Below are 72,089 nucleotides of genomic sequence, written 5' to 3' on the forward strand. Positions count from 1 at the left end.
TGTGAACTTGTTTGGTCTTCGTATATGCTGTTGTTAAGCTTCATTAGATAATCTTGAATTGTGTGCCAAGTGTCTGTGCCAATTTAACTCGCCAGCCCTGTTCAGTGCTCTCGTTTATTCACATTCTTAGTGATATTTCACAACCAAAACTTATCTTTTCATTTAAGCTTTTCATGTTTAATTTACACTTCTATGATATCTACAGTTAAATATCTCTTCATTAATTTAGCAGCTATTTTGGTATCTTTTTTCATAAAGAGCTAAATCTTTTTCTGTACTTTCTACTGTGTTTTATGACTTACTGATTTTTGTAGATGTTCCTTATATTTTCTAAATACAACACCTTTGTCATATACATTTAAAAAATTAGTAGTCTTCTACTCATAATATGTTGTGAGGAATGCAAGTTTTTGTTTTGCTAAATTTGAATTTACCAATTTTTCTGTAGCTTTTGTGTTCTGTTGGAGAGGTTTCCTCACTCTACAATCAAAATGATGTCTTTTAAAAAATATTTTTTAAAAATATTTAAAAAATACTTTTTGCTACTTTCCATTCATATTTAGTTCTGACATCTATTTGGAACTTAAAGTTAATAAGGAGTTAGATGTAATTCTTTATAAACATTTTTTTAGTATTGTATTTATTTGACAGAGATCACAAGTAGGCAGAGAGGCAGGCAGAGAGAGAGGGGGAAGCAGGCTCCCCGTGGAGCAGAGAGCCTGATGCAGGGCTTGATCCCAGGACCCTGGGATCATGACCTGAGCCTAAGGCAGAGGCTTTAACCCACTGTGCCACCCAGGTGACCCAGAGCTAGATGTAATTCTTAAAAACCTAACATATCTAATTGAGAAGACTGTTTTTTCCCCACTATACTCTGGTATCATTTCAATGATAACAGATAAATTTATACTGCTTCCTAGATTCTGTGTACTTCATTCTGTACCTATCCTTTACTAGGATCATGACATACTACCACAGCTTTGACCAAGTTTTTGGTACTCTATATTTACCTTCTTCAACATTTCCTGTGGTAATCTTGGATCTTTGCATTTCCATTGAACTTTAGAATTAACTTGACAGTTTCTACACTAATTAACATACACAATAAGTTGCTGAGATTTTAACAGGGATGCACTGAATATAAGGGCTGACTTGAGGAAAACTGTTATATGTATGTAACTGTTACATACACGTAGTCGTATATATAAATACAATTGATTGTGGACTATTGAATGAACCATGTATTCTGTAACTTTATGACATACACCAATTAATATTAAGGCTTTACTTGAACATTAGATTTCTTAGATAAGTAGACTGGTCTTCTAGACATAATAATGCAGTTTTTTTCAACTTCATATGATATTAGTTTTTGTTTTACTTGCTAATACTCAGAATAATATTAAAAGTTGTAATAATAGACTTTTTGTTTTCTACTCTTAAGAGGGAAACCTTTTGATATTTCAATATTGGGAATGATGATGGATGTGCAAAGTGACAGCACTGAAATCTAGTTGTTAGTGTGGGGTAGAAACCTGTTTTGCCTACCATTTAACTTACTTCTCTCTCTCTCTCTTTTTAATCAAACACTCTGGACCTGTGCCATGAGTATTCATGTTATTGGTAAACCTGTGATTCTTTTTCCCTGCAGTGAAGTCACCTACTCAGGTAACATGGAGAGATAGCATGAGATGGTACTCACTTCCAGATGATGGGTAAACAATGCAAAAAACCCATGGCTGAGTTCAAATTTTTTTCCTACACAAATTGATGCCCAAGACACAACATATACTTCTCTTGTGTCTTCCATCACCATACCTGGGTCAACAAGAATAATCCACCTCCCTGCAAACACTTCCTCACACTTGCAGGTCAGTGGTTTTCAGGATTTTTTTTTGGGGGGGGGGATTCTTTCAAGTAGGAATGACACCTCTATTTTCCTGGGTTCTTTGGCATGCAAAGGAATTCAAGTCTTCAAGTCCCATTACTTTACCACTGAGCTCTTGAACAGATTCTGTCCTAGAATCTTTTGCCTTACTATATAACATCTCTGGGTCCAGTTTTTGCTTGATTCAGACCAACAGTTGGCCCATTAATAGAATTCAAGTAAAATATAAAATCTAAGAAACGTGTGCATAACTCACATTCTGAGTAGAGGAGGATTAGCAAGCAATCTTTAAAATTCTATTTCCTCACAGTTTGCCATTGTTCAACTCAGAAGACAAAGCTACAGGATCTCTTAATATTGTGGTAATTAATACTTAATGTGTGATGTCTCACTTTATTCAATTTATACTTAGTGTTCCCTGCCAAAATACAATAAAGAGAAAATTTGAAAAGGCAAGAAGGCATAAATTATTAAACTTTATTCCCCCTGAAACATGATTTTTAAATAATACCCAGTGCAATGTCATCTAGGGCATTTGGAGATTACACAGTTGAATATTTTGGCTGAGGTTCATTGCACAGGCAGGGGTAATGCAAGTTAGATGTATCTTTCTTTGAGTATGAATATAGGGGTACACAAGGAAGGATGTCGGATGCTTCTCATCTGTCCCACAGTAGTTTATTTGGTGAGTAATGTCTGAAGAGCAGTGAAGGTAGGGACTAGGGGCCATACCTACCCTCAATCTCAAGCAGTCTGTCCAAGTGGAGTCCTTGAAAGTAGCATCTAGGGAAGAAAGCAAGTGGCCCAGACCTTCACTTCCCTTAAGATCTACGGTTAAGAAGGAAATTAATCTTATGGCCTGGAACTATCTGTGCTTGTCTGGATTTCCTTATCAATACTGTGACTTCTCTTTGGATGGTTTCTGGATCTATTTTTTTCTGGGAATACTACTTTTCCTGTGGAGAGGGGAAGCAACACAGAGTAGAAGGTATTAGCCTGAAAAACAGGTAAAGGAGAAAGGATAAGCAGAGAACAAGGAGAGTATATCTATTACTAAGATTCCTTAAAAATAAGGAGAAAAGATAAAGACGGTGGTCGAGGTAAAGAGATGTTGCTCTCTACAGATGCTAAGAAAAGAAAAAGGGAAGCTGACATTTTTCTTATGCTGAGGAATGAGAGATCAAGAGAAGACAGGGAAAAATTGACTTCTTATCCACTTCTGGATTCTAATATTAAAAACTAGATTTGGGCTTCTGCACATCATTGTTGTGTGTCTGATTTGAACTGGCACAGAGCAATTGACAAGGGAAATGGATGGGATTAGCTTAATGTTTTTTTTTTTTTTTTTTTTTTTTTTTTTTTCAGAAAATGGGCCGAATTCTCAACTATGTAAGAAAGATATTGGTCATTACCTTAGTTTACCACAATTCCTTGTACTTCCATACATACCATCACAGGCAAGATATTTGACACACCATTTTGATCAAACAATTCATTATGCATTAATTTCTTTTTATTTATTTCCCCCCACTCCATACATAGACCTGAAATTATTCTAAAAATGAAAACAAAGTTTTATACTTATAAAATTTGTGAGATTTGTATAAGTAAAATAAGTAACACATTAAAAAAAAAAAAACCTGTCACCCTGGTACATCCTTATTCCGATTAATTGGAGAAGGGTTTAATAAGGAATTGGGCCTTGAGAATGTGAAGATGTTGGATGCATGAACAGAAGTGGAGGAGGAATAAGAGCCTGAGTAAAATTCTGGAGTTCAGGAAGAAATACTCTACGTGTGGAACCCATTCTGGCTCAATCAGGATATTTGTTAAAACATCTGCTCCACTTATCTGATCCCTAAACCACCTCTCACTTCTGCATGTTTTGACATCTCTTGAAGTTTTAGATTAATGATTTATATGCTACTAGCAAAATTACAGATAACCTGGGATCATTAATTATGATTTTTAACTTTTCTTTTAATCCCTAGGTAACATTGTGATGAGAAGGGTTAACTCTTAACTTCTTATGTATCACACAGCTGTGTTCACTATAGTTATCATGTCACTCTTAGTACTTAGTTATAACTGAAAGTTTGTGCCTGAAACTTTGTAACTGAAAGTTTGACCATTTTCCTCCAGTTCTTCCTTCCCCTCTGCCTCTGGTAATTACAATTCCTAGGAGTTGTTTAGATTCTACGTATAAAGACAAGTATTGTATGGTTTCACTTATAAGTCTGATACATTTCACATAACCTAATGCCTGCATGGCCCATTCATGCCCTTGCACATAGTAGGGTATACTGATGTTCTTGACGAAATTGTACTTGTGTGTGTATGGTGTATGTGCACATGCCACGACTTTTTAATTTATTCATCAGTAGACACTTGGGTTGTTTCCATGTCTTGGCTATTGTAGATAATGGTGCCGTGAACATGGGGGTACAGATATCTTTTTGACTTAGTGTTTTCATTTCTTTTGGATATGTTCCCATAAGTGAAACTACCGAATTAAATGGCATTTTTATTTTTAATTTTTTGAGTCTTCTCCAAACTGTTCTTCATAGTGTTTGACAATTTACACATACACAATTTACAACAGTGCATAAGATTCCCTTTTATCCACATTCATGCCAGAATTTCTCTCTTGTCTTTTTGATTATAGACATTCTAACAGGAATGAACTGATATCTTATCATCTTATCATGGTTTTAATTTGTATTTCCTTCATCTTTTCATGTACCTATGGGTCGGTGGGTGGGTATGTATGTGTGTGTGTGTATAATTTTTTTTATTCAGGTCCTTTGCCCATTTTTTTTAATTGGGTTGTGTCTTTTTGCTATTAAGTTATAGGAATTTCTTAAATATTTTTGATAATACTTTATCCTATATACGCAACTGTTTCCCATCCCATAGATATTCTTACTTTGTTCCTTTTGTTACACAGATGTTTTTTAGTTTTATGTAGCCATACTTGTTTGTTTTGATATTGTTGCTTGTGTTTTAGATGTCACAACCAAAAAATTGTTACAAAGACCCATGTCTAGGAGCTTTATCCCTTTCTTCTAGGAGTTTAATGGTTTCAGGTTTTACATTTAAGTACTTAATTATTTTGTATTATTTTTTGTAAGTAGGATAACATATGGGTCCAGAATTCACTATTTTACATGTGAATATCCAATTATCCCTGCACCATTTATGAGAAGACTTTCTTTTTCCTCTGTTGAGTATTCTTGCTTCCCTTGTCAAATATTGGTTGCCTGTACATGCTTGGATCTATTTGTGGATGCCAGGGCCTGTTCCATTGGTCTATATATTTTTATCACAGTCATACTGTTTTGATGACTATAGCTTCATAGTATGGCTTGAAATCTGAGAGTGTGTTGCCTCCTACTTTATTCTTTCTCAGGATTTCTTTGGCTACTTGCAGCCATATATATACATATATGCATATATATGTACATATACATATATGTATATATATGTATATGTACATATATATGCATATATGTATATATATATATATATATAACATTTTTTAAAAGATTTTATTTATTTATTTATTTGACAGAGATCACAAGTAGGCAGACAGGCAGGCAGACAAAGAGGAGGAAGCAGGGTCCCTGCAGAGCAGAGAGCCCGATGCGGGGCTCAATCCCAGGACCCTGGGATCATGACCTGAGCCAAAGGCAGAGGCTTTAACTGACTGAGCCACCCAGGCACCCCTACTTGCAGCCTTGTTTGGCTCCATGTGAATATTAGAAGGTGGTTTGTTTTTCCCTCATTAAAAACAAAACAAACAAAAATATGAATTGCATTAAATATGTATGGCACTTGGTAGTACTGACATCATGTAATCCATGATCACAAGATACCTTTTAATTTATGTCTTCTTGAATTTGTTTCATAGGTATCTTGAATTTGATGAAATAGAGATTTTTTTACCTCCATTATGTCCTAAGGATTTCACTGTTTCTTGATGCTACTGTAAATGGAATTAATTTCCTTTTCAGAAAATTCGTTGTTAATGATAGAAACTCTAATCTTTATCAACTATGTATCTTGCAACTTTACCAAATTCAATGATTAGATCTAATAATCTTTATGATTTCTATATATGATCAAGTCATCTGCAAATAGAAACAATTCTATTCATTCCTTTGGAATTCAGACGCCTTGTCTTTTTCTTGCCTGACTGCTCTATCTGGGACTTCTGCTACTACATTGTGTAGGAGAGAGGAAAATGGGCATCCTTGTCTTGTTACCGATCCTAGAGGAAAAGCTTTCAACTTTTCACAGTTGAGTATGTTATCACCTGTGGGATTGTGATATATGGTCTCCGTTATGATGAGATGTTTTTCTTTTGTCTAAGAGTTATTATTCATAAATAGATGCTGAATTTTATTAAAAGCTTTTTCTTCATGTATTGAAGTGATAGTATGATTTTTTTCTTTCTATAAATGTGATGTGTTGCATTGATTTGTATATGTCGAACCATCCTCAGATCCCAGGGGTAAATCCCACTTGATCATGGCAAATGATCCATTTAATGTGCTGTTGAATTCAGTTTGCTAATACTGAGACTTTTGTATCTATATTCCTCAGGGATATTGGGCTATAGTTTTCTATTCTAGTAGTGTCTCTTTCTGATTTTAGTATCAGGGTAATCCTTGACCTCACAAAATGAGTTTGAGAGTGTTTCTACCTCTAAGATATTTTGGAAGAGTTTGAGAGGGATTGGTGTTAAGTCTTTGAATGTTTGGTAAAATATCAGTAAAATCATCTGGTTCACAGTTTTGTTTCATTGGGAGATTTTAAAATTATTTTTTCAATTTTCTTACTAATAACTGGTCTATTCAGATGATTGATTTCTTCCTGATTCTGTCTTGGTAAATTAAATGTTTCTAAGAATTTTTTTTTTTTTAAATCTAGATTTCTCAGTTTGGTGGCATATAGTTATTCATTATAGCCTCTTATGATCTGTTGTATTTCTGAGGTATTGGTAGTTATGTCTCCTTTTTCATGTATAGCTTTGTTGATTTGGGTTTCTTTTTTCCCCTTGGTTAGTTTAGCTAAGGGTTTGTCAACTTTGTTAAACTTTTCATAGAACCAACTATTGATTTTTTTTTCTATTTTTCTGTTCTATTTTATTTCTACTCTAATCTACATTATTTTTTTTCTGCTAAATTTGGGCTAAATTATTTATCTAGTTTAAGATATAAATATGTTTATTTAGGATATTTCTTTTTAATGTGCACAATTATTGCTATAAACTTCCCTTTTATAACTGCTTTAACTGTATCTCAAAAGCTCTGGTAGATCATGTTTCAGTTTTCATTTTAGAAGCCATATTTCTTTTAATGTATTTTTTGATCCATTCGTTGTTCAGGAGGTCATTATTTTCTATGTGTTTGTGAATTTTCTAATTTTCCTCTACTTGATTTCTAACTTCATGCCATTGTGGTCAGAGAAGATACTGGATAGGATTTCATTCTTGAATTTCCTAAGACTTGTTTTGAGGCCTAACATGGTTTATCTCAGAAAATGTTCTATGTGCTTTTGAAAAGAATGTGTAATCCACTGTCAATGGGTAGAATGTTCAGTATATGTTAGATCTATTTATTCTACAGTGTTGTCCAGATATGTTTCCAATTGATTATCTGTCTAGATGATGTGTTCATTGACATCGGTGAGGTACTAAAATCCTCAACTGTTATTGTTATTACATTCCTGTTCATTTTTCCTTTTAGCTGTTAGTTTACACTTTGTATGTTTAGGTACTCTAATTTGGGCATATAAATAGTTACAATTGTTAACATCTTCTTTATGGAGTGATTCCTTTATCATTATGTTGTGACCTTTTTGCTGCTTTTTACCATTTTTAATTTAGTCTATTTTATCTAAGTATCTTTTTTTGGTTTTCCATTGTCTTTTTTTTTTAAGATTTTTTTTTAATTTATTTGACAGAGATCACAAGGAGGCAGAGAGACAGGCAGAGAGAGAGAAGGAAGCAGGCTCCCTGCTGAGCAGAGAGCCTGATGCGGGACTCGGTCCCAGGACCCTGGGATCATGACCTGAGCCGAAGGCAGAGGCTTTAACCACTAAGCCACCCAGGCGCCCCTGGTTTTCCATTGTCTTGAAGTGCCTTTCTTCCATCCCTCTTCAGCATTAGTCAATATAGGAATCTGCTTTTGTTGTTGCTTAAAATCCATTTGGCTTTTTTATGCAGTTTGGAGAATTTAATTAGATTACTTTTAAAGAGATTATAGATAGGTAAGGACTTAATATTGCCGATTTGTTCATTGTTCCTCGTTCTGTAGATCTGATGTTCCTTGTATCTTATTCTGCTGCTTTTTTTATTCTCCCATATTTTGATGTTTTTGGTATTAGTAAGATTTCTTTATCATGTTCTTTTGTATGATTACTACAGGCTTTCCTCTTATCATGAAGCTTATATAAAATATTTTTAAATAATAATACCCTATTTTAAGCTGGTAACTTCAATAGAATTCCTAAATTTTACATTTTTATTTCCCTTCTTCCTTATATTTTAGGTTATTACCGTTATAGTTCATGTCTCTTATATTGTATAATAAGTTTTGCGGTTATGGTATTTTTTTACTACATTAAAATAACTTTTAAAATAGAATTTTAAGTGAATTATGGATTATTATTACCAAATTACAAAATCTAACTTTGACTATATATTTACCATTATCAAGGCATTTTACACTACTTTCTTTGTGTTTTCATGATAATGAAGATTCTTATATTTCTACTCAACTACTTTTGATATTTCTTGTAAGGCAAGTCTAGTAATAAAGCAGTTGCTCAATTTTGCTTAAGATTTTATCCCTCCATTTCTGAAGGATGGCTTCACGGTTATAGGATCTTTATCCATTCTTCCCCCGCCTCACAATATTTTGAAAGTGTCTTCACATTCTTTCCTGGCCTGAATTGTCTGTTGAGAAATCTACCACTAGTTTTATAGGGTTCCCTGTATATAACTTCTCTTTTGCAGTTTTTAAGATTCTTTGTCTTTGACTTTTGATAATTATAATGTGTCTTAGTGCAGCCTTATTCAGATTCAACCTACTTGGGGTCTTCTTAGATTGAGAGGTCCATGTCTCTGCCCTGGTTCAGGAAGTTTTCAGCTGTCCTTTTCTCATTCTGGAATTATCACCATATGAATGTTTGTTTTCATTGTGTCCTGTAAGTCTAGTTGACTTTCTTCATTCTTTGGTATTCTTTTTTTTTTTTTTTAAAGATTTTATTTATTCATTTGACAGAGATCACAAGTAGGCAGAGAGGAAGGCAGAGAGAGAGGAAGAAGCAGGCTTCTGAGCAGAGAGCCCGATGCGGGGCTCGATCCCAGGACCCTGAGATCATGACCTGAGCCGAAGGCAGCGGCTTAACCCGCTGAGCCACCCAGGCGCCCCCCCACTTTTTTTTTTTTAAAGATTTTATTTACATTCTTTGGTATTCTCTTTTTGTTCCTCTGACAGGATGAGTTCTGATATCCTTTCCTCTGGGGTGTTGATTCTCTTTTCTTCATGGTCAAGTCTGCTTTTGAAACTATTGAATTCTTCAATCTTTTTTTACAGCTCTAGAATATTTTATTTTTTGATCGTTTCTATTGCTTTGTCTAACTTGTTTGTTCATGCATTATTTTCCTAAATAAGTGTAGGTGTCCATGTACTCCTAGCTCTTAAAGAGGATTCTTTTTTTTTTTTTTTTTTAAGATTTTATTTATTTATTTGACAGACAGAGACCACAAGTAGGCAGAGAGGCAGGCAGAGAGAGAGGAGGAAGCAGGCTCCCCACAGAGCGGAGAGCCCAATGTGGGGCTCGATCCCAGGATCCTGGGATCATGACCCGAGCCGAAGGCAGAGGCTTTAACCCACTGAGCCACCCAGGCACCCCTTAAAAAGGATTCTTTAAGAGGATTATTCTGAATTCTTTGACTGTCCATAGATGTCCAATTCTTCAAGATCTTTATTATTTTCATTTATTGTCATATATATATATATATATTTAAAGATTTTATTTATTTATTTGACAGAGATCACAAGTAGGTATGGAGGCAGGCAGAGAGAGAGAGAGAGAGAGAGGAAAGCAGGCTCCCCGCTGAGCAGAGAGCCCGATGCGGGACTCGATCCCAGGACCCTGAGATCATGACCTGAGCCGAAGGCAGCGGCTTAACCCACTGAGCCACCCAGGTGCCCACATATATGTTTTTTTAATTTTTGTGATTCCTTACATTGTATCTATACATTTGAGTAATTGGTTTCCTTTCCCAAATTTCACAGGTTTGGAAGAGATCTTCCCCAATCTACTCAGTTTGTGTTTCTCGTTGGGTCTGCTGATAATATCCTTGGGCACATGGGGTCTGCTATTGTCTACTTTGGGGTGAGGCAGCTGTTTGAGTTCTGAGGTCAGGCATGGGGTGGTGCTGGTTTGGTTCCCCACCCAAGTTGGGCTCTGCCATTATCTGGATTCATTGGCCAGGCTGACTAAGTTGTCAGGACTTGATATCTTATCTTATTCAGTAATCTATGGGGCTATGAGTTGGTTTTCCCTGATCTGGCATGGTATCAGAGCAGGACTCAGGGCTTATACAATTTATTGTTTAGGGACCAGAAGTAGGCAAGGGTGTAAACTGAATTTCCTGGTCAGGTGAGTCTATCAGTGTTCATCTGCAGATGGGAAAAGCCATGGTCTATCCTGCAAGTGACACTCTATATATGACTATTGGATGGGTTACACAGCTTCTCATGTATTCTGGTTAGGTTCCCTGGTCAGGCAGGCTGGAGGCTCTACTTAACAATGAGCAGGACTACCAATTAGTCTAGCTACCTGTGGAAAACTGGGGAAAGCTATTCTAAAGCTGACTTAAGTTTTATTTGTTGTCTTAACTCAGGCTGAGTTGCACCCTATATTCCATGGTTGAGTAGGCTCATTGGTTTACCTGCCCTTATCTCCAATGCCACAGGCTTTTACAACTTCCAGGTTTTCTAACCAGCCTTTCTGATCATATTGTACTAGGTGACACTCTCCACAGTAGGTGGGTTGTGACAAACTAGGCTCTAGGCCAGTAAAAATCCTCATTTGATGGTTGAAATCAGGCATATCTGCACCCACTTGAGTTTCCTTGGTGAGAGTGCATCACTGACTTGGTTCTGCAGTGAGTAAAGCCACTGGTTGGGATTAATACTTGGGCATTACACATATAAATGTGATCTACCAAGACCCGTGTGCTACTTGTTACAGGACTTTCTTCCCTTCTCCTTCACATTCAGATTTCCAATGGTTGAGTCCCACACATTCCCCTGCAGACCCTTTGGGATGAGATCAGAGTGAAGTCTTCCACAAAGTGACCCACAGTATGTGGGGGGAGGCTTCCCTCCTGGTTATTTTCCTACTGGGGAAATGAGATGCGGAAGGACCTCTCCACATGGTTCTGCTTGGTGGGGGGAGAGGTAATGTGGTCATTGTGTAGATACTTCTCTCATCCATCTAAGGCAGTCTTTCTTGCACTCTGGTGCAGGAGTAGCATCAGCTTCACCTCCACGTTCTAGGAGTTTTCTCAGTGTTGTTTTGACTAAATGTTTTTATGGGATGAGGTCAAATTGAGTACTGACCTATGTCTCCATCCTATGTCATTCTCCTTGGTTCCCTGGTCAGGCAGGCTGAATTAGTTCTGACTGATAATGACACTCAATATCCCCACTACCTCTTCAGTGTGCATGTGTGGGAGGAGGATTAGAAGAAATTGAAACTGCCAGTTTGTCTTACCTTAAAATCTGATCATCTGCCCAAGAAAGTATTTAAAATTTTGGTGATTGTAGCTCTCCTTATAATAGGAAAGAATAAAAAATTAAAAAGTTACTCAAAATAAAAGAATAGCTAAATGATGGTATAGTAGTATAATGGAATATTTCAACTGTTAAAAAGCATGAGGTTGAACTATGTAAGAATTAATACCATTAAAAATGGAAATTTGTGGAACAATATAAGCAATCTGAATTCTTTTTTTACTAAATTCTTAAGTAATACTGTGTACATGGGGCACCTGGGGTGGGTCAATCGTTTAGGATCCAGCCCTTGGTTTCAGCTCAGGTCACAGTCCCATGATCAAGGGATCGAGGCCTGTGTCTGGCTTTGAGCTCTGTTCAGATTCTGAACAGAGTCTGAAATCTTCAGACTATTTCTCTCTCCCCTCAGCTCTCCCTACTTGTTCTTCCCCACCTCCTTCTCAAACAAAATCTTAAAAAAAATAATAAATCTTAAAAATAAATAATACTGTATACACAAATACATTTGTATGTATAGAAATGTACCTGGAAAGAGGAGTATCAAAATGAAGAATACCTCTGAGAAGGTTCAGAATTGAGTGGATAAAACATAGGTAAAGGTGAATTAAGTCTTTGTGATATATAAAAATAATGCAAAGAAAATAATGATCCAAATGTCAACTCTAAGATTTAGCCAATGTAGGGTGCCTGTGTGGCTCAGTGGGTTAAAACCTCTGACTTCAGCTCAGGTCATGATCCCAGGACCCTGGGATCAAGCCCCACAGAGGGCTCTCTGCTCAGCGGGGAGTCTGCTTCCCTTCCTCTCTCTCTGCCTGCCTCTCTGCCTACCTGTGATCTCTCTCTGTCAAATAAATAAATAAAATCTTAAAAAAAAAAAAGCCAATGTAGCATATTGTATGTTTTTTCTGTTTTAATTTTTTGGTTAAAAGTTACATGCTCAGGGGCTCCTCGGAGGCTCAGTGGGTTAAGCTTCTGCCTTCGGCTCAGGTCATGATCTCACGGTCTTGGGATTGAGCCCCGCATTGGGCTCTCTGCTCAGCGGGGAGCCCGCTTCCCCCTCTCTCTCTGCCTGCTGTTCTGTCTGCTTGTGATGTCTCTCTCTGTCAAATAAATGAATAAAATCTTTAAAAAAAAGTTACATGCTCATTATTAAGGTTTCAAATAATGACAAAAAGTATCAAAATGAAATTGCAAATTAAAATAAACTAACCTCTCTATTAGGTATGCATGATTTTGGACAAATCTGTAAGGGTGTAAGTGTATAGGTATTCAAAAAAATCTGAGATAACATTTTAAAAAATGTAATAAAATACATTAGATGTAAGTTCACTGAAACCATAAGGAAAACAAACTGGAGCCATTGATGATTTTCAAACCATTGCTGATTTTCAAATACATGTTTTCTTATCACAAGATGTACCACTCTGTAATATATTCATTCAAGGGTAAGAAAAAGTTGTTAAACAATAAGATGGAACCATTATGTGTTTCTTTAACCTCATATTTTAAGATAATTTTCATTGATTTCCTGCTCTGCATGGTAAAAATAGCAGGCTTTGTTCTTCAGCTCTTATAATAATTTCCTTTTATCTCCTGATTTTTGCTTATTATGTTAATTTTTTACACTAAGATTTTTAACATTTTGTTCTGTAACTATTAATTTGCAGTTTAGTATTGAATCTCAGTTTGAATGGATTCATTTTTCAATATCGATTTCCTCCTTAAAATCAGTTTCTCAAAAAAAAAAAATCATTTTTTCCATTCCTGAGTTCTTCATTTGGATCGACCAAGTTTAGATGGCAAATTGTGTAGGTTTTTTCCTTCTCCCAAAATGGGTTAGGGTCACTTTTATTCTCTGAGTCCATGTTTGGCATTGAATATTGATGTAAGGAAGTCTGAGATAAACCTTAATTAACATATGTCTGTAGAAAACTTCCCTTTTCTGCCTGCAGAACAAACTTCTATTATTGCAATTCAGTAGTTTAACTGAACTGAGTTAGAATTACATGCTGTAACATCAAATTTTTATGATAAAGTATGTCTTTTCAATATTCAGGCTTTAAAATTTTTAAGTACATTTTTTAAAATCTGCCTCAATTTTTTTTTTGACACCAAATTTTCTTATCTGAGATTATCTTTTTAAATTAACTTCTAATTTTATAATTTCTATTTATGTATTTTGTTTTGACTTCTATGATAATTATTTAGAAGTAAAGATATTACTCTATGTTTTCTAATTCACCAATCAATTCTACCTTGGGACTGAACTTGTGACCTTGGGTTTGTACTGTTTCCTTTTATCTACTTGGGCTGTCTTTTCCTTTGGCCTTTTAAGTCCTATTTCATTAAACTGAAGTTTTTTTCTTTTGTTTTTTTTAACTGAAGGTCTTTATTGGTCAATCTATAGTGGGAGGTTTTGGGATCTTATGAGGAAAAAAACCAAAAACTCCTGAAACAAAACTTCTCCACAATGTTACAAGAGACAACAACAACAACCATAAAACAAAACAGAGTTTTGGTTTTTTTTTTTTTAGGATTTTATTTATTTGACAGACAGAGATCACAAGTAGGCAGAGAGGTAGTCAGAGAGAGGAGGAAGCAGGATCCCTGCTGAGCAGAGAGCCCTCTGTGGGGCTCGATCCCAGGACCCTGGGATCATGACCTGAGCCGAAAGCAGAGGCTTTAACCCACTGAGCCACCCAAGCGCCCCTGACTCACTATGATTTTTTAAAAAATCATTTACATACATTTCAAAGAGAGTAAGAACTTACACATTTTCTAAGTAAACGCTCTAAGAAAAGGAGAGAGGAAGTTTCCTGCCTTACTTTCAGGAGACAATTAAGTCTCTTTTTTAATGTGTATTTGCTATTACATAAGCACTTACAAGAAATGTCCTTGTTTGTTGAATTATATATTCTTCAAAGTCTGATCCTTCATTTCCTCATAGTTTTCTATTTATCCCTTTAGTTTTGTTTTGTTTTTTGTTTAGTCGTTTGTTGGGTGGGGGTAATTCTTGCTCAATTTATTTTATAGTCCTGGAATCTTGACTCTTCTGTAGTGAATCAGTCTTGTTTTGGTTAGTTTCAAAACTCCTCACAGTAGCTATTTCTACAAATTCTGATTCAAAAGAGGAGAACTACAATAATACTTCTTGTGCATCTCTGAAAGAATGCACTAGTAAGAATATCTAGACTTTTGTTCCTATCAGCATAGCTGCTGTGACATTTGTGGGAGCTGGAGTAATTGGGGTTGATATAGGGATAGGTAGAAGTTAGAAGCATAAAGTACCCATTTGTCCTGCTCTTTGCTCATTTTATCTTGTTTCCTACGATGTTTCCCCAAAGTGTTGTCTTCCCAGTGGGAGCACATTTTTCTAATTGATAACCCAGAAGAAATTCCTCCTTGTGTTCATAGAATCCCCACATAGGCTACCGTGCCCCCATCTCCAAGTGTACTCAGTGTTTGGTGGTTTTGTATGTAGCATGTATTGACTTTGTCATCTTTTATTTTGGGAGCTGGGGTTTCTTGTAATTTTCTCATTTTTTGAAGGGGCATTGTCTGGCTTCTGTGTGTCACCCAAATGCTAGGTCTCTAATAAATTTTGGCTTCTGTTCTTCAGGGTCTGTTAGAAACTATGGAGATATTAAGAAGACATCTATGGACTCTCTCCTGTGTACAATAGGATAACAATACCTTTTACCAGTTTTTGCCATGGTCTCCGCTCAAGGCTAATCACTTAATATCCATTTGTGTACATAGTACTAATGAAAGGTTCATAGGGTGAATTTTTTAATTACAGAGGGGACAGTGAGGCTTAAATTAGGTAACCAATCATCACAAGACTGGTGGAGATAGCATTTATATCCAGTTTTCTTCAACTATAAAGACCCTTTTCAAACTACTTTGCCTTATTGTTTGCTTCCAGAATTTTTGTGGTGCATTAGTCCTACAATGTATTGTGATAGTGTTAAATGTGAAACAGCGTATCAGTTTATTCTATGTACGTTCTCACACTACAGCTTACGACCGGTGCAGTATTTCCTGTCCTAGAAACATCTCTGAGCCTTGGGTATTGCATTTGAAAAACAAAATCTCTGCTGAAGTTTATCATATTTCTTTGACGCTCAGACTTACCTACTTACTCACTTCACATTCAATAAAACTGTAGGACTCCCTCCCTGTGCTAGGAAACTTTCTAGGTAAGAACAGACTAAACTAGAAAGACAGGGCACCACTCTGGAGTTCCAATGGAGCGTGATCTATTTAAAAAAAAAAAAAGGTAAAGAAAAACTTAAATGTAAGGAATATGGAGACTGTTTTAAGAAAAAAGAGATGGTGGTATTTGAGGAAATTACACTGGAATGGAAACTTGAAAAAAGCGAGAGTCTTGTTAAGGTCTACAAAAATAGCTTCCCAGGTTAAGTGAAGGTGCATTTAGAGGCCACGGCATGAGAAAAAAATTTAGAGTGTTCCAGAAACAATGTGTTGAGTTGAGACCATGGATGTAGAAATGGTTTGCAAATTATGCCCTCAGCAAAGCTTATTCTTATCTTTTGCATTATACTTGGTTTTGTATTAAAGAAGCAGTTGAGGGGCGCCTGGGTGGCTCAGTGGGCTAAAGCCTCTGCCTTCGGCTGAGGTCATGGTCCCAGTGTCCTGGGATCGAGCCCCACATCGGGCTCTCTGCTCAGCGGGGAGCCTGCTTCCTCCTCTCTCTCTGCCTGCCTCTCTGCCTACTTGTGATCTCTATCTGTCAAATAAATAAATAAAATCTTTAAAGAAAGAAAGAAAGAAAGAAAGAAAGAAAGAAAGAAAGAAAGAAAGAAGCAGTTGGAAAATTCTTGATCTCTCCTGCAGCTTCCTTAGTCAGTGACCTAGTGACCCAGTGCTAGGAATTCGGATGCCTTTTAGATTTTGTATTAGATATTTTGCTTATATTTTTAAACCCTAGTTTTATAGGAAACCTCTTATTTCCCATACCACCCTTATCCCTATCACCATCTATCTGGTTATCAATAATAAAGTAGCCATTTTCAGTCCTATGATCCTGCAGCCTGATCCCAGGTGTCCCTGACCCAATCCGTGTAACCCCTTCCTCTCCACATACTTGTTACTGAATAAAAGTGGAACTGGTTTCTTTTTCTCCAATTGCTAAGGATAAAGCACAAAGTTTTACAATTCTTTCCTGCTCCTTCTTACCATGTGGGGATTGTGCATAAAATAAGAATGGAATAAAAAAAAAAAATAGGGGACCATGAGCAGGTGATAAAGTACTGCTCACGTTTTTTCAATCCCTGGTTTGATTTGTTCCTGAAGTCCTTTTTTTTTTTTTTTTTAAAGATTTTATTTATTTATTTGACAGAGAGAGATCACAAGTAGGCAGAGAGGCAGGCAGAGAGAGAGAGGGAAGCAGACTCCCCGCTGAGCAGAGAGCCCGATGCGGGGCTCGATCCCAGGACCCCGAGATCATGACCTGAGCCGAAGGCAGCAGCTTAACCCACTGAGCCACCCAGGCGCCCCCCTGAAGTCCTTTTTTAAAAAAATTTTTTTATTACTGGAATCTTGAAATCTTTCCATCCTTGAATTATCTGAGACTCACTGTAATATCATTGATTCCTTCCTTTTGACTAAGTCGGTCCTATTGACCTTATTAAAACCCAAACTGTACTACTGGTATTTCCCCATATACAATTTAATTAGATTCTAAAATTAGCTTTATATAAAAAGCATTATTGTGCTGACTTTATAAATCAAATGCTAAGTACCTTATATAAGATTGTATAACTAGTAAATTGAACATCTTACTTCAGATCTGAGACCTAGAAAATTATGTAGAAGAAAGTAAATGACCCCTATAGTCCCTATAGTGTAGGATTGCATGAATTATCTTTTTTTTTTTAACCAAATTAAAAGATGGCACAGGGATTTAATTCACATGTTCCTGATGTGCAGAATTATGGTTGGACAGGTTAAACCACATGCCCAATGAACAGAACTGAAGATGATCCAAATGAGCATATGAGCACTGCCCTGTATTGGCTCCTTATCTTATACTTGGTGATCATGGATTTGAATGGTTTTCTAAGGCTAGTAGGTCATAAATGAGCATCTTAGAGAAGGGCTGGTTTTGGAGAAAGATGCCAACCACACAGGTAGGGTAGAGGGGCAGAAAAGACTGCATTAGAAAGAGACTATGACTCTTTCTAAGTTCCCAGCCCTCCTCTGGTTTATTCGAGATTCTAATTTGAGAGATTCTTGGGCCCATTATTTTCATCAACTTCTTACCTATAAATTGACTTCTACTGACATGTATTGTCTTCTCTTTTAATAAAATGGGAAAAAATGCATTTTCCCCCAAATCTACCCATTCTATTGTATATTGCATCCTACTCCAGGCTATTTAGAGACTCTGCTTTCTTGATTATACCTGTCTTCCATGTATCTTTAAAGATTCCTGTAAAAAAATTAGTAATGAAACCTCCCTGGGTCTCCTATTTCTACTAAGGCCCTACCTTGTTTTTCACTTCTTTTTATAGAGAAAATACTCGAATGGCCTATACCTGTGGTCACATTAATCATTTTCCATTAATTTTTCTCATCCCATTATTCCATCCTGTGGTCACAAATATTTCTATTAGGAAATTCCAGTTGATATAATCCTTAAATTCTGGATGGAATTTAACATTGGAGAAGAGTGTCTCTTTCTTGAAATCTTTAGGGTTTCTTTTTTGCACAACTTTATTTCCTGTTCATTCATTTTTAAAGGAGTTGATTATCCATGTTCTCACTTTTTTAAAAATTCTAACTAGTTTTTTTTGGGGGGGGTATTTGTTGTTGTTGTTTTTCTTTTTACACTCATTGGAATCACCTACTCTGCCCTGCCTTCTGTGACTCTTTATATTCTGATGATTCCACATTCTGTGTTTCTATCTAAACTTGTATTAATACTCAGATATCTCCCCTTTCAGCCATGATACCACAAATTAAACCATGGTAGTTCCCCACAGGAAATATCAGTGCCATCAACAAAGGTGCATAAGTTATAAAATGAGAATTCACCCTTAACTCCTTCTTCCCATCCATCTTGTACATCCAAGAAAACCCCAGATTCCAACCTTGTGTCTTCTTTTCCTCTAATTTCCCATTCAAGTATCATCTTAGGCACTATCTACATCTCTTCTTCAGAACTTAATCACTATTCCTTTAGCTTCCAGAAGTGTTGCTTCATGCAACACTATGTTCCCATATGATCTTTCTAGTAATTGCACTCAGCTAAGGGGTACAATCTCCTCCAACGTTAAACTTGTTCTCAGGTACAACCCTCTTCTTGCTTGGTCAACACGTGTTACAAAAGCCCAATGTTCTTGCCTCAGTTTGAAACTTCTCTGATAGGCCATTTCCAAGTTCAGAATTCTAAATTTGGAATTCCCTTTGGGATTAGTTGAGATCTCCATTTTAGCAGCATCATGGTTCACTGGGTCCTTCTGCTCAAATCTGTTTCCTTCACCCAAGTTCTCCAATAAACCACTTGGGATATTACATTCTTTATCAGAAGCTGTTTTCTTGTGAAACTAACCTGTCACTTTTCATGTTTACCCCACTATGTTATGTTGTTTCACTTACTCTACTCTTACTCTTCTAGTATAGTCTCTACGTGGTAGCCAAAGTGATCATACTAACACCCAACGTGATGCTATCAAATTCTTCCTAAACACCATGTAAATTGATTGCAATTGCAGGAGAGGTTTTAATGTCTTATACTTTATTTTATAAATAATGTGACATCAAGGATTATCCTATGTTATATATATTTTCCATCTCAAAGGCCTGACATATAGTAGGTTCTTGATATCATTAATGTAAAAAATCATCTACACTATGCTTGAACACCTTTATGAATGCTCTGCTTTCAATTAACTACAAGACTTTGACCCACCCTGGATGAATTTTACAATCAACAAAATTAGATTATACAACTAGATGATTTCCAAGGAACCTACAAATATGACATCATATTATACTGTTATTTCTACTAAGTTAGGGCTCACCATTGAGGAAATAAAGAACATGGAGGAAAAAGTTTAAGCTGAGGAATAAATACAGGTCATGAAAGTCTGAGCTAAGTGGTGCTCTTAAAATGCAAGCTTTAATATTGACTTTTTTTTTAAACAATGAGAAAACTCCCCTACTTCTGTCCCCATCACTCCCTATGTATTGAATTGGACATCTACAACACATGGGCCAATTATGTGATTCTAGATACTGGTTAATTGTTTCCTAATAAAGCAAAAGTTAGCTTGTAAACCTTAAGATAGATCTTGTTTTTCTCTAGAGTCACAACAGTCAAACCACATATTACTATGCTGAAACCATATTTCTTGAAAAGTCAATCAAAAAGTAAATGCTCTCACATTTGAGGAAAAGTGTCAATTTTATGCCTTAAAAAAACCTGCACATAATTTTATGAAACCACTTCTTTTTTCAGAAAAGTGTGAGCACCATCTGTTATGCAATAATGTCGAATGACTTAAATATTTTGCCATTAGAAATAAAGTAAAACAAAATCTCTTTAGTAACTTAAACTTCTGTATCCTGAAGAGCAGACTTCTACAGTCAAGATAATTCTTTTCTAATTAAGAATCTTTAACACATTAAACAATCTTAGGTAATACTTCATTTCCAAGCTTAGTAATAAATTTCTATTGACACAAAAAAATAGCACTGGGATCCCAGAGAGTAACATATTACTTCTGGGTACCTTGACTCAAAAGAGCCAAATGTATTAAAGCTACTATGATGAATAGCTTAAGAATTATTTATGATGAAAATAAATGCTTACTGTCGTGTTGTGACACATATTAGTCTCCATACACAGTAATAGCTAAATGTTGATGGTTGCTGTGAGAGATAAATATGATCATAGCAGCTGGAGGTGTTACTCCTAATCATAAATGTAATCTTTCTTGTCTACTTTTTCACAAGAGTTGAATGTCAAGGGGGGAAATTGTGGTAGAGAAAAGGTGACCTTCTGCATCTCCCCATTTTACTTTGAGCCTTTACCTCCATGCAACATGTAAATAAGACAAGCAGGTTATTTGAAAGGGTTGTATGAATGTTGATCTCTTGGCTTCTATAACTATCTGTAGTTACATAAGATGTTGAACGTTTGGAGAAGCTGGTTGAAGTGTTATATAATTATTCTTTATTTAAAAAAAAAAAAATCAACGTATTCTGCAAAATTCAGCTGTCATCACCAAACAGGACAAAGAAGGATGGGTTTGAGCTGACAGGTAAAAATTTAATAACTGACCCAGTTACTCTAAAGAGGCATTTCTGAGAGCACCTGCCTGGCTGTTAGTAGAGCATGTGACTCTTGATCTTGGGGGTCATGAGTTTGAGCCCCATTTTGGGCATAGAGCTTATTTAAGAAAAGGCATTGCTCTGTCTGGATCCCAGCCTGTTTATTTAGGCCACTCTGCTCCATTAGAGCTGAGAGAATCATGACTTCAAAATAAAACTGAGGTTGTTAGCCTTTTGCAAAGCCTTCCACTATGGCTCTAGCAAGTATAACAGCTTTTAGAAAAGTATCCCCTCTGTAAATAGCAACGTTTTATCTCTGGGACGTGAGCATTGTCATTACTGCCAGAGAATGGGAAGAGAGGGGATTTACTGCTTAAAAGTCTTATTGATCATTAGCCTCAGCAGAAATGTTTTCCTAATTTTTATGTATTGAATCACTAGAAAATACATATAAAAGTGAGTCCTTGGCCTCTTTCCCAGACCCTCCTGGTAAACTAAACAGTCTAGGCCAAGGACACTAAGAATTCTATCGATGTGTCAGAGGCCCTAAACTGGAATTCAAGAAAGGAGGGGGTTGTGTGTATGTGATATAAAAGGAAAGGAGATTCATATGTCATGGCATGAGGCTTAGAAAATCTCTGTTGAGATGATGAAGAAGCATAAGTTAATGAGCCCTGCACCTGTGGTCAGGCATTCATCTAGAAGGTTTGAACATTTTAAGTTGGATATCCAAGAGTCTTTAGAATATATAAGAAGTCTTAGGCTATCAAACCTTTATTCCTTTTGCAGGATAAAAGGGCAGGTGGAAGACTGAACTAAAAAAATATCTCTGAATGATAAGAAAGATAGGATGACCAAAAGAAGAAAGAAAAATCATAGTTTCCTAAAAAATATATAGGTAATTGAAATCTGAAATCATACTGTTTCTGAAATTGGTCCATTGTCTACTATGTTGGACTAAATATAATGTTGTTATTGTTTGGGAATTATTTCAGATCTATCAGAAATCTGTTCAGTCTCCTCCAATTTACAAAAATGAAAAATCCTAGATGGTATGACAGCTTGAAAGTCATTTGGGTCACACTGGCTTTAGCTCCCTCTGACCTTAATCAGACAGCTTTAGGGTCTCAGCTTGTTTGGTCCACAGATCTTATAAGTCAGTTTCTTGACTCCCGGAGAAGAGGAAGAGTATTCCTCAATTATTTGTATTTGATAAGTCTAATTTTCCCCAAAGAGATTGTTTCCCGGCCTTTCCTTGACTGTGTTGTAGAGTGATACTCTCTAACTTACTGATTTAACTGTGGTGTCTCAATAATGAGCCTCACTGAGGGACCCCTTTTACTTCATACTTACCGATAACACTTAACCCTAACTCCTAGCTTCTGTGATTCTAATATTACACTGATTCAGAACATTCCTTGTCTTCTAGATCATGATCAACCCATGATGGTTAGTTCTAACTCTGAAAATTTAAACCAGCTGTCATTCCTGTGCACTATATTCACATCATCCCATAAAGGGGGATTTTGAATGCAGCAAACCGATTTATTAAGTATTTTCAGGTCTTGTCTCATGGTTCTTATTCCACCCACATTCTTTTTTTTTTATTTTTTAAATTTATTTTCAGCGTAACAGTATTCATTGTTTTTGCACCACACCCAGTGCTCCATGCAGTCCGTGCCCTCTCTAATACCCACCACCTGGTTCCCCAGCCTCCCACCCCGCACCCCTTCAAAACCCTCAGATTGTTTTTCAGAGTCCATAGTCTCTCATGGTTCACCTTCCCTTCCAATTTCCCTCAACTCCCTTCTCCATCTTCCCTTGCATTCTTACCTTATCTCACCCAACTGAGAACCTGTCTTCCACTTTGTCTTCCACTTTGTCTTCTTCACCTGAATGGCGGGCATTTTTCTAGCCCGTTTTTTTCTCCCATTCAACTGTCAATGCTCTTGACCCCTAAAAGTTGCCTCAAGCATAAGAAGCTTGTGTAGATACCCACAGCTTCCTTGCAACTCTTTCCATAGAAAGTGTTCTCTAAATAACTAAATCTTCTCACATCCCAATGTATGTTTCCTATTTTCCTGTGATCCATTGACCTTTAATGATAAAATCTATTAGTGTAAATAATCTATTTATAGTTTATAGTATGAAAAAGTGCATTATTTATTAAGATTGAATAGGCTTGTTAAAGATAGGTATATTTCTATTGACAGTCATCCTTTTAAAGCCCAGTTATCAGCAAGTACCAATGTTTTCTCTGACACTGATTCAACAATTTGGCTGTCATTAGAATTGGGGACTTTAGTGAAATAACACGAATTCCCAGACCACACCATGTGTTCCCTGGCTATATTTTATACAAAATGCTTATAACAATAATGCAAATGATACTTATAATAATACAAATAATTCTATTACTCTATCATTATTTGTAGCTGATATAGAGGAACAAAGTGAACTATTAAACTTCCATAGGGGAGGCAGGAATTGTAAGCAGCTACTCCCTGCGTAAGCCTTACCACAGACCAGGTTCACATGTCCTTTTCTGTATTTGAAATTAGAGTTCAGGAAGGTTAAATAAACTAGCAAAATCATGGACTTGCTTATAATAGAATGAGAATTTGAACACAGTCACTCTGAATTTTTGGCTTTGAGGGCTTTTCAAATTTAGGATACTCTGATGTGTTCAGAACATTTCAAGTATCCGTCAGAGGACTCTTGATGGTTCCTAATAATCCTATCAGATGAGTCAATTCTTCCCATTTAACAAAATCCTCACTCATTAATTTGTTCATTTTTAATCAAATATATATCAGATTTTCCCCAAGATAGACATTGGAGATGTTCTCAGAAGCTCAGCGTCCTAGAAGGGATTCAGAAGAGCACACAAATATTTTACTAATTTGTGACTTACAATTCTGATAGTTGGTATTAGACTTGCCTTCACATCCTAAGGTATTCTAGAACTTGGCCAAGATTATAAATCAACTGTTCTAAGGCATCAGGAAATGGAGACAGGGCAGTGATCTAAAACAAAAACAAACAAATATACAGAGCCCCCAAAACCCAACGTAGTTGAGTTCCATATGCTCTCCAGACTTCTTCCTAGAGAAATTTCCCAAACATGCAGAAAGGACCCTGACAGGAAACGAAAACTTTACTGTATGAAAGAAACAGCAGAATTTAGGGCTATTAATGTAAATATAATTTGTAAGGCAAGGAGAAAAAGGTACCTCAAGTTTTCATGAGGTTATCTGCTTTATCCTTGGCTACATTCTAGGAGACATGTGGGCAGGATGAGATTGCACAGAGTCTAGCAGAAAATACACAAAGGGTTGAGAGATGAAAAAAGATTTCAGATGTTGCCAAGACTTGGGAATATGTGTTGGGGTTTTAAACTAGCTAAAGTAAAAATAATTGGAAGAGTAACATTGAATTCAGTTGAGATCCTTGAAGACATCATCCTAGGAATAAAGTCCATAACCTGTCAGAATAAGTTGTGTCTTTGTAGGGAGGAGAAAAGGAATAGACTTTCCTAACAAAGCCTTGATAAGATCAAAACGATCTACTAATTTAACTTTGCCTTAAAAAAATACATGCACACATAAATGTACACACACAGATTTTAAATATGTATATAGTATGTGTGTATAAACTTACAGAAAATATGTTCAAGGTACCATACACAATATCTAATGTATAATTTAACAAAAGAGACATGAATAGAAATGGGAAAATGTAACCCATAGTAAAGAAGTCAGTAGTTACAGATCTATGAGGAAGACATTGGAATTAGCTTACATGGGTTTCAAAAAGTTAAACTTAGAGAAAAGTATAATTAGATAAGTGTAAACATAAATGGGAATTTTAAACTTTAAAAATGAAAGAAATCCACTGGGTGCATGTAAAAAGCTGTACATAGCAGAAATCAAGGTTGGTGCTAGAGAATATTGTGCTGAGTGAAGTCAGTCAAAAAAGACAAATACTATAGGATTTCACTCATATGGAATTTAAGAAACAAAAGAAATGAATATAAGGGAAAGAAAAAAGGAGACAAATCATAAAAGAGACTCTTAACTCTGGAGAACAAACAGGGTTCCTGCAAGGAAGGTGGGCAGGGGGTTGGACTTAATGGCTGATGGGGGAGTAAGGAGGGCACTTGTGATGAGCACTGGGTGTTATATATAAGTGACAAACCACTAAATTCTACTGCTGAAACTAATAATACACTGTATGTTAACTAGAATGTAAATAAAAATTGAAACATAAAAAACAACAAAAATATGATGCAAAGAGTTGGAAAAAAATCAAACCTTCTTCTGTACATATATTTATAATCCCAGAAGAAGTGGGAAAGCAACACAGAGAATCTATCAAGAGACAATGACTCTGAATATTCTGTATTTAATGAACAATATTAACTCAGTTTCAGAGATCTTCAAACCAGAATGAATAAAAGCAAAACGTAGCACATCATAGAAAAACTAGTGAAATCAAAGTATGAAAAAATTACATAAGCAATATAAGTTTAGGTCTTTATCAGGAAGCGGTAAAAAGCCAAAAGGTGTACATACCCAACAAGGGTTTCAAAATAAATGAAGAAAAAATTTCATAATTTAAAAGGAATCAAAAACCAGTGGTTGTGGCGTGTGGAGGGAAGGGATGAATGGGCAGAGCACAGGGTTTCTAGGACAGTAAAAGTACTTACACTATGGTTATGGATGCAGGTCACTAAACATTTGTCCTAACCTTAGAATGTACAACATCAAGTGTGAACCTAATGTAATTTATGGTCTTTAAGCGATTATGATGTGTCAAAGTAGGTTCATCAATTATAACAAGTATACCATTCTGGTGATAATGGGAAAGTTTTGCATTTGTGGGGCCCAGGACTGTATGGAAAATCTCCCCTGTAAGTTTTCTGTGAACTTAAGACTTCTCTAAATTCTAAAACAGCAACAGAATGGACAAATGATGAAGAAATGCAAAATGGTGATCATTTCCTATAACTCATTTCTGAGGTTAACTTTATTCTCTTTACTTGTATGTTTGCCTTAATAAAACTTTAATTAAAAATGAGGGGAAAGTATATCTGGAACTTTCAGTGTTCATCTCAAGGTAAAAGACAAAACAGACAAATAGATCAATGAAACAGAATAAGGTCTAGAAATAGAAAAATTGGAGAGCACATAGAACATCAAAGTAGTGGGGGAGCCTGGGTGGCTCAGTGGGTTAATCCTCTGCCTTTGGCTCAGGTAATGATTCCAGGATCCTGAGATCAAGATTGGGCTTTCTACTCAGCGGGGAGCCTGCTTCCCCCTCTCTCTCTGCCTGCTTCTCTACCTACTTGTGATCTCTCTCTCTGTGTGTCAAATAAATAAATAAAATTAAAAAAAAAAAAAAGACCATCAAAGTGGTGATAGGTTTCGCAATACATTTTAAGATAAAGTATCAGACCAAGGTCTATGAAAGAATGAACAAAAGTTGGACTTTATTTAAGCGTGGTTTCCAGGGCAAAGATTTGCCAGTAGAGGAGTCCTATGTGACCACACCCTGATAATATGTCCCATACTCATCCACTGGCTGGAAGCTACATGAAAAGGCCATGACCTTGATGCAAACTCTGGTAGATCCTACAAGTGCCAACACCTAGAGGCTGTTAGCTCCAACAACACTCCTTGAAGCTAGATGGAATTTTTTTCCTTTAATAAAGATCTAAGCACGAGGAGGAGTCAAGATGGCGGAGAAGTAGCAGGCTGAGACTACTTCGGGTAGCGGGAGATCAGCTAAATAGCTTATCTAAAGATTGCAAACACCTACAAATCCAACGGGAGATTGAAGAGAAGAAGAACAGCAATTCCAGAAACAGAAAATCAACCACTTTCTGCAAGGTAGGACTGGCGGAGAAGTGAATCCAAAGCGACGGGAAGATAGACCGCTGGGGGGAGGGGCCGGCTCCCGGCGAGCGGCGGAGCAACGGAGCAAAATCAGGACTTTTAAAAGTCTGTTCCGCTGAGGGACATCGCTCCAGAGGCTTAACTGGGGTGAAGCCCAGGCGGGGTCAGCGCGGCCTCAGGTCCCGCAGGGTCGCAGAAGGATCGGGGGTGTCTCAGTGTCGCAGAGCTTACCGGTATTAGAACGGGGAAGCCGGCTGCAGAGACAGAGCCGAGGAGTGACTCTCAGCTCAGGGTTGCCTTGAACCGGTCGCAGGCTCGGTCAGCTCGGAGCGCGGCCAGAGGCCAGGGTGACGGGAGTCATTTGGCGCTGTTCTCTGAGGGCGCACTGAGGAGTGGGGCCCCGGGCTCTCGGCTCCTCCGGGCCGGAGACCGGGAGGCCGCCATCTTTATTCCCGTCCTCCGGACTCTACGGAAAGCGCTCAGGGAACAAAAGCTCCCGAAAGCGAACCCGAGCGGATGACTCAGCGCGGCCCCGGGTAAGGGCAGTGCAACTCCGCCTGGGGCAAAGACGCTTGAGAATCACTACAACGGGCCCCTCCCCCAGAAGATCTACGGGAAACCCAGCCAGGACCAAGTTCACCTATCAAGGAGAGCGGCGGAATTCCAAGGAGAAGAAAGCAAAGCACGGAACTCATGGCTTTCTCCCCATGATTTTTTAGCCTTGCAGTTAATTTAATTTTTTTTTTCTCTTTTTCTTTTTCAATTTTTTTTTCTTTTTCTTTTTCTCTTCTTCTGCTAAATTTTTTTAACTTTTACCGTTTTCTTTTTTTAACGTTTTTTAAATAGTTTATCTAATATATATATATTTTTTCCTCTTTTTATATTTTTTCTTTATCGGCTTTGTTTTTTTTAATAGTTTTTTTTTTTCTTTCTTTCTGAACCCCTTTTTATCCTCTTTCTCCCCCCTCACAATTCAGGATCTCTTCTGATTTGGCTAAAGCATATTTTCCTGGGGTTGTTGCCACCCTTTTAGTATTTTACTTGCTCCTTCATAAACTCTTATCTGGACAAAATGACAAGGCGGAAAAATTCACAACAAAAAAAAAGAACAAGAGGCAATACCAAAGGCTAGGGACCTAATCAATACAGACATTGGTAATATGTCAGATATAGAGTTCAGAATGATGATTCTCAAGGTTCTAGCCGGGCTTGAAAAAGGCATGGAAGATATTAAAGCAACCCTCTCGGGAGATATAAAAGCCCTTTCTGGAGAAATAAAAGAACTAAAATCTAACCAAGTTGAAATCAAAAAAGCTATTAATGAGGTGCAATCAAAAATGGAGGCTCTCACTGCTAGGATAAATGAGGCAGAAGAAAGAATTAGCGATATAGAAGACCAAATGGCAGAGAATAAAGAAGCTGACCAAAAGAGGGACAAACAGCTACTGGACCACGAGGGGAGAATTCGAGAGATAAGTGACACCATAAGACGAAACAACATTAGAATAATTGGGATTCCAGAAGAAGAGGAAACGGAGAGGGGAGCAGAAGGTATATTGGAGAGAATTATTGGAGAGAATTTCCCCAATATGGCAAAGGGAACAAGCATCAAAATCCAGGAGGTTCAGAGAACCCCCCTCAAAATCAATAAGAATAGGTCTACACCCCGTCACCTAATAGTAAAATTGACAAGTCTTAGTGACAAAGAAAAGATCCTGAAAGCAGCCCGGGAAAAGAAGTCTGTAACGTACAATGGTAAAAATATTAGATTGGCAGCAGACTTATCCACAGAGACCTGGCAGGCCAGAAAGAGCTGGCATGATATATTCAGAGTACTAAATGAGAAAAACATGCAGCCAAGAATACTATATCCAGCTAGGCTATCATTGAAAATAGAAGGAGAGATTAAAAGCTTCCAGGACAAACAAAAACTGAAAGAATTTGCAAATACCAAACCAGCTCTACAGGAAATATTGAAAGGGGTCCTCTAAGCAAAGAGAGACCCTAAAAGTAGTAGATCAGAAAGGAACAGAGACAATATACAATAACAGTCACCTTACAGGCAATACAATGGCACTAAATTCATATCTCTCAATACTTACCCTGAATGTTAATGGGCTAAATGCCCCAATCAAAAGACACAGGGTATCAGAATGGATAAAAAAACAAAAACCATCTATATGTTGCCTACAAGAAACTCATCTTACACCCGAAGACACCTCCAGGTTTAAAGTGAGGGGGTGGAAAAGAATTTACCATGCTAATGGACATCAGAAGAAAGCAGGAGTGGCAATCCTTATATCAGATCAATTAGATTTTAAGCCAAAGAGTATAATAAGAGATGAGGAAGGACACTATATCATACTCAAAGGAACTGTCCAACAAGAAGATCTAACAATTTTAAATATCTATGCCCCTAACGTGGGAGCAGCCAACTATATAAACCAATTAATAACAAAATCAAAGAAACACATCGACAAGAATACAATAATAGTAGGGGATTTTAACACTCGCCTCACTGAAATGGACAGATCATCCAAGCAAAAGATCAACAAGGAAATCAAGGCCTTAAATGACACACTGGACCAGATGGACATAACAGATATATTCAGAACATTTCATCCCAAAGCAACAGATACACATTCTTCTCTAGTGCACATGGAACATTCTCCAGAATAGATCACATTCTTGGTCCTAAATCAAGTCTCAACCGGTATCAAAAGATTGGGATCATTCCCTGCATATTTTCAGACCACAATGCTCTAAAGCTAGAACTCAATCACAAGAGGAAATTTGGAAAGAACCCAAATACATGGAGACTAAACAGCATCCTTCTAAAGAATGAATGGGTCAACCAGGAAATCAAAGAAGAATTGAAAAAATTTATGGAAACAAATGATAATGAAAACACAACAGTTCAGAATCTGTGGGACACAACAAAGGCAGTCCTGAGAGGAAAATATATAGCGGTACAAGCCTTTCTCAAGAAACAAGAAAGGTCTCAGGTACACAACCTAACCCTACACCTAAAGGAGCTGGAGAAAGAACAAGAAAGAAACCCTAAACCCAGCAGGAGAAGAGAAATCATAAAGATCAGAGCAGAAATCAATGAAATAGAAACCAAAAAAACAATAGAACAAATCAACGAAACTAGGAGCTGGTTCTTTGAAAGAATTAATAAGATTGATAAACCCCTGGCCAGACTTATCAAAAAGAAAAGAGAAAGGACCCAAATAAATAAAATCATGAATGAAAGAGGAGAGATCACAACGAACACCAAAGAAATACAGACAATTATAAGAACATACTATGAGCAACTCTACGCCAACAAATTTGACAATCTGGAAGAAATGGATGCATTCCTAGAGACATATAAACTACCACAACTGAACCAGGAAGAAATAGAAAGCCTGAACAGACCCATAACCAGTAAGGAGATTGAAACAGTCATCAAAAATCTTCAAACAAACAAAAGCCCAGGGCCAGACGGCTTCCCGGGGGAATTCTACCAAACATTTAAAGAAGAACTAATTCCTATTCTCCTGAAACTGTTCCAAAAAATAGCAATAGAAGGAAAACTTCCAAACTCATTTTATGAGGCCAGCATCACCTTGATCCCAAAACCAGACAAGGATCCCAATAAAAAAGAGAACTACAGACCAATATCCTTGATGAACACAGATGCAAAAATTCTCGCCAAAATACTAGCCAATAGGATTCAACAGTACGTTAAAAGGATTATTCACCACGACCAAGTGGGATTTATTCCAGGGCTGCAAGGCTGGTTCAACATCCGCAAATCAATCAATGTGATACAACACATTAATAAAAGAAAGAACAAGAACCATATGATACTCTCCATAGATGCTGAAAAAGCATTTGACAAAGTACAGCATCCCTTCCTGATCAAAACTCTTCAAAGTGTAGGGATAGACGGCACATACCTCAATATTATCAAAGCCATCTATGAAAAACCCACCGCAAATATCATTCTCAATGGAGAAAAACTGAAAGCTTTTCCGCTAAGGTCAGGAACACGGCAGGGATGTCCGTTATCACCACTGCTATTCAACATAGTACTAGAAGTCCTAGCCTCAGCAATCAGACAACAAAAGGAAATTAAAGGCATCCAAATCGGCAAAGAAGAAGTCAAACTATCACTCTTCGCAGATGATATGATACTCTATGTGGAAAACCCAAAAGACTCCACTCCAAAACTGCTAGAACTTGTACAGGAATTCAGTAAAGTGTCAGGATATAAAATCAATGCACAGAAATCAGTTGCATTTCTCTACACCAACAACAAGACAGAAGAAAGAGAAATTAAGGAGTCCATCCCATTTACAATTGCACCCAAAACTATAAGATACCTAGGAATAAACCTAACCAAAGAGACTAAGAATCTATACTCAGAAAACTATAAAGTACTCATGAAAGAAATTGAGGAAGACACAAAGAAATGGAAAAATGTTCCATGCTCCTGGATTGGAAGAATAAATATTGTGAAAATGTCTATGCTACCTAAAGCAATCTACACATTTAATGCAATTCCTATCAAAGTACCATCCATTTTTTTCAAAGAAATGGAACAAAGAATCCTAAAATTTATATGGAACCAGAAAAGACCTCGAATAGCCAAAGGAATATTGAAAAAGAAAGCCAAAGTTGGTGGCATCACAATTCCGGACTTCAAGCTCTATTACAAAGCTGTCATCATCAAGACAGCATGGTACTGGCACAAAAACAGACACATAGATCAATGGAACAGAATAGAGAGCCCAGAAATGGACCCTCAACTCTATGGTCAACTCATCTTCGACAAAGCAGGAAAGAATGTCCAATGGAACAAAGACAGCCTCTTCAATAAATGGTGTTGGGAAAATTGGACAGCCACATGCAGAAAAATGAAATTGGATCATTTCCTTACACCACACACGAAAATAGACTCAAAATGGATGAAGGATCTCAATGTGAGAAAGGAATCCATCAAAATCCTCGAGGAGAACACAGGCAGCAACCTCTTCGACGTCAGCCGCAGCAACATCTTCCTAGGAACATCACCAAAGGCAACGGAAGCAAGGGCAAAAATGAACTTTTGGGATTTTATCAAGATCAAAAGCTTTTGCACAGCAAAGGAAACAGTTAAAAAAACCAAAAGACAACTGACAGAATGGGAGAAGATATTTGCAAATGACATATCAGATAAAGGGCTAGTGTCCAAAATCTATAAAGAACTTAGCAAACTCAACACCCAAAGAACCAATAATCCAATCAAGAAATGGGCAGAGGACATGAACAGACATTTCTGCAAAGAAGACATCCAGATGGCCAACAGACACATGAAAAAGTGCTCCATATCACTCGGCATCAGGGAAATACAAATCAAAACCACCATGAGATATCACCTCACACCAGTCAGAATGGCTAAAATTAACAAGTCAGGAAATGACAGATGCTGGCGAGGATGCGGAGAAAGGGGAACCCTCCTACACTGTTGGTGGGAATGCAAGCTGGTGCAACCACTCTGGAAAACAGCATGGAGGTTCCTCAAAATGTTGAAAATAGAACTACCCTATGACCCTGCAATTGCACTGCTGGGTATTTACCCTAAAGATACAAACTTAGTGATCCGAAGGGGCACATGCACCCGAATGTTTATAGCAGCAATGTCTACAATAGCCAAACTATGGAAAGAACCTAGATGTCCATCTACAGACGAATGGATAAAGAAGATGTGGTATATATACACAATGGAATACTATGCAGCCATCAAAAGAAATGAAATCTTGCCATTTGCGACGACGTGGATGGAACTAGAGGGTATCATGCTTAGCGAAATAAGTCAATCGGAGAAAGACAACTATCATATGATCTCCCTGATATGAGGGAGAAGAGATGCAGCATGGGGGGTTGAGGGGGTAGGAGAAGAGTAAATGAAACAAGATGGGATTGGGAGGGAGACAAACCATAAGTGACTCTTAATCTCACAAAACAAACTGAGGGTTGATGGGGGGAGGGGGTTGGGAGAGGGGGTGGGGTTATGGATATCGGGGAGGGTATGTGCTATGGTGAGTGTTGTGAAGTGTGTAAATCTGGCGATTCGCAGACCTGTACCCCTGGGGATAAAAATATATGTTTATAAAGCTGTAAAAAAAAAAAAAAAAAAAAAAAAAGAAAGAAAGGATGAATCCCCAAGTTTTGTAGCAACATGGACGGGACTGGAAGAGATTATGCTGAGTGAAATAAGTCAAGCAGAGAGAGTCAATTATCATATGGTTTCACTTATTTGTGGAGCATAACAAATAGCATGGAGGACAAGGGGAGATGGAGAGGAGAAGGGAGTTGAGGGAAATTGGAAGGGGAGGTGAACCATGAGAGACTATGGACTCTGAAAAACGATCTGAGAATTTTGAAGGGGTGGGGGGTGGGAGGTTGGGGGCACCAGGTGGTGGGTATTGTAGAGGGCACGGATTGCATGGAGCACTGGGTGTGGTGCAAAAATAATGAATACTGTTATGCTGAAAAAAATAAAAAATTAATAAAAAAAAATTATTAACTTACTTTGGAATTCATCTTTTATAAAAAGATATAAAGACTGATAGCCATCTTGCACAAATTTTATAAATAAAATATTTTTATTTCAAAAAAAAAAAAAAAATAAAGATCTAAGCAGCAAAAAGCCAAAAAGTTAGCCAACAATAATAAGATTCTTATCTGTTGGTGTTTTTTATTCCTGTTTGGGTGATCCTTACCTCCATTAGGCCATGGTTTATGACCTGTACACGTTTAGGTGCCCCAGCACATTCTGTAGATACTGAGTTGGTGCTATTATTTTTCTTCCAAAAAAGTAAAAATGAACTTAAAAAGACAAAACACTTTACTGATTCTGTGTCAGGCACAAGAGTGTTGTTTTGATGCTGGAGAAATAAAGATGAGAAAAATACAACTCTTCTTTATTTGCAGCCTCAGATTTGCCTCTGAGAGTAAGGGGGTGTAACACAGGTTGTGATTTGCTATTAACATCTCTGTGTTTCATGGATGCTTTACTGAGAGTCACTTTGAGGACCCTGACTGAGACCTTCTCAGCATCTCTGTAGTACATGTCACAGGACTTGAATAGTTATTTTGGGAAGACACCCCTTTCTAGGAAGATAAAGCATAAATATATCAAAGAGTTGAACATTACAAGAGAAACTTATCACTTCAATACTAAATGGATCACAAGATAATTCATGTTCAGTAGGTATTTGGCAAATTGAATGAATCTTTTGGTAAGAAATAAAATGCTTTTTTTTTTTGTAACGGATCTTACAAATTCATGGGAAACACGAGTTCAAAAAAGATTCTAAATGATTTTGAAAGAAACTTGCAAAACCATGGAGAAAATAGGGATGTCTGGGTGGCTCAGTCATTAAGCATCTGCCTTTGGTTCAGGTCATGATCCCAGGGTCCTGTGATCAAGCCCTGCATTGGGCTCCCTGCTCCGTGGGAAGTCTGTTCTCCCTCTCCTGCTCCCCCCTGCTTGTGTTCTCTCTCTTGCTGTGGCTCTGTCAAAAATAAATAAAATCTTTTTTAAAAATGGAGAAAATAAATGCAAGCATGTTGTGGAAAGAGAGGGGATACAGGTTGCTTTCTTCAGCCAAATGTTTGCTATTGTATAAATTACTATTTGTTAATTTGGTGTTTGATAAGTGAGCATCTCAGACTAAGGTGATTAAGGGTGAATGTAGGAAAGGGGTAAATGGAAGCTGGGTGACAGATTCATAATTTCTGGACTCAAAACTGGCCTGCAATCAGCACCTCTTTTAATTTCACAACCACAATTTTTGACAAGTTGAAGAATTTTGAAAATATTCTGCCAATATTAATGATCACAGCATCTCACTGGGCAGTCAGGAAGCTATTTGCTTTCATCTCTCCACTTAAAATTGATGGTTTTTACCTTCAGTTTACTATCTTGGTGCTCTTAGTGGTCTCGCACATTTTGTTAGCTCCTTTTATAAATGGTTTATTTTAAACAAATCAAACAACCAATCAAACAAGAAAACCAACTGCTCTTTTAGTTTTTGCTGACAACTCAGGGCCAAGGCCAGTAATTTAGTATATTTTGCTCTACTGCCCATTTACAACATCCCAGTAACCTTGGTTGGTAAATCCTCTGTTTACTCTTCTGCTGGCTTTGAAAATTTCTCCTTTTTTTTTAACCTCTTTCCCCCAAAGAATAAGGTTCTGCAGTTCTATCATGACTTCAGGAACCACAAAGGTATTAATCCTTTTATATTCTCTCTTCTGCCTTTAATTCTCCCATCCAAATAGGCAAAGCCACGCTAAGAAGATGAGGGTTCTGCCATTCAATGTTCTCCTTGTATCCTTTCCAAGAGCATTCAAAGAGAGTGGGGAGCTTGGAAGTAGGGAAGAAAGTCAGGAAGACACTTCCACTGGTGCATTTTTGTGTTCCCTGCTGTTGTGATGAGAAAATCTTATATGTGATTATCGGGCAGAGGGAACCCAGTTTTAGTGAGCCCGAAGCTGGTGCAATTTGGGTACCCCTATTTTAAACAACATTGCAGCATTATAAATACAAACTTAGAAACACAAAATTTCAGATTCATTAGTTCCCAGTGAAACTATTTCACCCACTATTGAAGTTATGCAAAGCTGTAAAACCTCAAGGCCTTGTGAATGAAACTGACAGAGCATTTATGCTTCAAGAGAGAAGAGACCATGGGCATTTGTGGAGGAAGAGGTGAAGGAGGGACTCCTGCAGAGGTGAGACATGGTTCGTTCATCCAACCTACCTGGACCCAGCCTGATGCTCTCCCCCTTTCACATCACTTCCTCTAGGGACTATTGGGTCTTGAAATTGGCAGTTCAATTTGAGCCATGTTATATTCTACTGAAATTTATGTTCAACTTGGAATATTTAGAAAAGATGTGAACATAAGTTGCTATTTCTGATTCTGCTTCCCTGTGTTTTTAACTTCCTACCCTACTCTGTATGAGAAACTTCATCAACTTAACCTTAGCACAGTGAGGATAGTTGCAATCCTGCTTATGTTTCCCAAGCTCCTGTATTTTCCTCTAAGGACATCATTACAATACATTTACTTTTGTTTCTCCCAGCATTTGCTCCTGAGGCACCAATAGGGAGAAAACAATCTGCCTTCACTCAAATGGAGTCACATCATTCATTCATTACAGTGACACCTGAAGCCACTGGGCTCTATTCACTAGTTTCACTTATTCATAACTTTGAAAAATGCAGTTTCTGCATTATTCTGACGAATAATTCCTACATGATACCAGGAGATCGCTTCAGTCTTGAAATCTAAAAGTAAGCTTGAATTTAAATATCACAAAAATCTGCTCTGTAAGGAAAAAATGTGATCTGAGGACCTCCCTAATTTGCTAAAGTTGTTAAATTTAAGTACTGAACTGAGCAGTATTTGACAGTGTACTAGCTTCAGGGAAAGACATGTAAGCAAAGATGTACATCACTGCTTAGTTTATAATTTGAAATAATGTGTATATTCATTATATATGGATGTGTATTTCTGTGTACACACACACATGCACAAGCCAGGAGAAGCCCAAGGGAAAAATGGGAAGAGTGGCCTGGAAAACAGTTATTACTAGATTATTACTTGGGGATGTATTTAGAGATGTTTCTAAACAGGTATGATTACAAAATACAGGATCTATTGAAGGTACTTGTAAGAATCTTAAAACATGCTGATGGATAAAGAAATGTAATAAGCTGTCTAAGAAACAGCTTTCCCTTGGCAGTTTTTTTAAGTATTTGAATTTCTTTTTTAATTCAACAGAAAAAAGAAATCCATTTCTCCAACTCTTCCTTTGCCATACCTCTGTCATTCACACCCCTGAATCTGTACTATGTTTCTATAAACTTGTTACATTTAAATGTACAAAATTTATGTAGCATATGTAAATCTTATTTTACTTATATATATGTTTTGTTTATATACATGAATATTTAGATTTTCACACATTAGAGATATCATATGACATTGGTCTTTCTCTGACTTCTTTCATTTAGCATAATGTCCTCAAGTTCCAAGTTCCACTCATGTAATCACAAATGGCAAGAATTTATTTTTTACAGCTGAATAATTTTCCATCACGTATGTAGACCACAATTTTAATCAACTTATCCATAGATGGACATTGAGGTTGTTTCCATATCTTGGCTATTGTAAATAATTCTGAAGTAAACATAGGGTTCCTATATCTTTTTGAATTAATACTATTGTTTTCTTTGGCAAAATAACTATAAATGAAATCGTTAGGTCATATGAGAGTTCTGTTCTTAATTTTTTTTTTTTAAAGATTTATTTGTTTCAGAGAACACAAGTCAGGAGAGCAAAGGGAGAAGGAAAGAGAGGGTACTCAAACAGCCTCACCACTGAGTGTGGAGCCTAACACGGGGCAGATCCCAGGACCCTAAGATTATGACCTGAGCAGACATGAAGAGCAGGTCACTAATTGATCAAGTCACCCAGGCTCTGTTTTTAATTTTTTAAGGTACCTACATACTGTTTTCCCAAGTGGTTGCACTAATTTACATTCTCACAGACAGCACACAAAGGTTCTCTTTTTTTCACATCTCATTAAAATTTCCTATTTCTTTTTGATTATAGCCATTCTAACAGGTGTAAGGTGGTATTTCATTGTGGTTTTGATTTGCATTTTCCTGATGATTAATGATAAAGAACATCTTTTTATGTACCTGTTTGCCATCTGTATGTCTTTTTTTGCTCTTGAACCACTGGTGACCACTGTCTATCTTTGGAAAAGTGTTTACTCACCTATTCTGGCTATATTTTAGATTATTTGTTATTGAACTATATATTTTTTATATTAGCCCCTTATCAGATACATATTTGCAAATGTTTTCTCCCACTCAGTAGGTTGCTTTTTCCTTTTGTTGATGCTTTCTTTTGCCCTGAAGAAGCTTTTTAGTTTGATGTAGTCCTGCTTGGTTTTGGTTTTGTTGCTTTTTCTCTTGTTGTCAGATTCAAAAAATCATCACCAAGACCAATGCCAAGAAACATACTGTTTAATTTCTTCTAGGAACTTTTTTATGGTTTCTGGTCTTATGTTCGAGTCTTTAATCAATGTTATGTTAATTTGTATATATGGTAAAAGATAGTGATGGTCTATTTTCATTCTTTCTGTGTGGCTGTCCAGCTTTCCCAGTACCATTTATTGAAGAAAAGGCCCTGCCCCCATTGTATAGTCTTGGCTCCTTTGTCGTAAGTTAACTGACTATATACATGTAGTTTTATTTCTGGGCTTTCTATCCTGTCCTATTGATCTATGTATATTCTTTTTTTTTTTTAAGATTTTATTTAGTTATTTGATAGAGATTACAAGTAGAGAGGCAGGCAGGGAAAGAGGAGGAAGCAAGCTCCCCGCTGAGCAGAGAGCCCGATGTGAGGCTCGATCCCAGGACCCTAAGACCATGACCCGAGCCAAAGGCAGAGGCTTAACCCACTGAGGCACCCAGGCACCCCATCTATGTATATTCTTACATGCCAATGCCACAGTATTTTAATTACTATAGCTTTGTAATACAGTTTGAAATCAGGGAGTATGTTTTTTCAACTTTGTTCTTTCTCAAGATTGCTTTGGCTATTCAGGGTCTTTTATGGTTCCATAAAAATTTAAGGATCCATTCTATTTCTGGGAAAAATGACTTTGGAATTTTGACAGGGGTTTCTTTGAGTCTGTTTCCCCCTCCCCCTTTGAGTAGTATGAAAATTCTAACAATGTATCTTCCAGTCCATGAGCACAGAATATCTTTCTATTGATTTGTGTATTCTGCATATATGTTTAAACTTTCTCTTAGAGCAGGTATGTGGTAATAATTCTAATCACTTATAAGAGCTATCTACAGACCTCTGAATCTAAGCCATTTCCATTTGGTCATTTCTAATGCCTGGCAAAATGTTACAATGACCTATTTTCAACAATATACACAGTCATTTATCCAACAAGAGTGTATAGCATTGTCACTATGTACCAAACACTTCAATAATATAGCTACTATGTAGCAAGTACTGGCCTAGGTACCCGAGATTTAATAGAACCCAAGAGAAAATTTTCTAGTCTCAGAGTTTATAGCTTAATTGGAATGATACAATTACTTGTGAAAATGTGCCTAATTCTATTACAGAGATAGTGCTATGAAGATCCTATGACATGAAACAAGTAATACTTACAATGTCACTCTTCTTTTGTAATCCATCTCTCAAAGAACCCCCCCCCCCACAATGCATCTAATGTTTTTAAACATATAGCATTCAATTAGAATCTCTGCTGTTGACCTATTGGATGGGGAAAAATCTGGTTCCCTTTTTGCTCTGGAAACTGTAGTGTACCCTTGTGGCTGCCTGTCTACCCCCTTGTTAGTTTCAGAAATCCATCTTTCTGAGGATCCAGGTTTCAACAACTGACAGTCATAGAGGGAGGCAGAAAGGGAGTGTGGGGGTCTCCTGGAAAGCAACAGTTGCCTTATAGTGTGGAGCAAGGTCAAGCCACTTCTCTGGTTCACTTGCCCCAGTTGTCCCCCAGTTGGCTTATATTCAAAACCTTGTTATATAAATAAAAGGGATAACAGTAAATATTACTAATGGATTAAATATACATTTGAAGTCAACTGCCTGAGAATAGATCAAATCTTTAGAAATCACAAAAATCAAAATCTCCAGGCACATTGAAACTCAGGGAGAACCCAGTAAAGGGAGGAAATTTGTTATTGATCTGGACCACTGCTGTCTCCTCACCTTAGTTCTTAATCATAGTCATTGTTATTTTTTCCTCCTATATTCCTTTTGTGTGTATGTGTGTGTGTGTGTGTGGTTTTTTTTTTAAAGGATATTCTGCCATTACTTACACCTAAGCTTTCCTCCCAATGACAACCTCTTAATTTCTTTTTCTCACTTTAAAATTTTTAAGTGATTTCTTTAGTGCAATTAAGAAGAAATCTTAACAAGTAAATGCAACAGAAATATTGCAATAAGGAAGACTTCCTAACATTTAGCTCTTTCTAGGGTTGAATGAATTCTCAAGAATAATTATAAGAGGACAATCACCTGAAATTTAGAAATCCAACTGGACATACTCCTCCCTGATGCGCTGTTAGGAAGTCCCTTACTTCAGCTAAACAACAATGAAGAGAATAATCCTTTTTTAAAAGCAAAAACTTTTTTTTTGTCCTTCTCAATTTCTCTCTGTGCTGAAACTTAACTCCAGTTGAAATCAGCTCTATCTGTAGTCAGCAAACTTCACTGCTATTCAGTGGCAAAATTTATCAGAAACTAGGACAAAAGAGGAACAAGGGATTCTAGGTGACCCCTGAAAAGAAAAACAGCAGTTTTGTTCCATGGGTAAATATCAGGATTCTGACTTTTGGGAAAATACGTGGTCTGTCTTCTTAGTCTACCCCTGATTCTGTGAACAAAAGAAAAATTGTCTGAAATGGGACAGGTTTTGACAATGTTTCATGATAAAATTACTGTTTATCCATCATACCCTAAAGTGAGCATCATTTGGTTTATCAAAAATCAAAGCTTCCCTCTCCATATAAACTGTTTTGCCCTGTTACAAATTCAAGGAAATTCTTCTAAGTTTTCTTTGCTTGTGTTTTTATTTATATTTCAGCCTTGTAAAGTATTACAAAACATTTGCCTAACCTAAGAAAGTATGAAATATAAGTATTGCTACATTGGGGTAGGACTGTAAGGCCAAGGACAGGTGTTAAGGCTTCCTTCACTAACATCATCAGAAAGGTAACCTCTAACACTCTAACACTTCAATATCTGTTCTTTTACAAACCACTTAATACTTGAAGTACTTTCATCTGTATCTCCTTTAATATCTTCAATTTAGGTATTAATAGTAACTACATTTTACTAACAAGGAAACCATAGCTCATAAAAGCAATAAAAGTTTACTCCTTTTCATAAAGCTGGTTAAGTGGTAGACTAACTCAAAACTAGATTTGTTGATTTCAAAGCACTGTACACTTCAATCTGCTACCTTGCTCTTCTCAAGCTTTTTATAGGGCTTCAGCCTCTAGTAAAATCTAGCTGATGAATTTTCTTTGGCAAAAAAACACTCCCTTAGTACCAATCTACACCTTGTCTGTCTCTATCTATGCCAGGCCAAATGACCACAAACAGACAACACACCCTTCTGTCTACTTTCAAGCAATGTTTTATTCATAGGGAAATCCTCCTGTAAGTTCTCTTGGACTTTATGCTCTGGGATTGAAAGAATTTAACCCTTCATTTGCTCAATCAAGGCTCTTATTCATTCTGCTTACTCACTATGCAAGGCCCTTTGACTCTAGTTTTTAGTAGTTTTATCTGCGACTTTCTCAGATTAGGGCACCCAAGCATATGCATGTGCTTGAGAAAGAATATGAGAATAGAAGGGCGCCTGGGTGGCTCAGTGGGTTAAGCTGCTGCCTTCGGCTCAGGTCATGATCTCAGGGTCCTGGGATCGAGTCCCACATCGGGTTCTCTGCTCAGCGGAGATCCTGCTTCCCTATCTCTCTCTCTCTGCCTGCCTCTCCATCTACTTGTGATCTCTCTCTATCAAATAAATAAATAAAATCTTAAAAAAAAAAGAATATGAGAATAGAAAAAACTTGTTATTTACTAGGTGAAAAAGGAAGGGAAAAACAAGATGATCTGAAGGCCAGAGAATCCTCAAAGACCTCAAAAGAATGTCGATAAGAAATAAGTAGTGACAGATACAAATTAGGGGATAGATGTGGGGAGTTACATGAATAGCACAGTAGAACATAAGTGCTTCTGGAAAGATCTTAATAAGCCTTGTTTCAGAAGCCTTCAAGGTTGAGGTTCTCTGCATTCATTCCATGTGCTACTCTGACCAAATATTCTTGGTTACCTCCAAAGCCGTTGTCCATAGGATCTAATGTCTCTGGTTTGCTGGATATCTCTTAAGCTATACATTGTTATATGTCTTATTGGGCACACTTCTTAAATTGCAGGTCCCCGTAACAAAGTTCAGTTTAGATGAAAAAAATTTTTAAAAATGCTTTCATTTTTCCATTGTTTAAGATATTTATTTAGGTCTCATGGGTTTCTAAGGGCTGCTTTTCTATTAATACACACAACAGTCTCCAGCCACAACTGAGAGACAAAGATCCAAGATGAAATCATGGGGCAAGACAGAGCAGCTAGCAAGACCCACCTTTATATAGTCCAGAGGGAGCTACGATGAATAATGTTTAGGATTGATTTTAGGACTCTGCTCTCCTTGTAAAAGTAATGATAGAGTAATACATCTTCTTAACAGTACATAACTTTATTTTTTGAGTAGTACTATAATATGAACATTAGCACATTTCTTCCGTTATTTCTCATATCAATGCCATCAAGGATGTACTGATGCTGTCATTTTTTTCACATATTTCTGATTCTTAAGGTGACTTAAGTATCTTTCTGAAACTGACTTTTACACCTTCCTGATTCCTAAGCCCTAACCATGCCAGGTATGAGTGCCTTGCTGAGTTTTATAGTTGGTGGTATTCTGTGAGTTATGTGTCAGATTCTTTTTTTTTTTTTAAGATTTTATTTACTTATTTTACAGAGAGACAACAAGAGAGGGAACACAAACCTCGGGAGTGGGAGAAGGAGAAGTAGGCCTCCTGCTGAGCAGGGAGCCCCATGCCGGGCTAGATCTCAGGACACTGGGACCATGACCTGAGCTAAAAGCAGATGCTTAACGACTGAGCCACCCAGGAGCCCCACTGATTCTCATTTTTATCACCACAATGAGCGAAGTCCAGGAAAGAAATGAAATGGATATAGCCCATAGTCAAGAGGAGCTATAAATCAATCAATCAATCAGTCAATCAGGCAAACTGCTCTATAGAGAGGAAAAAGTCTGAATATGAATCCAGTGAGTTGGAAATTGGCCTGACCAGGCAGAGTCAAGGTCAAAGCAAGGATGAGTGGCAGAGCTTGAAGGAATTCACAAAAATAATCAACACTATATTAGAAAATCTTTGCATTGGGAACATAATGTTAGATCTTTAAAACATGACGTAAAATAAGGAAGAGACTGCTAGTTTCCCAGTGTTGAGAGTGAATTGCTGATGGATTTTGATTGATACAGATATTTTTTTTTATATGAATGAGAATTTTGGAATAACTAGAAAAAAAAACAAAGCATTAATAGAGCATCAAACTCATGACTTCCTAGATAAAACATTAGGAACTATATTAAGCCACACTGAAGTGGTAAAGATATGTTAACAATTAAGGTAGTCCTAAAATACTATCTGAAATTTAGAAATGATGAGATTATACACTATGAATGAAGCATCCCTTTTGATGATAATATTAATCAGGTATTAGATGGAAACAAAAGGAGGAAGGAGGTAAGCCTTCTATTCCTTTTAATCAAAACCTTACTTGGAAATATGTCATTAGTTGACCTGGGTGGCAAAGTCAGTGAATCTTGGCATCCGCCATGTAATAGAAGAGCACGGGCTTGAAATCAGAAAAGCAGTGATCATGTTTAGGCACAAATGTAGTTGAATGACTCTGCTAACGTGACTTTATCATCATAAACTTCAGTTTCAGTGTCAAACAATGAGGTAAGAATCCCCCCTGGCTAGATTTTCACGAGGAGCGTGCACAGTGGCACATGTAAGTCACGACAAAGATACAGTCGGCATTCAACACAATAAAGTTTTGCTACTTTGAGTTTGAAATCAGTCATTCCTGCAAGTTCAGTATTTGTTTCTTTACCAAGTAAAGTTCTTGTTGACCAAGACCAAGTTGAATAAGCCTCTCCATTTTCTTTATCTGCTTCAAAAATCAGAAACCTGAAAAGAGGCAGTGGTGTGCCCTATCTGCCTAATGTTTTTAGACTTACCAGTACTACACAAGAAATAGTCATTAGATTGGGGAGGGAGGGAACAGAGGGATAGTCCAAACTATAGTACATATTGATAAGAACTATTATTTGATAGCTATTTTCTTATATTTATGGCAAAAAATACATTCCACATATATGGAGGGATATTCTGTTACATCAACATCTTTGTATATGTTTCATTTGGGATCATAAAATTTCACTTCTTTTTTTTTCAAAGATCTTATTTATTTGTTTGATAGAGAGATCACAAGTAGGCAGAGCAGAAGGCAGGCAGAGAGGGGGAAGCAGGCTCCCCGCTGAGCAGAGAGCCTGATGTGAGGCTCCATCCCAGGACCCTGAGATCATGACCTGAGCCAAATGCAGAGGCTTAACCCACTGAGCCACCTAGGAGCCCCATAAAATTTCACTTCTTAATCTAACATTGGAGCACCAATTTGTAAAGACCCGAATCATATGCAGCTCCCAGTTCCCTGGCTGCTAATTCTTGTAGGAATTTTATTCTCAGGGTACCTGGGTGGCTCAGTGGGTTGTTTGCCTTCAGCTCAGGTCATGATCCCAGGGTCCTGGGGATGGAGCTTGCTCAGCAGGGAGTCTGCTTCTCTCTCTCCCTCAACCTGCAGCTCCCTGTGCTTGTGTTCTTGCTCTCTAGCATGCACTCTCCCCCCCCCCTCTGTCAAATAAATAAAAAATAAAATCCTTAGGGAAAAAAAAGGAATTTATTTATTCTTCTAAGTGGCAAGTTTCCAGATCTTTGACCACTATACTATGCCTGAAATAAGTTGCTAGAACCTCCTTTCTCAAACATTAATCTTGGTTCTTGAGGATTATGCATCTCCCATAATTCTCTGCTTGGGCGTCCATGTTCTTTAGGCCTAAACATAGAACCATAGGTAGTCACTGTTGAGATTAAAATATGGGGCTGACAAAGGTAATCTAATGAATCCCATTTTATCTTTCAGCTGTAATTAGAGAATTTGGTTTGGGTTGTCAAATGTTTAGGTATAAGACATTCCTCAGGGTCAGTATCCTCAATTTGTGTTAACAGAGTAGGGACGGAAGTCCATTGTTTTCCACAAACTATTCAGTCAAATGAGCAATGCTTGGAGTTTCTGTGTCACTGCCTTCATCTGTTTTGTTTTACATGTTCTTCATCAGTAAAATCAGTTGATTTAAATAATTTCTGCTACGACTTCACCCTGAAATAGTTTATAGTTCTAGTATCTTAGGTGTTAAGCATGTACTATGTGTTTGGTTCTGTGGGTTTTTATAGGATGTAAATATCTCTCATCTGGGACCCCTATTGCCCCTTTTGACCTTCTTTGGTAAATAGGTCAAAGCACAGTCAGAAGAGAAAGGGACAAGTAAGTAGTGATGGGATTTGTAAAGTTTCTTATCACCCTCTTGCCCTGAGAACAAGTGCAGAGTGTCCTTTACCTGTGCTGAGCTGCTTGTCCGTGTTGGTTCAGATGCTGGTTAAATTAATGGTGAAATAAAATAAAGCTGAACCTTCTTTCAAAAGTCAAAAATATCTTTGTTACCCATGGTATGGGTCTCTGCAACAGTCCTTCCTTCCTGAAATATGTAGGCACATCTCTGGGAGTTATTTTAATGCTAAACTTCTCTTTTCCTTCGGTGTTTTATTTTGCTCTGACATACACTTCTACTTGGAGATGAGACTAGCCCACGGACATGAAGTTAATGTCCCAATGTGTACCGTCATGAAGCCGGCAATGTATTTTTGCTTCAGAAAAAAACTTACCAGTTGACATTAAAAAATATATTCTAATTCAAGAGAATGTGAGGCAATGTGAATTTACAGACAGGGCAATCTGTAAGAGAAGATAAGTTATCCAGGCTCACCTAGAATAGAGCCCTGCTTTCATCATCTAATGTTTCTTTTTTTCTTTTTAATTTAATTTTATTTTTTCAGTGTTCCAAGATTCATTGTTTATGCACCAAACCCCATGCTCCATTGTTTCATATAGAGACTATAACTTCTTGAGAGCAAGTGAGAGATGAACAAAGAAATTGTTCTGAGTTCCCAACTCTCTGACTTTCTGAATCATTATTTGGAGTCCATGGGAGATTTTATTCTTAATAAGAGGGGGCATGAGGTCCCCCGCAGGGTGGAATTATGCAAACATACCGAGAGGAACGAGGGTCCACATTTGTTCACCTTGAAACAGTGGGTAAACCTCATTTTTACATTAATGGATCCTTAAAGTCGTAAAAAAGTAGTCTTCTGGGTTCTCTTTACCCTTTTCTCAGTCTGCAGACTTTGAATGGATAGCCTTGATCTTATTCATGAAATCGGTCTGATATAGCCAATTGTTCTTTATGCTGGGTATAGACTAGAATTGTTTGGAAAGCTTCTGTCTCTAAAAAGGATGTGTGTGAGGAAATACTGCATTTCATTTATTTCTGTTCTAGTCAGAATTCTTTCTCTCCTTTTATTTTTTTCTAGGATTAATTTTCTCTTCCTAGTAGTTGAAGGTAGAAGTCTCTCTCAAATACTACCTTTTTAAAAAATTAACATTTATAGGTGCCTAGGTGGCTCAGTTGTTGGGCGTCTGCCTTCGGCTGAAGTCATGATCCCAGGACCCTGGAATCCAGCCCCACATCAGGCTCCCTGCTCGGCGGGAAGCCTGCTTCTCCCTCTCCCACTCCCCTTGCTTGTGTTCCCTCTCTCTCTCTGTGTCTCTGTCAAATAAATACAATCTTTTTTAAAAATTAGCATTTATAGCTATCAGTTTGCCACTAAGCAGTGATGTCAAAGTATCTCAAAAGTTTTGGTATGTTGTATCTTCATTTTCATTTGTCCTGAAGTATTCTTAAAATTTCTTTCTACTTTCTTCCTTGACCCATTTGGGCTCATATATTATATATACTCAGGTGTATATATAACTTCCACATACTTGTGGCTATTCTAAATATGTGTTACTGATTTCTAATTTCATTGTGGTCAGAAAACCTATATTATATGAATTCTCTATTCATTATATATTCTCTAGTCTGGAAAATGCTTTGTGTGTCATTAAGAAAAATAGTCATTCTGCTATAATTGGATGATTTTTCTACAGATTTGTTCAGTCTTATAGGTTAAGAGTGTTGTTCAGGTCTCCTAATTCCTTGCTGGTGTTCTGATTATGGGATTATGTTCAATTATGGGAAGTAGGTATTGATATCTCAAACCATTATTACTAAATTTTTATTTCTCAATTCAAGTCAGTAAATTTTTGCTCTGTTTATTTTAAGGCACAATTAGGTATATATCTGCTTATATTTTTGTCTTACTGATAGATGGGCTCTTTTTATCATTATGAAATGTATTCCTTGTTTCTAGAAACATTTTTTCCCCCTGAAGGTTTACTCTGTATGACATTATTTTAGCTACTCCAGGTCTCTTGAAGTTGCTGTTTACATTTTACGTGTACATATATATATTTTTTTATTTTCCATCCTTCAATGCATTTTTCTTCTCCAAATCTAAAGTGGATCTCTTTTATATAGCATATTATTGGAATTTTTAAAAATGATCTCTGCTTTTTGATTGTAATATTTAATTCATTCAAATTTAATGTTATGTTGGGTATGGGTGGAATTATTTCTGCCATTTTGCTTTTTGTTTTCTGTGCATCTTTTCCTTTTTATTGTCTTGTTTATATTAAGTACATATTTTCCAGTGTACCATTTTAATTCCTTTGTTTCTTCTTTACCATGTTTGTTTTAAATTAACATTTGTCTTAGAAATTGCAATTAACTTCTTAAAACAGTTTATTTGGAATGCTACCAATTTAGTTTCAGTTGTGTACAAAAACTTTTCTCTCCAATACAGCTTTAGTCTCTTTCTCCTTTGTCTTATTACTATCCCACATATTACATCTTTGTAAGTTATATCAATACAGTATTATAACTTTTCCTGTATTCAGCTATATTTTAAATAACGAATGTATTTGAGACAAACAGATACATTCGTGATGTTTCTTTTATTTACTGACATTTACTTACTTTTACCAAAGGTCTTTATTTTTTCCATGTGTATTTGATTGGATATCTGGTGCTATTTCATTCTAAAGGTTTTATTTATTTATTTATTTATTTATTTATTTATTTATTTAGATATGAGTGAAGTCGGCCGGTAACAAATTGCTTCAGCGTTTATCTGGAAATATCTCCATTTCTCGCTCATTTTTAAAAGATTTTCTTGCATATAAAATTCTTAGTTTATAGTGATTGTCTTTCAGTTCTTTGAAAATATCCTCCCACTGTTTTTCTACCTCCATGGTTTCTAACAAGCCAGCTGTTAACCTCATTGAGAATCTCTAGCACATAATGAATTGAATGTATGTATGAATGTATGAATGAATGTTTTCAAGATTCTTTTTGTCCTTTTCTTCTGACCTTTTGATTACAGTATCTCTAGGTATGGTTTCATTTGAGTTTTCCTACTTGAAGTCTATTGATCTTCTTGATTTTGAAGATTGTTTTTCTTCAGAGTTAGAAGGTTTTTAGCATTTATCCAAATATTCTTTATTCCCTTTTGTCTCTTTTCTCCTTCTAAGACTCTCATACTCTGATAGTATTCTAAGTCTTTTCTATTTTTCTTCATTTTTTTCCTTTCTATTTGTCAATGTGCCATCTCAAATTTGCTCTATTTTCTAAAATCTTAGTTATTATATTTTACATTCTGGAATTTATTGGATTCTTTTTAAGTCAGATTAATATATTTATTAATATTTTCTGTTGGTGTGCCTGGATGGCTCTGTCCATTAAGCATCTGCCTTCAGCTCAGGTCATGATCTCAGGGTCCTGGGTTGGAGGGACAAGTCAAGTTTCCTGCTCAGCAGGGAGTCTGCTTCTCCCTCTCCCTCTGCCCCCTGACCCTTCTCATGCTTGCTCTCTCTCTCTCTCAAATAAATAAAGTCTTAAAATATTTTCTACTTAGTGAAATCTCATTCTCATGCCTTCCTTTAGTTCTTTAGACATGTCTTCATTTAATTCTTTGGATAGTTTAAAGATTTTGTTTAGTAAGTCCAATTTATGAACATCTTTAAGAATACTTTCTATCAACTTATTTTTATTCTTATGAAAAATAAATGGTATTTTGTGTTTCCTGTTTCTTTATATGTCTTGTAACTTTTTGTTGAAAATGTAACTCAGTCATTTTTCTTGGATAAAGGCTCCTCAGATTGTTGAAAGCATTTAGTTAATTTTCACAGTTTCAGAAAGGCATGTTTTTTCCTACTTTTTCCAGTGTTGTTATTGCTTTTCTAAAGGATAAGTTTTCCATGTTCTCAGTGCCATATTCTGGAAGTATTTTTTCACTTCCTAGTAATCATTTTTAATAAAGTGTTGTAGTGGTTTGAGGAGTAAGTATATGTGAAATTGTCCAGTTTTTACATCTTATCTTACAGCAAGAAAATATTTTTATTTATTCTTTCTTGCCATCAAGGAATATTCTAATATGCAGTTGGAGACAATGGACAACCACTGATTTATCAATATGAATTAATATTATATTAACTAGTGAAAGTTGTTCTGGGGTCTTGCTTCATTGTGTTTTAATCTGACATGCAGTGATGAAAATATATAGATAGCCAAGTTTAAAGGACAAAGATATAAGTTCCCCTTGAGATTCATTGAAGACAGTATGTTGACGAGGGTTGGGTTCTGTTATTAGCACTTGCTTTTCTGCAAATTAAGTTGTCACATGCAATGCCCAAGAGACACATCTTTGCCATTTCACCTAGGATTTTTACCTTTTTTTTTTTTTAACAATTTTTGGGGGAATTTGGTTTTCTGAGGCTCTACCTTATAAGTTCGTGCCCTAGGAATCATATGATTATTCTGATTTCAAGTACTCTGTGACTTCTATGGGGGCAAGAGTTGCCTCAATGGCTTCAAACATAAGAGTCTTTTCCCTTGGCCTCTATAAGTAATCCAGGCCACTCTTAAGTTTGGAGGCTGGAATAAAGAATGGTAATTATTCCTAGCAACTCTAATCCTAGAATGCACTATTGGTACTACATAATACTAGAACTTTACAATATCAACATAATATCTATTGTAAAAGACTGTTTAATCCTCAGCTTTCCATAGTTACTTAAACAATGAAAAAAAGTTTACTGAAAAAAATAAATAGATATTATGAACTATAATTAGCATGACCAAGAGAATTAAAAAAAGGAATAGCAATTCAATTCACAGTTGTTTTTTTTCCTAACAGCTTACTGTAGAGAACAATAGACCAGCTGGTATGAATATTGAGATGCAGTAATTGTATACTTTTTGAAAAAGAAAACATGTGGAGAAAATATCTTTTATTTAACATTTTAGAGTAATGTTTGGTCCTAAGGTGAGGCATTTGGAGGCAGTGTGGCCAGAAGGAAAGGGATTTTATTAATGCAGGATGATTTTTTTTTTAAAGACTTTATTTATTTATTTGACAGACAGAGATCACAAGTAGGCAGAGAGGCAGGCAGAGAGAGAGGGGGGAAGCAGGCTCCCTGCAGAGCAGAGAGCCCGATGCGGGGCTCGATCCCAGGACCCTGGGATCATGACCTGAGCCGAAGGCAGAGGCTTTAACCCACTGAGCCACCCAGGCGTCCCTAATGCAGGATGATTTTTTGCATGTGGATACTAAAGTAATTTGAATAATTCCAGTGTATTAGTAACCTAACTCTGAAAATAAAAATGTTTAGGCTAGAATATCAAGACAGGGGAAGAAAAAGTGGGTTTGAAAGAAAAATAGGAGTTATCTGATTTAAATTAAGAAAAATCATGAGATTTAGGATCTAGAAGAGACTTGGAAAGATGACGGTAGCCCAGAGCTTCCCTACCTAGTGGTGAGCTAGAAAACACTGTTCTTTCAGCCTCCAGGAGGATGAGTGTGTTTTTAGACATTTTGTATGTAAAAATTATTTTAAATTAAACCCTGATTTATTACAATGCTTGAGAAACAATTTACCTTAATTAGATAACTAAAAGTTACTATGTCAAAGGAACTCTATTCTTTGCCATAGTTAACTTAAATCTGTGTCATAAACCCACAGACATTGACCTTGGTTATTTCTTGCCATAGATGATGTACCAGGGAGTAATGTTTGATAATCACTGAGTGAGCTTCTTGCTGCCTTATAGGTTTTGAGATTAGGAAAGTGGAACTCAGAAAACTCAAGTCATGTTCATAAGTAATGACAGAGCCAGAGCAGAATTATACCTTCTGTAACTTCTGGTCCTTCTGATGAAGACCCAGTACCACAGTTACTGGGCAGAATCTGGAGAGAGGAGTCTCCCTGATCCCATCTGTTCCAGCTCTTTACTGGAAGAAACTGGTCTCTGGATTAATGATGCCTGGTTCTTTTATAAGAGTCAGATCTCCTTTACTTCCCATTCCCTTTCCTAGCCTCCTGCAATACTTCTCCCCCCACCCTAAAAATAGAGAGTTGGGTTTCTTACTAAATGTACCACTCATAATGGTATTCACTCATTTTTACTCAACAAATATTTATCAATTTCCAACTGCGTGTCAAGTTCTAATCTAGGGTATAAAACTTACTGACACAATTAAATAATCCTGTCATCTTTCCCCTCAGAGATCTTATACTCACGAAAGGAAATAGTTCCTTCTATTTCTATGTAACCCTACCAGATATATCTACAACAAATGACAGAAGTAAAGCTGGAAATAAATTGTTTTGGTAAATATTTGGTGATTGGCATTGTGACAAATTTGGGTCAGTCCCTGGAAGAGCTGTGTTTAGACTGGATTCATCATCTATATGCATTTTGAGGATTTCATCTCTTTTCCTTTTGACGATACATACTGTCCCTTTCTTTACCTGTGTATTCATGTGGAACATAGTAAATATTAAGGCTGTCCCAAGCCTCTGAGGCTTGAAATGGTAATAAGACAAAATGACCCATGGGTGTCCTGGCTCTAGGGCTTCAGTGGTAGGGACTTTCTCCCCTAAAAACAAGTTCCTTCTTGGTTTTTCTTGCTGCCTTATGTTTTCCTATATTATTGTGAAGAAACAAACAAGATGCCATGTTCACATTTATTGATATATTTTATAGTAGTAGAGACAAAATCAGAAAGCAAGAGCTCTCTTGCACATAGATTTCATAAAGATTTCATAAGAGGCCATGTGATTTTTCATATAGATATAGATTTAATTTTTCCAGTTGGGAGATTATAATTTATGACATTTATATAGCATGTTAGAATTGACACAGTGCTTTCACAAATATCATTTTATTAGGTGCTTACAACATTTCTGGGAAATGGAGGACACAAGCACCTCTTTTAGTCTGATAGAAACATGTTTATACAATATTAAATACTATGTTATCACTGTACTGTATATTGCTTATATAAGGTTGAACAACTTCTTGTACGTAAGAAACTTGCATCTAATAAGACATTCAGATATGTGGACTGATAACTAAAATCAAATGTGATATATAGTTCCCACTATCATGATACCATTTTACATGCAGGGTTCAAATGAACTCTAGAGTTTGTAATTATTATTGGGGATGTTTACAGCCAAGTCTCTACATGCAGAAATCAAGAGTCTATTACTTCTAAGATAATGCTTGAGCTGAAATTTAAAAGAAAAAGACAAATTCACTAGGAAAATGTGGGGAGAGAGGAGGACATCCTTAGGGGGAAAACAAAACAGTGCAAAAGCATGGCAGCATTCAATAGTTTTAATACTGTGTATTTATGCAACTTCAATTTCTAGATCATGTTAGCTATTTCACCATAAACCATGGGGTCACGCTCACTGTTCTTTCCATAAGATTCCTTCTCTCCAGTTGGAAATGTCTGCATTCTGTCACAATGCTTTGACTTCTTTAATGGAAAGGAACCAAACCAATTACCCCTTTCTCAAATGTGAGCTCGGAATAAATCCTCTTTGATAGTCTTAATTCCAAGTCACATGTTTCAAGGGGAGGAATGTCTCCTCAATAGGACATTGCAACAGCTGTGATCATGGCATTAATATCACAATAATCAAATGTAATTAGGCAAAAATACACTAACTTACCATGGGTTCCACTATTGAATTGGGCGTTTATGCTAAATGAACTTTGATTCCTGGTTTCATTTGGTAATTTATCTCATTTTCCTCTCCTATTTGAAAGGAAAACCAGCCAACTTGCTCTGATCATATGCAAGCTAAGCCAGAGCTAAAATAATGAAGGATGGTCAATTTGTAAGCAAACTATTATCACTGTCAGGTCCAGATTGATTTAGGGCAAACTTATCAGGGAGATAAATTTGGGCCATAATTAACTCATCAGAGCAGACTTCTTAACATGTTTCTAAGGCTGGTTAGAGGGTGCAGTCTCTTGATCAGAGTCCGTGTTCTTACTTTGGATGCTCTGGTAAATTTTTTTTTTTTTTTTTTTTTTTAGATTTTATTTATTTGTCAGAGAGAGAGAGAGTGAACATGTGCACAAGCAGGGGTAGTGGCTGGCAGAGAGATAAGCAGGCTGCCCAGAGCAAGAAGCCAGGTACAAGACTTGATCCCAGGACTCTGGGATCAAGACCTGAGCTGAAGGCAGATGCTTAACTGACTGAGACACCCAGGTGTCCTGGTAATTTTATAATTGTGGTTAGAAACAGTAGAAGTCATTGATTTTCTATATGGGGCAAATCTGTTTGTAAATAGAGGCTAAAAAAATTTGTTTTGAAACCATATTTGACTATGAAGGACATTGTTTTGGCTTAGATCATGAATTTATTTAAGATGGTTGTAGAGTGGTAGGGGCTGGTTGGTTTGGGTTATCACAGTTAACTATCACAGATCTTGTCTTGGTACTACTGGTTTGCCCCATTTCCACTCTGGGCACAGCTAACAACATCCAACTGCTTATCACCATTGTACACACCCTGCCAATGATCCCATGAGAAACAGCATTCATTGGTTCAATGGCATTTTCCCAGCAAACTGGGACTCAACTTTTCCTCGTTTCTTATTCATTTTCAGTAATTTGCCTATTTCTGAAAAATATGAGAAGCTTCCAACTTTTCCCTTTCTACTCTAGACTCATTGAACATTTCCAAAATGGGAAGCCTGTCACAGTCACTGATTTCATAATTATCCATTTCTCCAACAAATAAGTACTACTTAATACTCAAGAAAAATAATTATTTATAAAAAATTATTATTTATTTATTATTTATTATCATTATTTATAAAAAAATATTTATAAAAAATAAAAAAAAAATACCTAAGGGCTCAGCACACAGGTTGATCCTTACTCTCCTACCCCAACTCCTAACCTCCTATCCAGTAATAGCGGGGCTATCTCTGGGCCTACAGTTCTTAGGAGAAAGTACATCAGGTACAATGGCTGGTGGTATTTGCAGACCCGAAGTGAATAGCCTATGTTAGAAATTTTTATGATTTTTAAAAAAAAAGGTTTTTAATATAGATTTACAAAGACAAACCTGGAGACCTGACTTTTGGATGGAAGTTTTGGAGTATATTTTGCCTCTTTTGTTTCTAGTTTTTCAGTATAGGCTGGAGTCTTATTTATGACAACTAAAAATAAAATCCAAAATGACATTACCTGTTTCTCTGTAGGGCCCCACACTCAACCCTTGCATTCTCAGACTATTAACAGCTTATACAGTTCTTAGTAATGATGTTTCAATTATGAATACACATTTAAAGGGCTTCATGTTTTCTTCAGATGTTTCTTAGTCTAGAGACTGTCAAACATTATATGCAAGGGGTTTGATATTGGAATAGGGAAATGATAGATGCCAAATCCTGAGTTTCATTTAGAGATTGGGATTGCAATTTTGAAATTAATTGCTGAGAAATATTACGTTCATCCCAGAGGACAAGGCCAGTCCTACAAGTAAAAAAAAAAAACCCTCAAAAAACAAAACAAACAGACAAACAACAACAACAAAACAATTTTGAAAAAAGTGATAAAATTAGGAAAGGGAGGTACACTGTATAAACAGTATTGAAAGAAGGTAGAGGATGGTTGATGGGGAGGTCTCCGTGATGAGGACGGGATATACCGGGGGTACCAGGCAGGAGCATGAAGGAAAATAACAAAAATAAATGTGCTTTGGTCTGTTAGTGGAACTTCTTAAACTGTATCTGCCATTAGGGCCCAGGAATGTGGTGCCCTATAAAGACAGTGTATTTGCAGGGATATTTTACTAAGACCTGTTTATTCAACCAGACCTAAATCTAAGGGCTTTACAGAATATGCAACCTCTAAATACCAAGAATCCCACTCCCGTTTTATGGATTATGTAACAAAAGTCATAACATAAATGTATAAATTCAGGCATATAGGTTTAAAAACTCCATTTCATTACTTTATAGTCCCATTTGTTACTAGTGAAATGCCTTGAGAATATTGTTAAAACTCTGTCTGCCATGACAAATGAGCATATAATAAAACTTCATATAAGCACTTAATAAAACTGTTTACATGACAGTAATGAGTATACAGTCTTAGCCCTTGAGGGTTTTACTAGACTTGCTTTGGGGGGGGGGGGCGTGGGGGGATTGGGGAGAAGTACTTTCGATTTCAAGATGATCTTCAATTCTATGTTCTGCAGTGTCCGGTGAGAAGTCTCTCTCCTTCCCCGAGTAGCAAGACTATCTTTGTCTGCAGGGTTAGTCTGGCCTTCTTCCTTACATCCAAGCACACTTTACAGCCTGCCATGAATTAGGATTACTTAGGCTCATGTATCTTTTCTGTATTAGATTGTGAGCTCTTAGACAGGACTCTGTGTCATTTATCTCCCTGTATCCCACAAAGCATTCAGGGCACTGAAGGCACTGTGCCTTCTCATATATAATAGAAATTCAATAAAAACTTGTGAAATGGAAGGGAAGAAAATGTGTCGTATTTCTCTCATAAATGCCTCTCTCCCTCTCCTGTCTCTCCTTCAGTTTGGCTAGTAGTCTCTCTATATAAAGAGACCTCTTTATAGCTTATTTTAGACAAAGAAGCTTTAGACAACAGCCACAAAAGTGATTGCATGTAAGTTTATTTACTTCAAATTGGATTTTTTTAAAATAGATCACAAGCAGGCAGAGAGGCAGGCAGAGAATGGGGGGGGCAGGCTCCCTGCTGAACAGAGAGCCCAATATGGGGCTCGATCCCAGGACCCTGAGATCATGACCTGACCTGAAGGCAGAGGCTTTAACCCACTGAGCCACCATCAACCTTACATCAGTAGCTTTGCCACACTGAATTTAAAGCGATGAAGCAATGAAAATAAACAGTTTATGTGCACGTATGTCGGGGTGGTGACCACAAGAAACAGTTATGTAGATGAGCTATACTTAACAAATTTAAGAAATCTGGCCCAATCCTCCTGATTTAGTGGCAAACTCTCCTCCATCATCACTGAAAAATTCAGTACAACTGAAACCAGGTCTTCCTAGTTCCTTTAGGCAGAGATGAGCTAAAAGAAAGGAGCATTCATGATTCCTGACGTCTTCCAGATCCTGATCCAAGTTCCTACCAAGGCCCTCCCAGCTCTGTGACCCATCTTTCGGTTCCAGGTACATCCTTTTGTTCTTCCGTTACATTCTCCTCACTTAAGAGATTTTCAGTGATAGCGACTTTAAACCAAAGCAGACTGAACAGAAGACACATAAACAAGCCTCATGACTGTGTGGTTCAGACCACGGTTGAAATAGGAATTCAATGGAAAAAAACAAGTGTATGTGACCCACTTCAAAGTGGCACTTGAATTGAGCCCTAAGTCTGAGAAATATGCACATAGCCAGAGGAGGAAAGCAGGCACTGCAAGTAGTTAAGGTCACCATGATTGGAGGTAAAGAGACGTGAGACCAATCTGGTTTACACACAGGTTTTATGCTATGAGCTGAGTGTTTATGTCTCGTTACCCCCAAAAATTCATACATTGAAGCCTTAATCCCCGACATGATGGTGTTTAGAGATGGTGCCTTTATGAGCTTAGCTATGGCATAAGGTTAGAGCCCTCTGGAACGAGATTAGTGCACTTAAGAGACACAAGAGAGATGGTCTCTTAACTATTTAAGGAAAGAGAAGAAGGCAGCCCAGTGCTAACCAGGAAGAGGATCCTTAGCACACATCAAATGTGTTGGCTCTTTCATCTTGGACTTTCCAGACTCCTTAACTGTGAGGTATTAGTTACTGTTGTTTAAGCCATCCAGTGTCCATAATTTTGGTTATGGCAGCCTAGTAGACTTACATAGGGTTAGTATAAATGTTAATATGTATTCATATAGCTGTAGATCATGCTTGTTGCTGATGGTCATACTGACTTTGAAAATGTCAGTGGTGCAATCTATCACGACCTAAATGATAGCCTTAGCTTCCGATTAACAATTAGATCCCTGTGCATTTAATCTGACTTATTTTTGCAAAATACTGTAACAAAATGAGAGTCTAGTATGGAAAAAAAAAAACATATAAAGATAAGGATGCATAGTTTGATGCTCATAACAAGCAGATTGATGACAGGAGTTAGGTGATACTGGACATCTGAATGTCTCCAGGCTACAGTGTTTTTCATCAGCACACTGCAGATATTAGAGCATACTTCATTCATTAAATGTAAAAATTAAGTGAAATCTAAATTCAAGGTCACTAGTATAGTTCATCAAAGACTTTAAGTAGAAGTGATCATCTTCCTCATTTTGTCAGCAATGTAGGTACATAATATCAGAATTGCAACGCATCACTGATCATCATCATAGAAAAAGTAAAAATAGCTTATAGTGGTACAGCGATCGTTACTGTTGGACAATGATAAAAATACATTCTAAGTATTATGCTTAAGATTTTACGTGTATTCTATTATTTAATTTTCACAACAACCCTGAGGGGAAAAAAATCCAGTACAAGTTTGTCCTTGTAGAGATTTTCCATGTGGTAACTCTGGGACTGGGATTATGGCCGGTTTGTTTAGAGTCTGGACCAGTGGCTGAGGCTGCGCTGTGAGATGGGGTTAAGTTTTGTCATGGGAACAAATACTGTTCCTCAAACCAAATCAAAGAATATTCGTGTTTAATGAAAGCCTTACAGCAAGTTCAGGAGAACATGCATTGGTTCTATTGGGAGGTGATGAATGTATGGGTGGTAGGGTTTTGGAACGTATTGGCTGATACGCTGTGACTCAGGAATATCAGAAGAAAGAATGCATGATTTGGTCAAATGTAATATGAAGCAGGAAACTTGGTCAGCTATACTGGGATCATTTGGATGACAATCCCCTACCCTACAAATCACTTGACATCTCTGGCCTTGAGTTTCTTCACTGTAATGGATAATGAGTTTTCTCAAATGTATAATACAAGAAAATTGCTCTAAATTCTTGATTCCCAAACCTGGTATATATTAGAATCACTTGCTAAGTGTTTTTTAAAAACCGTTGCCTAGGTTTTAGCAAAATAATTTAAATAATCTCTGGAGGATGGTGTCTGGTCATAGATGTTTAGGTTTTGGAACTACTGAGAAGGATGGCTTAAAGGTTTTTTTTAGGTCTAAGATTCTTTATACTTACTTAGTAGGAAAAAGTGGAGAAGAGTCCAGTGTATTTTTGATACTTGAAAGTCAATGAAAAAAATTGCAGTTCGAGTAGAAATAATGAAAGCCTGCTTATTTTGAGAAATAATGTGTGATGCTTATACCTATGTGGTGATGTTTTCTGCAATTCTGGATTGAAGACCTGGAATTCCTAATCTAAATATGGACCTACTGAGATAATTTTTGAACTCATTTATTTAGTAAATATTGGTGGAGTAACTAATATGCATGAGGCCCTGGGGGGCTCAGTATAGTAATCAGAAATAATGATTTGTTATAAACCTATCTGCAAGAAATGTACTGTCTCTCTAGTAAGGATGAGCTATGAACATTAAGAAAGGTGTTTTGCAAAGTTTTGCAAATTTGCAAAACAAAGGTGTTTTGCAAATTAGGTCCCTAATTTCTTTGCAGAGGCATCAGAAAATACTTGATGAAGTAAATTGTTACTCTCTCTAAATGTTTATACCCCACCTCCATTCAAATGTTAAATATCTAATCCCAAGTGTGATGGTATTTGGTGGGGGAGCTTTGGAAAGTAATTTAGGTTAGATAAAGTTATTAAGGGGGACTCTCATGATGGGGTTACTGACTTTATAAGATAAGACAGCTTGGCGTTTGCTCTCTCTCCCTGTGCATTCCCAAAGAAAAGGCTATGTGAACTCAAAACATGGTGATGGTCAAGAAAAGAGACCCCAGGATTATGTTATCTACCTTGCTGTCACTGTAATCTTGGATTTTGTATCTTCCAGAAGTGTGAGAAATTATATATATATATATATATATACACACATACATACATACATACACACACACACATATATATGTGTATACACATATATACATATATACACATATATATGTGTATCTATCTATATATATATATATTTTTTTTAATTTAAGAAATGAGCTTCTGTTGTTTAAGAAGTCTATGGTGTATTGCTATGTCATCCCAAGAATTCTAAGACATCAGTAGTATTTGATTTGGACACTTAAAGAATGGTTGTAAACCACACACACACACACAGAAATACAGAAATCAGGACGGGGATGAGTATGTTCACACAATATTGTTGAGTAACAAAACTATTGCATCTGGTTGATTATAATGTAAGTTGTATGAAAACAGAAATTCCATCTCTCCTGGCTGTCCTGTTTGTCCTCAGCACTAGAGAAGGGCTTGGCATATAATAAATGATCAATATGTGCTTCATAAAAAATAGACATAGAAATAAGTGCATGGGAAATAGTAACTTGTTTAATTTGTCTCCTATCACATTTTAAAGCAGAGTAATAGCAGTCAGGGCTAGACAGTTTGTCTTTTGCCAAATCATATCAATTAGTCCAGTAGAGGAAATAGGATGGACTAAAATAAGTGTGATTGACATTTGAGGAAAAAAAATATTAAACAAGTTTTCTTTCTTTTTCCTGGTGTCGACCTTCCCTGTAAGAGATGGGCTGACAGTAGCATGCATTTGACCTTCCTAAGCTCTGGCTCCATAAACAAACCAGGGGACCTTTATACAATACTGACATTTAAGCCATATACATAGAGTATTTCTGGGCGGGGTTGGGGGGGATGTCACGTACTCCCAAGAGAGGGCATTCTTACCACTTTCTCACCACTAAATCGATAGATACTAAGAGTGTCTCTTGGAAGGTTTGCTTTAATAGTATTCTATTACTATCATGATGGTAATTTTGGTGGTTGGGCGCCTGGGTGGCTCAGTTGGTTAAGCATCTGCTTTCTGCTCAGTTCATGATCCCAAGGTCCTGGGATCGAGCCTCCTGTCTAACTCCTTGCTCAGCAGGAAATCTGTTTCTCCCTCTACCTCCCCCACTCCTCCGTTTGTTATCTCTCACTCATATAAAAAGTACATCTTAAAATATATATATATATTGGTTATCCTGATGGCTCCACAAATTTCCCAGCTATTTGGTCAAACCTTATCCTGAGTGTTTCCATGAGAATTTTTCTTTTTTTTTTTTCCTTTTTAGATGAATATTTAATATGTAGACTGAATAAAGTTGATTGTCCTCCCTCATGTGGGAGAACCTCAGTGAATTAGTGGAAGTTTTAAATAGAACAAGAAGATTTAGCATCCCTCCTGTACCAGAGAGTTCTTCCTGCCCACCTGCTTTTAAATTGGGATGTCAGATTTTTTTTTTCTGCCCTTGTACTCAAACTAAAATGTCAGTTCCTCTGGGTCTGGAGTCTGTCCGTTTTCAGACTACACCCTGACTCTTGGGCCTTTATACTCAGACTAGAACTAAACCATCAGCTCTCTTGGAACCCTCGTTTGCCAGCCCCATAATCCCATGAGCCAATTCCTTAAATCTCAAAATAAATACCTTATTTTTGCCATTTCTCAGAAGGATCTTGATTTACACAGTGATAATGATCACGTTTTCTAGTAACCACTAATTGTGAAGTTTCTTTGATTTAAAAGAATGGAAAAAGGAAGCAAATATATTGCCATTTCCCAAATTTTTTGGTTTAATAAGAACCTTTCATGAACTTTAGACCCGTTCATTGCTCTAAAAGCAGACCAAAGTGTGCAATATCCTTTTCTGTTAATACAATAGGGCAACCCTGAATGTAGATGTCGATACCTTTAAATTCTGATTTAATATTTCTAAAAGGTCCGCTTCTTCTGAATTGTAGGGTACAAATGAATGCACATGCACAGAAGTTCCTCAGTGGAGATGAATTTTTCCTTGAGGGTGGGGAAAGAAAAGATATTTAAACCGAATTCTGTCTAAGAATTCATTCCAACTAGGACATATGTGTTTAGCTTGCAGAGAGGGTAAAGTAATAGAAAATTTTGAGCAGATTATGAGTAAATATTTTTTTCCCAAGATTGAAACAAGACTCTGACATGGGTTCTGTGCCCATGGGCCTCTAATAATAGATGCTATTTATTAAGAGTCTTAAGCACCCAACAGCACTAGATTCCCATTTACTTGCAGTAATAGTAATGCTCAGGCTTGTATTCATCACCCTCTTGTAGGTGAGAAAACAGAGGCCCAGGAAGGTCAAGTGACTCATTTTAAGTTACACAGTGGTAATTATTTTAAATGCAAGCTCCAGCTATAGTCTCTGTCTCCCAGTATGGAGAAAAAAGCCTTCCTGGAAAAGACTATTGTTTGCTTACTTTATGAGAAGCACTTACCATAATACAAGTTCTTTTTATCTGCTTGAGCACAAAATTCTATTTCAAATCCTTTTTCTTTCTTCCTTTTTTTTTTTTTTTTAATTGGATATGGCCATTTGACAGAGTTCTGGAGAGTGGAATGTGGAAGACTTTTTAGACCTAGCTTCTGAAATAAACTAGCCTCTGAAACATGGTCCTCCATATGCCTGTCATTCTGTGGCTGGTGGGAATCCAGACAACCACAAAGAGAATTTTGACAGCCACGTGTTGAAAATGGTAGCACTTCTACCATCTTGGGCCCTTCAGGGACTGTGGAGAAGGTTCTCACCACTAACCTATTTTGTTGCTCATTTCTGTTATGTAAACATGAAATGTTAATTTTGCTTGAACCGTCATATTTTGGATGTCTATTTTTTCTGTACCCTGCATCCTATTTCAATTCCCTATTTTGAGCATTTTTTTAAAGATTTTATTAAGAGAGAGAGAGAGCATGAGAAGGGGAGGAACAGAGGGAAGGGGGAGGGAGGAGAATAAGACTTCTCCCTGAGCGCAGAGTCCAGTGCAGGGCTAGATCCCAGGACCCTGAGATCATGACCTGAGAGGAAACCAAGAGTGATATGTTCAGCTGACTGAGCCACTCGGGACCCCCACCCCTGTTTTGAGGTTTTTTTTTTTTTTAAGATTTTATTTATTTGTCAGAGAGAGAGGGAGAGAGAGCAAGCACAGGCAGACAGAATGGCAGGCAGAGGCAGAGGGAGAAGCAGGCTCCCTGATGAGCAAGGAGCCTGATGTGGGACTTGATCCCAGGACGCTGGGATCATGACCTGAGCTGAAGGCAGCTGCTTAACCAACTGAGCCACCCAGGCGTCCCTGTTTTGAGTTTTAACTGTGGAAGCTCACTGGGCTCCACCATCAGGGCCTCAGTTGCCTGACTGAAATATCCGTGATGTGTTCTCCCCCATCTCCAACCTGGCAAGCTGCTGAGTGACTCAAGCTTTTATCCTTGGGACAGTACAGGCTGTCATGAACACAGCCCAGAGGAGGCCACGTATCAGCATTCCCCTCAGTTCCTTGAATAGCTGAAATGAAAGGTCAAAATCTTTCAGGCAAAATATAGTCATTTCCAAGAAGGTGCTGACTCTAACTCTCTCTGAGGAGGCTGTGTTCAAGTGCAGGTAACAGGGCATTTCAATCCATACAGATTTTTAGTCATTACATTAAAGATGACAGGAAGATCATAAACCCCCCTCCATATACCAGGTGCAGCTCATAAATGTATGGGAAGTGAGTACAGATTTCCAGAGCAAGGTTCCTGGTATCCTAAGAGTCATGACACACTATGCTGTCACTAGTAGTCAGCGATAAATTTGAGTGAATAAAGAAAGCTTCTGGCCAACACAAATTTATCATTAGTCCAATAGCTACACTCCCTCTACAGACTTTTCAATTTTGAAGGACACTTGTGGCGGCTACTTCCAAGAATCAGCAAAAACTATTAATGCTGAAATGCTAACCAGCAATTGGACATTCTTTATAAGAATTAAATGTGTTATGTACGGAATGCTGAGCAAATCAGCTAGGTGAGCTGCAAGGGTGATCTCCCTGAATCCCACCGATATGTTATGAAACCTTATAGAAAGAAGGGGGTGATGCCTGGGTGGCTCAGTGGGTTGGGGCCTCTGCCTTCGGCTCAGGTCATGATCCCAAGGGTCCTGGGATCGAGCCCTGCACTGGGCTCTCCGCTCGGCGGGGAGCCTGCTTCCTCCTCTCTCTCTGCCTGCCTTTCTGACTACTTGTGATCTCTGTCTGTCAAAAAATAAATAAATAAATAGAATAAAAAGAAGGGAACTGAATCACAAGTTCAGCACCGTTGGTGGAGGCATGGGATATACACCAAGGAGGCTCTGATTATGAAGGTCTAACCTGTAACCTCCTTCATGCTTTTCTGACCCTTGTCAAGGATGGTGTGAAGAGTCAACCGATAGAGAAAACCTGTCTCTCACATATTTTCCTGTCTACAGAGAATATGGTTCTTCCCAGGCGGCCACACTGTGTGTGTGACTCCTTGCCTTGACACCGTTGCAAATTCTGCTCTCCTATTCACTTGAATTGTTACTTACCAACTGAGAGATGCTGTAAAGGGGCTTTGAAAGTGCTTGGGTTTTATCTCCCTGGAACCCCGCCCCCGGAACAAAGTGCTCCCAATAGCTTTGGTATCTAGGGATAAGGCAAAGACTTCATGTGACAGTGTGTCTGGCTAAGTTCTCCTTGGACTCCAGAATAAAAGGTAGATCTTTATTTTGGCTTTCAGAGCCATTAATCTTCAGGCCTTCTCTAACCTTTCCAGTGTAATCCTCGACCCTCTTCTTGATAGGCCACATGTTGCAGTCTTACCTGGATTGTGTTAAGGCCAGGAGACCCCAGGTGACATTCTGAAGGATTATGCACAGCTGGGAACATAGAAGGCTATGAGGGAGTAAGAGGACAGAACACTTGCTTGAATTAGTTTAGATATGTTGAATGTGATTTGTTGGATATGATTCTTTATTTGACGGAGTCCAGTGTTTTGACAACTAATCTACTTAAAATAATGAGTTGTATTTTTTTAATAATAAAAAAATGCAAAGCTAATTTGTTCCACAAACTTTATGCCATTTTTAAAAAATTATTTATTTATTTATTTGACAGAGAGATCACAAGTAGGCCGAGAGGCAGGCAGAGGGAGAGGAAGGGAAGCAGGCTCCCTGCCGAGCAGAGAGCCCGACTCGGGGCTCGATTCCAGGACCCCGGGATCATGACCTGAGCCGAAGGCAGAGGCTTAACCCACTGAGCCACCCAGGCGCCCCCTTTATGCCATTTTTTATGGCACTGGGAAGTCAGGGGACCAAGACACAGGCTATCATAGTGTCATGAGAGCTTAATCTTGATGAGGAATAGAATTAGTTAGTGAAGGGAACTTGTTGTTTTTCTCTCCTTTGGAACATTATTAAGCTGTATACAAACACCTATACTTAGAATCACAGTAAAATTTTAAAGCCATGAAATATTTACAATATCATGTATATGACAGATGACATATAGTACATTACTGAACAGTTTAGTAAATTATAGATACAGGCTCTCAAATTGATGCTTTCAAGCAATCGCATCAGTGCAATCAAACCTTTCCTTAACAGCCCTTTATCTGGAGATTTTTTATTTTTATTCTGAAAGCTGTTGTTTTCTACACACCTTTTAGAAGGCAGAAATAAATTTAGGTTGTAACACTTTCTGACAGCCATTTGAGCATGTTCTGTCTTTTGGTTGTATTATTTTTCTACATTCCTGCGGTTCCTTATAGACTATGGCTACCTCACGAAAGGATATTTCTAAGAACCTATTTGCTAAATGAATAAAATATTTTTAGGGTGTGTTTCACAAAGTTCTTAGTAACTTCCCCACTGTTTTGGTGTCTCAATGAAAGGGCTAGCTAGCTATGTCAGTAAAGTCTTAGTCCCTGGGAAGTAACAAGTAGGTAGTCCTGGGCATTGTTTAAATTGAAACATGTCAAAAGCCTTGTTCGTAGATTACTTAAAGTGTGTTTATTTATTTTTATGTTTTATTCATTTTCTCTTTAAATCATTGTGCCTCTGCTACTTTTTTGTTATTTTTGGAAAATGTCTATTCAGGTCATCTGTCCTTTTCTAAGCTGGGTGTGTGTGTGTGTGTGTGTTGAGTTGTATAAATTCTTTATGTATTTTGGATATTAACCCCTTATCAGATTAACCACTTGCAAATACCTTCTCCTATTCTGTAGTTTGCCTTTTCAATTTGTTGATGGTTTCCTTCACAGTGCAAAAGCCTTTTATTTTGGTATGGTTCCAGTAGTTTATTTTTTATTTTTTTCCCTTGTCTGGCAAGACACATCTAGAAAAGTGTTGCTAAGGCCAATGTGTGAGAGATTACAGTCTGAGTTTTCTTTCAGGAGTTTTGTGGTTTCAGATCTCACATCTGGGTCTTTATTTTGAGTTAATCTTTATGTATTGTATAAGAAAGTGGTCTGGTTTCATTCATTTGCATGTCATTATCCAGTTTTCCCAACATAAATTTTAAATAAACTGCTTTTCCCCCATTGTATATTTTTGCCTCCTTTATTGTAGATTAATTGACTTTAAAAGTGTGGGTTTATTTCTGAGCTCCTTATTCTGTTTCATCAATCAGTGTGTCTGTTTCTGTGCCAGTACCTTATGTTTTAATTATTATAGCTTTGTAGTGTATCTTGAAATTTGGAATTCTGATATCCCTGACTTTGTTCTTCTTCAAGATTGTTTTGGTTAAGGGGGGGGTCTTTGTGGTTCTGTTTAAATTTTAGGATTATTCTAGTTTTGTGAAAAAATACTGTTGGTATTTTTTTTTAAAGATTTATTTTATTTGACAGGCAGAGATCACAAGTAGGCAGAGAGGCAAGCAGAGAGAGAGAGGAGGAAGCAGGCTCCCTGATGAGCAGAGAGCCCCATGTGGGGCTCGATCCCAGGACCCAATCCCAGGACCTGATCTCAGGACCCTGGGATCATGACCTGAGCCGAAGGCAGAGGCCTTAACCCACTGAGCCACCCAGGAGCCCAATACTGTTGGTATCTTGACAGGAATTGCCTCATCTGTAGATTGCTTTCAGTAGTATGGACATCTTAACAATGTTAACAAGCATGACATATCTTTCTATTGATTTGTGTTTTCTTCAGTTTCTTTCATGAGTGTCTTACAGTCTTCAGAGCATGTCTTTCACCTCCTTGGTTAAGTTTATTCCTAGATATCTTATTATTTATGGTGCAGTTATAAATAGGATTGCTTTTTTAATTTTTCTTTTATTTTGTTATTAGTATAGAGAAAACAATTTATTTGTATCCGTTTTGTATCCTGAACCTTTACTGAATTCACTTATTCTAATAGTTTTTTGGTGGAGTCTTTAAGGTTTGTGTGTGTGTATGTGTGTAGTATCACATGAATCACTTCTATTTATTAGAATTTAATAATTCTAATAATTTATTATTTATTTAATGTGGTCTAATTGCTCTGCTTAGGACTTTGAGCACTACGTTGAATAAAAGTGATGACTGAACATCCTTGTCTTGCTCCTGATCTTAGGGAAAAAGCTTTGTTTTCACCATTATGATGGTGGTAATGGGTTTGTCATATGTGGTCCTTATTGTGTAGAGGTATGTTCCCTCTAAAACCAATTTTTTTTTTTCTTTTTTCATGAACCGAAATTGAATTTTATCAAATGCTTTTTCTGTATCTGTTGAGATGATCATTTTTATCCTTCATTTTAATAATATTATGTTGAGTGATTAGAGGGATATTTAACCATCCTTACATCCTTGGAATAAGCCCATTTGATCATAGTGAATGATCTTTTCAATGTATTGTTCAATTTGGTTTACTAATATTTTGTTGAGACTTTTTGCATTTGTATTCATTGCGAATATTGACCTATAGTTTTCTTTCTTTTTTTGTAGTGTGTTTGCCAGATTTTGGTATCCGAATAATGCTGGCCTCCTAGAATGAATTTGGAAGTTTTTCTTCCTCTCCTGCATTATGAAATAGTTTTAGAAGAATAGATATTAACTCCTACATGTTTGGTTGAGTTTACCTATGAAGCCATGTGGTCCTGAACTTTTGTTTGTTGGTGGGTTTCGTTACTGATTCAATTTCATTAGTAGTAATCGGTCTACTCAGATTTTCTACTGATTCCTATTCAAGTTCCGAAAGCAGTGTGTTTCTAGGATTTTATGCATTTCTTCTAGATTGTCCAGTTTGTTGGCATGTAATCTTTCATAACACTCTCTTATAATCCTTTGTATTTCTATGGTGTTGTTGTTACTTTATTTCTGATTTTATTTGATTCTTCTTCTTTCTTATTGAGTCTGGCTAAAGGTTTATCAGTTTTTATCTTTTCAGAGAACCAGTTCCTGGTTTCATTGATCTTTTCTATCGATTTTTTTTTTTTAGTCTCTGTTTCATTTATTTCTGCTCTGATCTTTATTATGTCCTTTGCTCTACTAACTTTGGGCTTTGTGTGTTCTTTCTCTGTTTCTTTCAGTGTAAGATTAGGTTGTGATTTTTCTTGTTTCTAGAAGTAAGCCTGTTTCTTTATAAACTTCCCTTTTAGAAATGTTTTTCTATATCCCCCAAATTTTGGGCCATTGGGTTTCCATTTTCATTTGTCTCCTGGTGGTTTTTTTTGTTGTTGTTAACTCTTTGATTTGCTCTTTGACCTGTTTATTGTTCAGTAGCATGTTCTTTTGCCTCATGTTTGTGTTTTATCTAGTTTTTTTTCTTGTAATTTTTTTTTTTTCCCTAGCTTCATACAGTTGTAGTCAGAAAAGATGCTTACATTTATTAAGGCTTGTTTTGTGACGTAAAATGAGATCTACCCTGGAGAATGATCCATGTGCACTTGAAAAGAATGTGGTTTCTCCAGGTTTTCAGAAGGAGTATTTGTGTATATCTGCTAAGTCCACCTGGTCTCATGTGTCCTTCAAAGTCACTCATTGTTTCCTTTTGTCTGGATGATCTTTCCATTGATATAAATGGTATGTGAAAGTCCCCTACTGTTATTTTCCCTTATGAGTGCTACTATTTTTTCATGTATTTAGATTCTCTAGTGTGGGGTGCCTAGATCTTTCAATTGTTACATCTTCTCTTTGAATTGATCCCTTTATCATTATGCAATACCATATGTTTTTCTCTTAGTCCAGTCTTTGTTTTAAAGTATTATGTCTGATGTAAGTAATGGTATCCCAGCTTTTTTTTTTTTTTTTTTTTAAATCCCAGTTGCATTGAATTTCCTTCCCCATCCTTGTACATTAAGTTTGTGTGTGTCATTAGGTCTGAAGTGAGTCTGTTATGGGCAGCACATAGATAGCTCTTGTTGTTTTTTTTATCCCTTCAGTCACCCAAGGTCTTTTGATTGGAACGTTTATATCATTTAAATTTAAAATAATTATTGATAGATATCTCCTTATTACCATGATGTTGTTTGGTTGTTTTTTGTTTTGTTTTGTTTTGTTTTAGGTCTTCTCTGTTCCTTCCTTCTCTTGCTCTCTTTTCTTGTGATGGATGACTCTTTTTAGTTTCATATTTGAATTCCTTTCTCTCTCTCTCTCTCCCATTGTTCTTCTATCCATTAGATGTTTTTGGTTTGTCATTACTATGAGGCTCTTCTATAACATCCTAGGTATGAAGCAGTCTATATTTAGTTAATGGTTACTTATCTTGGAATACATTGTAAAAGCATTATATTTTTACTCACCCCCCCTCCACTTTATGTATATGATGTCATATTTTACATCATTTTGTTTCATGAGTTCCTTATTATTTTAGATGTAAATTTACTACTTTTGTCTTTTAAGCCTCAACAAACTTTGTAGGTGATTGTACTGATCTACTACTATCTTTACTGTATGTCACCTTTTACTTGCAATTTTACCCCCTTTTATACTTCCACTTATGACCTTTTCTTTTCCAACTTAAATACACTTTAATCATTCTTTTAAGGCTCCTTTAACTTAACTCCTTTAACTTTTGTTTGGGGAGCTCTTTATCTCTCCTTCACTTGTAAATAATGATCTTGCTGGGTACTGCATTCTTCGTTGTCTTTTGCTGTTGTTTTTACCTTTCAGCACTCAGGTTTTATCATGCCACTCCTTTCTGGCCAGCACTATTTCTGCTGAAAAATTAGCTATTGGTCTTATGAGGTTTTCCTTGTACACAAAGAGATGCTTTTCTTTTGCTCCTTTTAAAATTTTCTCTACCACTATTTCTTTTTTGTTTGTCATTTTTATTTATTGTGTGTCTTAAATGTGGACCTCTTGGGGCTCATCTTGTTTGGGGCTCTCTGTACTTTCTGGATATGGATGTCTGTTTCCTTCTTCAGGTTCAGGAACTTTCTGCCCTCTTTCTCACTTTTCTCCTTCTGGGACCCCAAAGTTCAGATGTTATTATGCTTGATAATGTCCCAGAGATCCCTTGACCTATCTCCATTTTTTCCCCTTTTTTTCTGTTTTCTGTTCAGCTTGGGGTTTTCCGGTATCTTGTCTTCCAGATGAATGAATCATCTAATCTGCTATTCATTTCCTCTGCTGATTCTTTCATTTTAATGATGATATTCTTCAATTCTCACTGGTTCTTTTTTATAATTTCCCTGAAGTTCTCTCAGGTCTGTTGAGTCTGTTTATAACCATTATTTTAAACTCGTTATCAGACAGGTTGTTTATCTCTGTCTTGTTTAGGTTTTTCTGTTTGTTTTGTTCTTTTCTGAAATTGTGTCTTGTTCTTCTGTTAAGACCATATTTCTCTGTATCCTCTGTATCCTTGTGTGACTTATGGAATAGGCAGAACAGCTACCTCCCCTATTCTTGAAGGAAATTAATAGACTTGTCTTCTGGGTTGACAGCACATGTCTGGCCGTTTGGGATGACTGGCCAGAGATGTAGCAAGCATGAGCTGGGAGTCCTAGAGTGCTCTTCATAGAGAATGCTCTGGTGGAATGATTAGAGCTTAAGCAGACACAGGACAACAAATTGCCAGGGTCCTCCATATAGGGAATACCTTGGTGGGATTGCTAGAGCTGAAGTGGGCATAGGTTGGGTGGTTGGTCTTATGGTGCTCCACATGGAAGGAAGGCTAGCAGGACAGTTGGAGCTGAAGCAAGTACAGGTCTGGTGTGTCTCAGGGAGTTTTTGCACCCTCAATAGCTTCAGTAAAATGGCCGGGGCTATAGTAGGTGCTATTCCTGGGTCCCAGTATGTGCCATATGGGGGCCACCTCAATGGGACAGCTGGACCTAAGGTGGACATGAGTGGGGAGCTGAGGGAAAGGCTAAGGGCTCTGGCTTCCTGAGGCGGCAGGCTGGCAAGGGTGCCTGGACTTTGTTTCTGTGCTATCAAGGTAAACAGTGGTGCTTGTAGTACCTTTTACTCTGAGAATTATTTCCTGTATATTCTAGTTGCCCTTTTAAAGCATGACTTTTTTTTTTCCCCCGTGCCCCTGGGAGGCCAAATCTGCTCTCAGTCTCTTAGTATGTTTGTAGTACTGGGACTGTTCGCGTTGTTACTATGTCTCTGTCCCTCCTGCCATTCCCTGTGTGGTTCCTCTATGCTGTACAGAAGTTGTTTTGTCAGTTTTCTATTCTTCAGGAAGAATCACTCTACTTGTAGGTTTGGTGTGTCTGTGGAAAAGGTGAGTTCAGGGTCTTCCTACATTGCCATAATGGACCCCTCCTTCTTGACACATCTATTTTTAAAGTCCACTGAAAATCACCTCCACACAAATGCTCTGCAACTCAATCTTATGTATTAGCACTCAAGTCCTCAAAGGTATTACCTTTGTTAGACAAATAATGGTGACCAAATGATAGAGGAAGTAGTTTCCATAAATCATATGGCTTTTGAGTTTGTGTAGCTTTATGGTTAGTTCAATTAGAGAACACCTTTTTTTTTTTTAAGATTTTATTTCTTTATTTATTTGACACAAAGAGAAGGAGAGCACAAGTAGGCAGAACAGCAGGCAGAAGGAAGGGAGAAGCAGGCACTCTGCCTAGCAGGGATCCCAATGCAGGGCTCGATTCCAGGACCCTGGGATCATGACCTGAGCTGAAGGCAGATGCTCAAGTGACTGAGCCACCCAGGCACCCCCAATTAGAGGATACCTTGATCATCGGTTTTGTTCACACCTGGATATACCAATTAAACCATCTTTTTATTCCCAGTTATGATCTTGACTCCAGGTACTCTGGTAGGGCTAGTTGCACTTGTAAAAATACCCAAACAAGCTATGGATTGATTCTAGGTCAACAGCATCATTTATGCAAAGTAAGAAAAGCCAGTTTGCTTCCTCTCTAGGGTTTTTAATGGTACTGTGAAATCATTAGAGTACTAAACTCATAGTGTGTGCTGTAGGGTCAGATCATATAGAAGGCATCTTTATAATCTAACATATAATCTAATAATCTTATATGCTTGCATATTAGTCATCATTGCCTGGATTACAAAGCTAATATTTCGACTAACCATTTATTTATACATACTTTGTAAATACCCAGAGCATTCTAATAAGTCTCTGAATGTCTTACTCATATTTCAAATACACCAAATTAAATTGAAGTGGTCTAATTGTTGGCCAGATATACCATGTTGTTGAATACAGATACAACTCATTAGCTTTCTGCCCTCACTTCTTAGAATTGAAACTGACACACTTTTTGATGTTTATCTTTCTAATTATACTTGCCTCCCATGGGGCTTTTCTTGATTACTATTTCTCAAATGACCATAACTTTGATTCTTCTATGAATCCTTTAATTCTTTTATTTCTTTTGGAACTTGTCATATTTTGACTTCTATGGCAACCTCCCATTCCAATTGATGGTAGGTATCATAAAGGTAAGGATTATTCTTTCTTTTCCCCAAGTTTTTATTTCAATTCTTGTCCATTAACACATATGGTAAAATTGGTTTCAGGTGTAGAACTTAGTAACCATCACTTGTATATA

Source organism: Lutra lutra, chromosome 14, assembly GCF_902655055.1.
Source record: "Lutra lutra chromosome 14, mLutLut1.2, whole genome shotgun sequence".
Taxonomy (NCBI): domain Eukaryota; kingdom Metazoa; phylum Chordata; class Mammalia; order Carnivora; family Mustelidae; genus Lutra; species Lutra lutra.